Genomic DNA, 72089 nt, shown 5'->3' on the forward strand with positions numbered 1-72089 from the left:
TCAGTATTTAGAGAACAAATTCAAAAATTTTATATCAAGAGGAAAAAAACTTAAACTAAAGGTAAATTCTGCTATGTTTTGATGATGAAATCAAAATTGAAAACAACAACTAAATCAAAATTCTTGTTGTTTCTCATATAAAAAATAAAAAATAAAAAGGCAAAATGAAAATACATGAAATTAAGATTGAGATCATAAAGATTGCTTGAAAGTAAAAAACCAGAAAGTTAGTATGTTTGAGAGGGAGAAAAGGCAGTAGGTTGAGTGAAACGGCTACAATTAATTACCAAACCCTAGTTACAATATCCAACCCACATACATAAATACAAATATAAAAAAAAAAGGGTCTAAGAGTCAGGTCCAATTTTATTAGACCCGGACCCTTAGGGTCCAAAAAAAAAACTTACTCTTAAAAAAGGGTGAGGTCATCTTGGACCCTTGTCCATCCCTAATAGATATATGTGTATTGGTAATACATAACTAAAAATACCACGTAAAGTATATTTAACTCAATAAAAGGATGAACTTTGAGAAATGGATAGCTTCCAATGGATAAATAGACATATAGCTACATTATTTTTTTAAGTCCATTGTTTCACCCTAAAATGTGAGAGAATGATGTACTCAAAAACATAGGGGTAGTATATAATGCTCCCTTCATCCAATTTTACAGTCAACTTTAAAATTTATTATTCACCACTAAGCAGATTTGAAAAAATTCAACTACCACAATTCGACCACAAGACTAACCTTTTTCTCAATTGAGTAGACACATCACAAGATTAAGGAGACAATGGGAATAGAATAAGGAGCATGGCCAACCTTTAAAACCTGGTAAGGCAGGAAAATCCTCATTCCGGATGCAGAACTCTTGGTTTTGCTGAACAATGGGACTGACACAAGGACCTTGCTTTCTTAGGGAACCTGATATGATTTATCATATATCTCATGCTATATTCTATATATTAACCAATAAAGAAATCTTCTAAGATACATAAAGGCTAAATGTTTACTTGATTGTCCCAGCAGTTCTCCAGCAGAGATAGGGAGACTACCCAATTGAGGGAAATCATTTAAAGTAAAAGGGGATATATTATTGGAATTCTCATCACTTAGCAATCCCATGGAGCTTAAATTGTTCATTGTGTGGGCATGATTTGGTGATAGCAATACTCCAGACGAAGGATAGGAGTTTCCAAACATAGTAAGGACCTGCGGAGAAACTAATACCAAACAGAGTCATAATCATAATTCATAGAAATGGTTGAGACTCTACATCAAAATTTACATTGACAAAAATTTTGACCTAAAAAACCGTAAGGTTGTATAATTATGTTTTAAAATAAAATTGAATTCAGTTCAAAACCACGTTAAAAAAAAGAATAAAAGAAAACACCAAAGTGGGTCGGATACAAATCAAATCCTAAGCTTGGTGTAAAACTAAAATGAGAAATATTGTCAAATATAATCAGTCAAAGGCGCCATTGGCGGACTTACTAAGTAACTATGGGTAGCATAGGCTACCCATGTTCTTTAAAAAAAAAATCCTTTTATTGTTATATTGTACCTCTATTTCACTATACTTGCTACATTTGACTTTTTACGCAATTCAATATGTTATTTTAATCATTTATATATTGATATTTGCACATCTAAAAATTATAAAAGTTAATTTTATGAAAGTATGCGATTAGACGATTCAAACAAAATCTCACTTGCATATATTTTTCTTACATATAGGTCATAAAATATAAAATAAGTTTGAACTATGAACAGTTCAATAACTGTAATGTAGCGAGTATTTTAGAGTGGAGAAAGTATTTCACTATGTCAAACTTTGATCTCATAGTAACTTGTAACTTATAACTTAGCACGATGCGGTGTGGATGACATATATCGCCCTTTTCATTTTATAGTGGCAGTGACATGAGATTATTATTGCGATATTTTACTTACAGGTCAATTTGGAGTATTGAAAAATTTTTGGGTTGTTCATTTTACAAACAAAATTCTGTCAAATTTTAATTAATTTACTTCAACACGTTAGTGCTACATATGATTTTGAGTTTTGTATCCGCCACTGACCACAAGAGCTTTGTGCAACACATTATATCTATAAAATTCAAAGAAAATGTATATCGGTATCTTAACTTCTGGTACTTTGGTACCCAACTTATAACAACATGCATTGCCTCGATGCAGTTAAATTGGCTCCAAGCGGAGTAAGGGAACTCAATGCATGCAGCCTTGCCCATGTAAAAAAGACTGGTTGTTTCCAATCGAACCATGATTGCAAACACTATTTGCAACTTTACCTAAAATTAAAATTGTTTTACTCTAGCCATCTCCATCCAAAACCAATGAACTATGTTATGGACTGAAAATTCAGACCAAGATTCTCATTAAGATCAGAATGCAAATAGACAGATCAAGATGTTAAAGAAGATCAGAATGCTACTGTCAGAAATGAGCAATTCGAGTCTGCTCCTAACTCCCTTTGTTATTCCTTCTTATTTAATTCTTAGATGTTCATGTTTGCTATGACCTGGCTACTTGAATTAACAGTAAATTTGGGAATGAAATATTAAAAGGACAAAAGTAAAATGATATTATAATATTGATGAACAAAGAAAGATTACAGCCCTAGAAATGGTAAAAGAAAGATAAACCAAGCACTTCAAGAAGCTTGAGGTCTCCTAAAAATGAGTATAAACTCACCCACAATTTGCTTACTAATTTCTTGATTGTAATGTCTCTCTAATTCCTCTTAGTTATAGTAAAGCTACCACTTAAAACTAACTTATTCCCCAAGTTACTCCTAATTGGCAATTACTATTTTACCCCTTCGTAAGCCCAATAACAGGTTAAGTGATTAACTATCTTAAAAAACTATGCATGAGCAAGCCCGGTTAAGTTGCACAGGGGATCACAATTATAAGGGCCTCAAATTTTTAAACTCACGCCATAAAAAAAGACTGCAATTAAAACCTGCAACTACAATTACAATGGATAAGGTAAAAAATCAAGTGCATTTACTTTTATATTTACAGCATACTCCTCCAATTTTGCAATTCCTATTATAGGTATAATGATATTTATTGGAATGAGAGGGAAGAATCAAGGTAATTAATCATTTAGGATTAATAGTTCTCCATGTCAGAAGTTTAAATCTAAACAAAGGGCCCATGGTTTTATAGAAAAGTATTTAAGGGTCTCCTAACAAGTTAACTTCAATCTTAATTTGAGTTTTTACCGTTCCAGAAGAAGCAAACTTAGGAAGGGGAAAATTAGTATAATAAGGGAGAGTAAGGAAAGATATCAGAAAATTGTATATACATATAGTGCATTTTATGCTCAAGTCCTAAGCGAGTGCAAGCGTCTCAAATGCATGTGTTGTGTTGTATTTCATGGGTTAAATCAATAAAAAATGCATTTCCATTCTAATCTCATCTACGCTATTACGTTATTATGCTATTCTTAGTGCTTAATACATTCCTTTATTCAGTTATGCTAAGCTACATTCCCATATTCAGTTGTGCTTAGTACATTCCTATATTCAGCTAACAATGGCAGATGGAGTCTATTACATATTGCTCCTCTACAACCATACACAAACAATGATACTAAATAGCAAAGTGTTAACCCTTCCATAATGGCTGCACAAACCACAAAAAATAGAAAAACTCGCAAAGGCATTGAATAGAGCTGGACAAACACACTCCTAACTCCACTCTGCAAAACTAAAATTTCATATGTCCCAAAGTTATATTCCACTGTCCTATTTGAGTTCATTCTTTATTTCTTCTATTTTCCTTTATAGGAAGGTTTACATACAACTTTACTCTAAATAAAAATCAAATATATTCAATTTGTACTTCTAAAAGTATTTTATCAACACAAGGACCTCATATTAATCCGCTTTTTTATTATTTTGTATTTTTATCAATAATTCCCTTTAATACAAGAACCCCACATGAATCCACTAGCATGCTCAAAACCCATGAAAAAATGAAAGAGAAATATAGCTTTAGAATAAAGGGAAGAGATTAGTTGTTCCATAAAACACCAATTACCGTGAAAAAAAAAACAATTCACAACTCGCAGGCTTCCAGCTTTTCAAATCAATACATAACACAAGAACACAAAGTTGAATTATTTGATTGCCAAATTTCCAATTTTACCATTGGTAATGACTAATGCGCTTAAATTGAAAAATTGCTGACAACAAAGACAAAAAATCCCCCTTCCATTTTTCATATGTTCATAATAGAAAATGTTCATAATAGACAATGAAACCACAAGCATAAGATTCAATTTCATATGTTCATAATAGAAAATGTTTGGAGAAGTACCATGTAGAATTCCTCACCCACACTCCCTAATCTATGCGATCCAATTAAACGACTAGGAACAATCACATAAGATAAGAATATTGCAAGCTTTTCTAAATGCTAGTCAAGATGACGAAATAGAAAAACCGAAGAAACAAGGCCAACATCAACTTCAAATGCCTAAAAAAGAGGCATGGAGCTATAAAGAGTGACAAGTCAGATAAGAATGGAGAAAAAAAGACCTAAAGGCTTCTTTTTAGAAAGAATGTTTTTCTAATAAACTTCTTAGAAAAAATAAGTAAAAGAATCTAGGAATTAATGTAAATAGCATACTCCTAATCACTGCAAAACAGTCACCCACTCCTTTGACATCCAATTGTCATTTTGTGTTTGGAATATCAGGATTCACGGTAGTCAATCCCCACAAAGGCTATCTTTAAGACACCAAATTGTCAAAACCCAAACCCCTTTCGTAGTTAGGCCCACATCTAAGCTCTCCAAATCCCCACTAGTGGGAAGCATTCATTACACTATTAACCAACAACTTAAAACCAAGAATCCAATGTATCTCAAAAACAAGACTGAACTATCCAGAAATCCCCCCATCAGCTTACCTCGCACACGATTCAAAAATGCACTTTAAGTTTATCGTCCATCAAAGCACTTTAACGGAAGAAAAAGGACTAAAGTTATGCATGCCTTTCATTTTCCCTGAAAAATCACATTCAGTGTCACTTTTCATAGAATCAAGGAAGCATTCTCATCGAAATACTAGCAACTAGAAGTCATTACTCTACTCCATCCACTTTCACCACCAAATTTCTTTTATACGGGGTCCAAACACCTTAGAAAAGATTTCTTTTCAAACTTGATCCCATTTCTTTTGTCACCCCAACAATGTTTTCACTTACCCTAATCAGTCAATACTTTGTCTTTAACTTTAATCTATCCACAAGCTATCATCTTATAATTAACAGCAATTTATTAACTCCATACTAATTCCAACTATAACCCAAAGAAAATGGGACAGAGGGTACTTAATCACAATTTCTTTGTATTTATTAAACTCCCTATGATGGAGAATAAAGATGGCAATGTCCCCCAACCCAAAAAAAGTCACAATTGTAAGTTCTCATTTGATGTGATCTGCACATTGAAGCTTGTAATTTGAACTATGGATCTTTGCCACCTAAGAGTCTTAAAACTCTCAACAAAGAGGGAAAAAAACAAAACAACCAATGCAACATTGAGATTTTAAGCCAGGAACACAAAAATGAAGACTTCTAAGTCATATCTTGTTGCAAAACACCACAATTTAATCTATGAGGTCCTTGCACACCTAAGCTCCCAGATCCATTGTTTGCAGGCATATTCAAGTGAGAACCAAGACAAGGTATATAAAGTCCTCCGTCTGAGCCTATAGACATCCCAATGTTGCCACTACCCACAATACTTCCCATTGAGCTTGTAGCTCGAGGACTTGTATTTCCCAAAACAGGGGAGACTCCTAATCCTAGAACAACACTACAATTAAGAATTCCAGCAGAAATCGGGAGAATTCAAGGAATAGAACTACTAAAACCATTTAAATTATTACTATATCCAAGATTGCCTACAACATTCATACCTCCTCTATTTGCAACTCTAGAATATTCGCCATGTGAACTTCCATGAGAGATCTAATATGCAAAGTCAATGTCACATTGAAATAAATTTTAAAAAATATATGAAATGAAGTTCATAACAGGACTTCCAAAATCCATGGGCAAAGATGTCATCTTTGTTGTAGTAGACAGATTGAGCAAACATGCTCACTTTATGGCTCTTGCACACCCTTTTACTGCTATTCAAGTGGCTCAAATATATCTAGACAATGTTTTTAAATTGCATGGATGGCCTAGAAGCATTATTAGTGACAGAGATCCTATATTCTTAAGCAACTTTTGGAAGGGATTATTTACTTTACATGGTACAGACTTCTTGTTGTCCTCATCTTACCATCCTCAGACCGGTGGTCAGACAGAGGTGGTGAATAGGTGCTTAGAAACATATTTGAGGTGCATGTGTGGTGACAAGATTAAGGAATGGTGTATGTGGCTTCCACTGGCAGAATGGTGGTATAATACTCACTTCCATACAGCAATACAATTAACCCCATATGAGGTAGTCTACAATCAAGCTCCTCCTACACATTTACCATATCTTGCAGGTGACTCAAGAAATGATGCATTGGATAGAAGCTTACAAAAGAGGGAATTTATGATCCAGTTACTCAAATTTCACCTCACAAGAGCACAAGTTAGAATGAAGAATCAAGCTGATAAAAAGAGATCTGATAGGCGATTTCACTTACTTGACTGGGTATGGCTCAAACTTCAGCCTTACAGACAACACTCAGTTCAACAACGGCCAAACCACAAGCTGTCTCCTTGATATTTTGGTCCATTCCAGGTTATTGATAAGATTGGGAAGGTCGCATACAAGTTAGCCCTCCCTCAAGATGCCAAAATTCACAATGTCTTTCATGTTTCCCAGCTCTAAAGGTTTCATGGTCAACTGCCTATAGTAACCCACTTACCTCCCTGGTTCAATGAGCATCATGACTCCAAGATTACAAAGCCCCTTGCCATTCTGGATAGAAGAATGATCAAACACAACAATAAACCTTTGGGCCAACACTTGGTTCAATGGGAAGGGTTTGAGGTTCATGAAGAAACTTGGGAAGATATACCACAGTTTGAAGCCAAGTATCCTGACTTCATGCTTCACCAAACTTGAGGAAAAGTCTTCATTAAGGGGGAGAGTATGTTATAGTCAATAGTTAGGCACGTGTATGCTTGTGCTGGGCACGTGTCAATTAGTTAGTTAGCTGAGTTATTAGTTGATTTTATAGATGACATTGTGTATATATTGTGTATATATAGAATAGATTCTATTGTTTCAGGAATAATGAGAAATACAAGTCAGTAACTCTTCTCCTATCTTGTTTTCTATTCTTTCCTCCCTAATTCTACCTAATTCTGTTTTCTTTCACTGATCATCCAAGATCAGTGACCACAACACACTTTTTTTGCTGAATCTATTAGAAATAACAAATATTCAATTATTCAATATTTCAAAGAAATTAAACAAAAAAAATCAAGAAATATTAAATTATTCAAGATAAACAAACACATTTACATTAACAAATATTCAATTATTCAAAGAAAATAAAAAAAAATCAAGAAATAAAATTCTAACAAAATTCAAGATTAAGACTAAGAATAAAGATTAGAACATTAAGATTAAAAATTTAAGATTAAGATTAAGATTAAAAGATTTAGAACATAAAGATTAAGAGATAAAAATACCTTAAAAAATTAAAATTCTGAATTTTTGGGTTTTTGTTTAGTGAATTGTGAGGCAGCAGCGACACGGGCGAGCACTCAGCCGGACAGGCGGCAGGGGCTGGGGAAGGCAGCGGCAGCAGCTAGGGTAGGAGGCTGGCCGGCGGCAAGGGCTGTGCTATGGCGGTAGTTTTTGTTTTGTTAGTTTTTATCTTTTAGAGGGAGAAGGGAGAGTGTGAGAGAATACTGATTTGGGAACAGTGAAATGCGTTCAAAGTAAATTGCTAGCTTCCATGTTCATCAATCATCATGTTATCCAACGTATGATAATATATTGCTCAGTTTCCATAGGATTTTAGGGAAAATGATGTATATCAAGAATCATCCACTTTTACGTTAATATTTTGCAAATTCATATTATCGAGTAAAATTCATTAAGATGCACTTTCATAGGCTTTCCTTCTTGCAATCTGATATCATACGAATGATTTTTGAACAAAAGTCGATTGGTAACACTTTTTTCCATATAGAGTGATTCCAACTTTTTCCAAATGTCTTTTGAAGCTTCCTCTTTTACAACTTTTCTTAAAATTTCATTAGAGAGATAAAGTTGTATGGCGAATAGAGCCTTCACATCCATTTCTTCCCATTTTGCCTCATTTGTGCCTTCGGGTTTCTTCTCCTCACCATCTACTGCTTTATGCACTTCATTTTGTAGAAAAATTGCTTTCATTTTGACTTGCCATAAGCCAAAATTCACGCTCCTATCAAACTTCTTAATATCGAGTTTCATTATAGCCATGTTGCACCAATATGACCTCTAAATCACGATAATAACGTTTTGGCTCTGATACCAATTGAAAAACCATATTCTATTAGAGATCAAACGACATTTCAATCTCTAATATCACCAAGATCGAATGTATGAAGTCTTGTGACAAACAAATTACACTATCAATAGACCTGGGAAAACGGTCGGTCGGTCGGGTTTTGGGTCGGATCAATTTCGGTCGGGTCATTTTTGGGTCGGGTCAGTTTTGGATCGGGTCAGTTTCAGGTCGGATCACTCCGGGTTTCGGGTCGGTTCGGATTGACCCAACGGGTTACCATAAAACATCAGAATATCCAATCGACTAATTCAACATAAAAAAAATCATTAAAATATGTAAAAAAAATCATTAGAGAAATTACATGTACGATTTTCAAAAAATAGTTGGTATGTTAGGTTCATTTAAGTGCAAGAAAAATAGGGGAATTAATACTTATTTTGAAAGACTTGTAAGATACGCGTAGAGCTGTTCAAAACAAACCCGACCCGAAAATCCGACTCGGAATCGAAAATTATCCGACCCGAAAAAATGTAAGTTTTTTAGGTTTACCGAACCGCAATTACCCGAAGCGATACTTCACTCGAACCGTTTAATAACGGAAAAGGCCAAAATCGAACTCGAACTGCAACCGAATTTTATAACCGACATATAAACCTTAACCAATGTTACCCGAACTAAACAATGATCGACTCGATTCAAATCCGACCCGAATTATGCACGTAACCGAATGCAACCTGACTAAAACTGATTAAGATCGAACTGTTTTTAACCCGAACTGATACAAATCCGAATCGATTATTAATCGAACTGTTTTTAACCCGAACTAATACTAACCCGAACCGATTCTTAATCGAACTGTTATACATCCGAATCCAATTTCAGTTTTCTAATTATGATTTTTTGAATATTTGAAAACTAATTTCTAATATTGAAAGATTGTAAACAAGTTTATATATAAATATTCTAGCAAATCAACTATAAACCAATAAGATTCCACCAATTCTTCAAGCTTTAAGCCCCAAAAATTTACATTCATCACTTATACATCCACCAAATTTAAATATATAAATATTAAGTTTTTAACCCCAAAAATTTACATCACTTATACATCTATGTAGCTTTATTGGGTCATTGAGTTCTGATGCATGCTCGTTCCTTTTATGTATGGCCAACTAATTCAAGAATCAAGATGAATTCTGTTTTTCTCATTGTCCCACATCGCCTAGGTGAAAGAACGCAATCCCACTAGTGTGTTATTTATATGGGCCAATTAGAAGTGTTGTATAGATTGATTTGAAGGTATAGTGAGTAAAATCTTATTATCTAGTATCCTTCTATATCTGAAAAAGGTTTAAAAAAAAACTTCTTTTAGTTATTTAATTAAATGTATAAGTATTTGAAATTATAAAAGCATTCCACAATAATCTGTAGGATAATGGACTTATATTATACATGCCCATTATAATAAGAACTAGAAAGTGCTGATAGATAATTTACTAATTCAGTAATTTTTGTATGAAATATGAGATAGACGATATAAAAAGTCCAAATACAAAATTTGAATATTTTAATTTAAACATCTTTAAATGATGTAAATAAGATATTAAATAACAAAAGTGGATATTATAAGTAAAAAAATAAATGTTTTAAAATATTGGAAATATTTAGTCTAAATTAGAATATTAAATAATCAAAGGGTAAGCATGGCATAATTAGCCAATCGACCCTTTTAAATATGCCCCAAGGCTGTTTGGTCTTGTTTATAGCTAGTCATTACTAATTACCTCTTCTTCTAAGTCGATGTGGGACAAGCATAAATTACCACTTGTTTGGTCTTGTTTATAGCTAGTCATTACTAATTACCTCTTCTTCTAAGTCGATGTGGGACAAGCATAAATTGCCTCTTGTTTGGTCTTGTTTTATAATTTAGGGTAGCGACATTCGTTTTTTGAAAAGCTCATTCAAACGTGCGAAACGTTCGTATAAATTATATTGATTTGCTTACTGAAATGTAGAAGAATTAAAAACTCATTTGACTGATTTAACAAGATACATGTATTCAATTAAGATGATTATAACGTCCTGTTTTTAAAGAAAAATAATTACGATGGCTAAAAAGACGTTAAATACGTGTTTTTTGAGATCTATTGATGAGTTTTAGTTTTAGGGTTCAAGTGATATACTCAATATGTTGAGATACTTTGAATTCTAAAATTTTATTTGAAATGAATTCTAACATTGAAATTACTCTAAAAATTGATATTAAATCTGTCAAAACGGGTCGGTTTTCGGTCGGTTTCCGGTCGGGTCATTTTCGGTCGGGTAATTATCGGGTCGGTCATGTTTCGGATTAAGTCGCTTTCGGGTCGGTCGGGTTCGGGTTTTGTCGGGTCGGGTCCCGGGTTCATTTTCGGGTCGGATCAAATTTTCCCAGGTCTAACTATCAATGATATCGATGTTTGTAGGAGATAACAATGCAATAAAACGACACAAAAATTTAACGAGGTTCACCCAATTAAGGCTACGTCCTCCGGTTTGTAGTATCTCTTATATTATCAAAGGAGTTCAAAGAACTCTCAAATGTGGAGAATTACAATAGAGAAGAGATTAGGCTAGTGTTTGGCTTGGGGTGCATTTTGTGGATGTGTTACAATGGCATATAAGACCTCTATTTATATTTTATAGAGGTTTGTACATTAACGAGTAATACATAATTAAGGCTAAGGATTAATGCATAATAAACGACTTCAAGGAACATCAAGAGTCAAAAATCGAATCTAATGCTAGATCAAGGCAATGCTTCATAACTTGGATGCCTCGTACAAGAATCTTCACCCTTTAGTCTTCTCATTAACTATCATTCATCATGCCACAATTCTTATGTTTAAGTCACTCCTTAATTCCTTTATAACTTCATGAATAAATTCTTGCACTTAAACACCATCATCAATCACACATTAAGTTAATACTTAACTCACCCATTTAATCCATTCATAAGATTCCCTCTTTATGCACTCACTAGTGCATAAAATTTGGTGCACTCAAGTCACCAAAAACTTCAACATTATAAAGTAACGTTGAATTAGGTAGAAGGTTTTGTATGATTTTGGGATCAAAGGTTGGGTGGTGTTTTAAGTTTTCATCTAATGGGAGCGCCTGAAAATCCTTTGCTCGATCTAATTAACAAGATTAGGTCTTGGGCTTATTTGTGTAAAGCCAATTCTTCATATTTCAATTTTGATTTGAACATGGCTGAGAGTTATTGTTGTCAGTGTGAGCTAAAGCTTTTCGAGTTATACCAAAAATATAGTTGTTTTGTTGTGGTTTTTTTTTTTTGTCTTCAAATTTAGTAGTGTTTGAAAATCATGTATATCACATGTAGTATGCTAAACAATTTTTCATCCCGAACTTAATACTTTGAAAGACATTTTCAACAAATAGTATAAAAAATAAGCTTTATATTCTACTCTCATAAAATCTAATATAGTTCTCTATCTCCAACTTAATACTTTTCTTTATTGTTGTCTTTCTTGCAAGGTTTCTACTTCTGATTTTGTTATTCGGAAAGTAGAGTTGATTTTTGTCGCCATCTTTATTTGATCGAACAAAAGGTTGTCATGTACTATGCAATTCTCAATTTTATTTCTCCTTTTAAAGTTTGGATTTGTTTGTGTTTTGGATACGAAACGTTTTTCCTTCATGACCTCCCCACATTCTACTTATTCACTTAATTTGTTGTTTGGACCAGAAACTGCTGTCTGCAAGCCCTGTATACTAAAAAGAATCACCAGCACTTTGTTTCATACATTAGTGATGTTGAATAGCCTTGAAGACTTGAAATTAGCGGCATATTGGAGCTACAAATCTCGTTTCTATTTTGCCAAAGAACACACAATACAAATTTATGTCAATGTTTTCTTATTACTACTAGACCTAAAAGCATAGAACTAACTTCACAACACGCTTCGAAGGTGATGTGAAATTTTATTTACTGCAAGTGCACGTGAATATGTAACTGTGGGTCGAATACTAGGAAGCTAGGATAATGAAATTGTTAATCTGTACTAATTATATTGTTTGGAGAAAAAGATAAATGATGGAACAATCTAAGAATACAATTAAAATTGGTCTAAAAATATATGATAAGGAAATTTAGGGTGTTGGGAATCCCCTAAATTCTTGTGTGATCAAACTTCTATCAGTGTCTATAAAATGTCGGATTACTTATGTGATTAAATAAGATTTTGTTAATCTCAAACTCTCGCTCTGTTGATTAAGTATTAGATTTAGATCCTATCAATTCAATTCTCACACGCTCATTTTATCGAATGAATTAGTAAGAATTTAACTAAAATTTACCTTAAAGTAAATTTAATCCTAATCTCACACGCTAATTCTATTAATTAGTCTAACAAAGCATAATTAATTTAGGGTTGTTAATTCAATTTAATCACTTTAATACAAACTTTATAGACACCTTCATAGTCAAATCATACTTGAATTACAGGTTTAAACAGTAACCCTAGAAAAAGAAACTATTCACTAATCATAGTAAAAACAATAAATAAAAACCCTAGGATGAAACTAAGCATGATAAAAGAATATAATATAACACTTACAAGGCAAAACAATAAATAAAATATGAAAGTGCACAATTAAAAATCTAAGAGAGACGGGCTAATAGTTTAGTTTTCAATGCCGCAAACCTTGCATTAATACAATCTTCCTTTCAAAAGTTATGACCAAAAGAATGAACATGTATCAAATTTCACCTCAAAAATTTTGCATTATAAACACTCTTCTACTCTTTTGCTCATCTTCATTATAAAACATCTTCAGCCGAGCTAAAATCCCCTTAGTAAACTCCGTCATCATTAAAACCATAAGAATTATGCTTAAAATAATCAAAATCAACATGAATGACCAAAATGAGTAAATTAGCATAAATCTTCAAAATAAGCACAAAATTACTAACAACAACCATCATTAAGAAGTATAAAATGATATAAATAAGTGCAAATAATTTTACTTATCAGAACAATACCGTAAGCTTCGATGCCACAAATCAAACTCTCTTTGACTAGAAACTTTGGCAGAATGGATAACATCGATTTATGAAATAATAAATTCTTCCTCAAAGCTCACTAACTTTAATCAGTGTCCTTGAAGATTGATCCTATATAGCATATAAAGAATTTAGTGAATTGGAGGGTGCAATCATTATCATCCAACAAGCGAGAAATGATAGTTAAATAGCCTTCAAATTGTAGAACAAATAAAACATGCTTTAACATACACAAGATATTTTGTGAGATAGACATCTCCCTCCATTTTAGCATAAGCATTATGTTTATTAGGAAATCCAACAAGGAAATCTTGTACAAAACGTGCATTTGTAAGCTATGATGTATCCCTTGTAATGTGATAAGAGACACCCGAATCAATAAGCCAACTACAAATACGTTTTGTACCTGTCATTTTGTCATTTGCATTTTTTTCAGTATTAATCATGTGTAGCAAAACCTATAATTGTTCTTGGCTTAGACTAGAAAGAGGCATTCCACCTTCCTTTGTTAGAGCGCATGTCGGTCACCTAACTCATCGTATGGGCACGAGCATTTCCTTTTCTGAGAGCATCACCCTTACCAGTAAAGGCTGCAAGTTACTTAATCTATGGCCACCTTCACAATTCTTCGCTTGGTTGCGTTCTTCCCACCATTCAAGATTTCCATGTTTTTGGAGGCATCTATTAATCTCATGACCTTTTTGTTTACAGTGGGAACTTAAGAGTTTGGATTTGTCCACTTTACCTCGACCCCGATCACTCTATATATGAAAGGGTTGAACACTTAGGTGAATTATTTTTCCTATGGCAATAGTACGTGAACGTTCTTCTTAAACAAGTGTTTAATAAGCTTGGTTAAGATTGGGTAAAGGTTATTGTGAAAAAATATTTTGTCTCACAATACCATAAGCATCTATATCAACACCAAATAAAAAATTAGTGAAATATTTTATCATTTGTATCAAGAGATCATTTTAGGAAAAAATCACATACACACTTCTTGGAATCACATGTAGGGATAAGTTTTAATTGACTTAAATCATCATAGAACCCCATTAGTTTGTTATAATATTCTTCAATGGTCATTGTTTTTTCTTATTTACATTCAGTTATGTCTGACATTAATTGTTGGATGTGTAACCCATTTGTAATTCAGAAATGTACCTCTAAATATTTCCACAATCGTCTCGCATTAACATGAAATTTAATTGTGGAAGCCAACTTTGGATAAATGTTGTGTAACAACCAAGAGATAATCATCGAGTGCATCGTATCCCAATCTCTCAATTGCTTAGCGTCAATAGGTTTATAAATAGCTCCATCGACAAACCCAAATTCACGATGCACTTTTAAGGACAAAGTCATAGCCCTAACCTGCGTCATATAGTTGTCACCATTGAGAATTATATAAGTTATCAAGGCTCCAGGCTAATCACCAGAATCCAAATAATAGGGCGAAGAGATAATTCTCTCTTCGTTTATGTAAAGATGTTAATTATCCAAGCCAACTACGCTGGTGGTGCTTGAGATTATAGTATGTTTAATGAAGGAATTGCAAAGTTTGCATTATGTTAATGAAATAATAGAAGGAATTGTGTTTTGGTGGATTTAGTTTAGTATGTTATTGGAGGAAAGATTGAAAAGCTCTAATACCAAGTCATAATTTGGAGGAAAAAGGCATCATTCCTGCTTTGTTATTAATATGTTGTTTATATACATTATAATAAACCTACTTAACTCCTAGAGTCTTGAGGCCCAAGCTATTAATATACTACACTCACACAAAATAAGTCGCGACCCAATATAATACATATGTCTAACAACGCTTTATCTTTATCAAAGATGTCATAGTTAGTTGTGAATTAATCTATTCATCTTTAAAAGAGCTTTTTTGTATTTTATGAATTTTAGGAATCAATATATTTAGGTATCTTTGCTATTCTTAGGTTAGACAACTATTGTCTGAATTAATGATTAAGAATAAAATACAAACTAATGGTAATGAATAAATATTATGTCAACTTACAAGCTAATAGTGAATGATGAATAGTATGTCAAAATTTAAGTTAAACAGGTCATCTTCGATTAAAGTCGTCGAATTTTGATAACTTGGTTACAATTGTTTTGTTTTTTTATTTTTCACAACTATAATTTGCAAAAACAAAACATGGATTATTTTTCTCGGATAAAGTCAGATTCAAATTAAGTTGTGTGAATGGGGTATATTTAGGAATAATGGGAATTTAATATTAAATAAAGAGAAAGATTGAATTGTGTGAATGCTTTTTTTTTTTATATATATAAATCCTTACCCTAAACTCTTTAAGTACTCATTCTGTCCCAATTAATTTACACTTATTTTATTTTGAGTTGTCTCACTTTAAACTATTTTCTCTTTTTGTAATAGTCCTCACCACTTCCTTTTAATCACTCTATTAAAATCTTCATCTCTTTTGTTGACCTCATTTGATATACCTAGGGATGCAAACGGGACGGGGCGGGGCGGGTATTGACGTTACCATCCCCATCCCCATCTGGTAAATTAATCCCCATCCCCATCATCCCCATCCCTGCGGCGGGTATAATTTTTTTCCCCGTCCCCGCCCCGATGGGTTTGTACCTAATACCATCCCCATCCCCATCCCCATCTGGGTATCCATCCCCGGCTAATACCCATTTTACCCGCCCCACCACCCGTCAAATCCCCGCTTAATACCCATCTGTGTCACATATTTATTTTCAATTATTTGGGCCTTAAGACCCATAATACATATCCAAACTCCAAAGTCTCAAAGAAAAACACATATCCAAAGTCTCAATTCAAACAAACATATATCCGAAGTCCCAAACGAACACATAATCAAAGTTTCAAACAAATATACATGTCTAAAATCAGTATACAAACCGTTCTTAATCTCATTTACCTTCTTCTTCTTCATTATAACATCAAAACACTAATAATTTTAACGCAATTCAATATGAAAAATCATAATACCTCAAAATGTTTTTCAACTGAGTATATACAAATATGGAGTCAAATATGCTACTGTATGTATGGACAAATCAGCTATAAATATTAGTGCACATAAATCTAAATAATGTTCATGAAATCAGAATGATGCTACTGAATGCTACACAAATCAGTGTATGTTGTGCATAGAATGGCGCTACTGATGTACACAAAATCAAAATGTTTATGGAATCAGAATGCTACTGTATGCTATACGAATTAGTACACCCAAATGGCCAAATCAGTGTATGTTGCGCACAGAATGCTACTTATAACACCTAAAACTGGGTTTTGAAACTTTTTTTTAAAAGAAATATAAACCGGGGTTTTTTAAGTTTTTAAAAAATTTGAAAATAATTCAAGGTTTTCAGAAATTTGAAAAATAATTTAGGGTATTCCAATTCTCAAAATTTGTACATTTCGTGAGGCGGGGCGGGGTGGGACGGGGATGAGGCGGGTAACACCTAAAACCCATCCCCATCCCCATCCCCATCCCCGCGGTGGGTATGAATTTTATACCCGTACCCGCCCCATGACCCATCAAACCGGGACCCATCCCCGCCCCGATGGGGCGGGGATGGGGCGGGTCTCCTATTAGACCCGCCCCGCCTGCATCCCTAGATATACCCACTGCAAATTAGTTTTTACATCTCTTTTAGAGTGCAAATCTAGTACGAAAGAGGGAGGATGATATGTGTCCTCTTTTTCCAACTTTATTAATGGACAATGTGAATAGAGACATTAACTATACGACGAGTAGGGGTGAAAGTTTGGTTTTTTCATAAAACCAAATTTATTTCGGTTTTTGATTTTTCAATCCAATTCAAACCAAATTGGGTCGCATCCAAATCGAACTAAACCAAATTAATTTGGTTTAGACTTTTTCAGTCCATTCAAACCAAATTTTCAACTAAAAATAAATCTAAACTGCAAATCGAATTAGATTACCAAAATTGTAAAGCAAAAATATTTAAAATCATATTTTACCAAAAATAAGATTGACAAAATGAAAATTTAAATTACTGAATTAAGGTTTATTATTGTTATAAGAATGCTTATATCAATTTTTTAGTATCGCCAATTAAAATCTTTATTTGCACTTCAAATTGCACAAGATTTACTCAACAAGTAGTTTAGCTTAATGTAGAAAATGGCTTCTATTTTAATTCAATTCAGCATTTTGGTTTTTGGTTTTTTGTATGCTAAAACCTAATTCAAACCAAAAAAATTTCAATTTTGGAAATTTCAATTCAAAACCAAACCAACTTATAAAAAGTCCAAACCATATTTTTTATTTTGTCTGCAGTCATCCGAATAACTTTCGCTCCTCATGACGAGTTTGATTATTTAGTTAAAAATTAGAATGTATAAATACAATGTAAAAAATTAGAAAAGTAAGACCATGTTTAGTTTACCTTAGAAAAATAAGTAATCAATTTTAACCAGATGAATAAGATAAAGAAAGTATAGTAAAAAAATAAATAAAGTGAGACCATTAATAAAAAGGAAAGACTTAAAATAAATGAACTTTATATATTAATTGTAGTTCGTGAATAAGACAAATAATAATAAGTTGAGGGCAAAAAAGTGAGTGGATGAAATTAAAATAGAGAATAAATTTGTGAATAAAGTCAAAAATGAATTGTGGAGACCATTATCAAAAGAAAAAAGCGTCCAAAGTAAGTGAGAAAACCTAAAATAGAAATTTGATGGAAACTAAATAGAGCATTATGTTATGCTAACTTGTACTTTCAAATGATTGCAGTATTGTTTTCGAGGATGCTCTTTGCCCCATTTAATTTGCCCTTAATCTTTTTTTTTTGTTTCGCTTACTTTGCACCATTTGCTCTTTTGGGTAATGGCCTTCACCATTCTTTTTGAACCTTATCTAAAAATTCATTTAAACTTTCAATCTCATTCACTTATCTCTTGACCTCATTTGTTATACCAACTCAAACTCAAATGAGACGGAAGGAGTAATAGATGATTTTCTCAATCAAAAGAATTGTAAAAACACATTATCTTTTCAAAAAATTTCAAGCTTTTGTTTTTACCAAGTACCAAGTGTATAAAGATGGTTGCAATGTGCAAGGTGGAGTAGATGGATTTCTCATTCACTCTTTATTTTGGTTCACTCAAGTTGATCTCTCTCTCAAACCTCCAAAAATGTCTAGCTCCTCAAGTAGCTCACTCTTGTTATTTTACATAAAAATCATATTTGAGCAATATATTAGCCCTTTCTAAGCTTGACTTCAGTAAGAACAACTTAGTCGGAGAGATTCCAAGTTGGCTAGAAAAACTAAAGAGCTTAACCATTCTAAAATTAAACGTAAATTTATTTTTCGGTGTAGCTCCACCTTCAATCTTTAACCTCTCTTTATTAAGTGTGTTAGATTTAGGTCACAATGACATAGAAGGAAGCCTTCCTTCAAATTTACGGAACACTCTGCCACAACTTGAGATATTTTCTCTCAACTGGAACCACTTTATAGGACTCATTCTAAGTTCATTATAAATTTCCTCAAAATCTATAAGTTTTGCAGTTTGGTAGCAACTGTTTTTACCGATGATTTCCTCCCCTACATAAGTCACTAAGGCCTTTTCACCTCGCCCTCCACGAAAATTTCCTTGGGTATGGCCAAACTAACGATATGATATTCTTTTCTTAATTAGCAAACTCCAACAACTTGCAAGAGTTTATAATAGGGAAAAAATTACTTTGAAGGAGATTCTTTTAATTGTAATTGCTCTTTGCTTCTTTTTTTTTATATACATTTAGGTTATATTATGACCTTAATAAATCAATTTTGTAAACGTGTATTTTTAAAAAATTGAAATTAGGTTGGTTGGGCTAGTCTTCATCTTAATCCTTAAACCATGTCTTTAAATTACTTACACTCAAGAGCCATGTCTTCAAATTACAAATTCTTAAAACGAATTCAAATTACAAATTCCTCTCATAACTAGAACATCTCACAACATGAAAAAATCAAGTATTTTCGGTTCAAAAATGGATGAAATTTTAAGATCAGAGATAATCTATGATAATACTAACGATACCCAACTCGATCTCATGACCCAAAAAAAAACTTCGAAACCCAAGCAACCCATAACTTGACCCGTATCTTCTCAAGTAGTCCAACCCCAAGTTTGTTGGTGTATGATGCTAAACAATAAAGAGTTTCTGTTGAACATTTAGTGTATATTAAATCTTAAGAATTATCACCAAGTACTACAAATAGTAGTAGGGCAAAGTGTACTGAACATACAAGGTCCAAAGGGGGTCAAAGGGAAGGACAAAAGACAAATTGGAACAGAAATGTGCCTTTTCGTATTCTTTGATCAATGAGCATTGAATTCTATTCTTGTTCAACTTTGATTATAGAGTTACAAGTTACTTAATAGTGTGAATAATGCTCATGAATACCATAGTTCGAATGGTATTGATTGATGGTCATTATACTTGATCATCAATGGGTGATTAAATGTCCATGACCCTTGGTATACTTGAACTAATATAAATAGGGGCTTGGGGAAGGATGTCACTTACACCTAAATTTCTGAATACTTTATCCTTGCTTTCTCTCTTACTTGTGTTCTTTCAAAAAGAGTTATAAACTTCTTGATAGAATTTCTAAAGTTTATAATTCATCAAACACTTTGTCATTAAGTGACAAGCCCTAAGTACTAAAGGTGTGTTGTGTTGTTTGTATCTCATTGTGAATTTCCAAGTCAAAACCCAAGTACCTTTGTGGGGGAAGTATCACAAAAGAAAAGTAATTACACGCCTACAACAAGTATCAAGTTTCCGGGTATCGGTTGTCGTTACAAAGATCATCTTCAAGATATTTCTAAGTGCTTTTTGTGCAAGTTTATTTTAGCCATCAACAAAAAGAAATACAAATTCCCATATTATAATTTGTATTTGCATTATTATTTCTTAATAGTTTCAACTCTCAATTTCTAGAAAAGTACAAGGAAGTATTCATTCAAATGCTACCATGACGACATGATCAAGTACCTAACATTAGTAAGCATGGAATATCGAATCAACCAGCATTTTGAAACACAAACATACAAACACAAATAAAGAGCACGCGAAATCAATTCAACCTGCATTTTGACACACAAGCATTAAAACATACAAACACAAACATTCCCATTGACCCCATATAGTCCCAATTCCCAAGCAGCGCCAAACATCAAAAGCTAAAGTATAATTACAATCCCTAACTCATTCTCATTAGTGTTTAAATAATCAATTTCCACATTATCATCAAAAATAAAATCAATTTTTCAAACCTATGCTTGTTGTCAAGGAATCGTCTCAACCAAAAACTTAAGCTAATGGTTGAGGCCAAAGTTATTAGGATTGCGATTCTACCTATAATCATTGAGAGGGTAGGATCGAAATCGGTAAAATCGGATAGTAGGATCGTGTGATCTTACAAATATGCATTAAAATGCGTTGAATTACTTATTATTAATTATATTTGTTCTCTTTTTATGTTTTAAAGAGTAAGTAAAAACTTATTTCACTCCATCTATTAAGTTTTGAAAGAAAAATACTTTTAATAATCCTTTTAAACAACAAATTAAGAAAAACTTGAATTTTATAAAGATATTAATATAATTATCTTAAATATATATAGAGGTGTTCATTCGGGTGATCGGGTCGGTTTAGGACAGGTGTCATTCGATTCGGTTGTATTTCGGATCGGTTATATTTCGCATGTGTGTTATGGGGGGTCACACTCGGGTCGGGTCAGTTTGTCATGGTTCGGTTGAAGATCGGTTATTCGACCTATCGGGTTAGCATCAGTTTGGAGTCGGTTGAAGTTCGTGTCGAGTTTTAATCGGTATCGGGTTGTCATCAGTTAATAATTAGCTTGCTTTTACAGGGTACAGATCGAGTTCGGGTATTTTTAGAGTAGAATTCGGCTACGAATTATGAATTCCTAATTACTATCGATCGAGTTAATATCAGATTAGTTGTTAGTCATTTTTTAATTGATGATAAGGCTTCCTTTATTTAAAGAAAAATAGTTAAAATGCAAATCAATTAGTGATCATTATTACATTGTTACTTTTACTTGTTTGACCGGAAATTTAAATTGTAAAGTTCTATCAATTTTCATCTAATTCGATTAAAAGTTGTTCTAGAAACATTGACCATTGATTATTAACTCTAAACATATGAAACCATGTATTTATAAAATTCATTTTATTAAAATATTTATCACTTTATTAGAATAACTAATAAGATGATTGAATATGTGTCGATCATACTTCTAAGTTAAAAATTGGTTCATGTTTACTGCAGTTCGATCTAAATTTTGTTTGGGTTGAGTCGGTTTTAGCTGGATTGAGTTCGGTTTCGAGCATGATTCGGGTCGGATATGACTCGGGTCGATCATTATTAGGTTCGGGTAATCTCAGTTAACGGTTATGTGCCGGTTATAAAAAATCGGTTATAGCTCGGGTTCAGTTTTTCCATTTTTAGTTGTCAATCGGTTCGGGTATAACTTCAGTTCGGGTAATTTCGGTTCAATAAACCTAAAAAAGGAACACATTTTCGGGTCAGTTTACTTTCGATTTCAGTTCGGATTTTCGGGTCGGATCAATTTTGAACAGCTCTAAATATATAGTTATATGTAAGTGAATCTGTATCATATGAATATATTTTACGTTTGAAACTACCCATGTAGGATTGGATCATTGGATCGTAGAATCGTGTTATGATCCTCCCAGCTAAATTCTTGAGCTAAGTAGCATCGCACGATTCTATCACATTAAGATCCTACCTACGATTCGAATCGGTCGCCTATTTTCGGATCGTAAAATCGTAGATTAGAATCAGGATTCTGATAACTATGGTTGAGGCTCAAGGATATGTTATATAATCTAAATACCATGTCAAAGAACCATCTCAACCAAAAACCTAAGCTGTTAGTTAATGCCCCGGGATATGTTATATACTCTAACACTTGTTGAGCTCCAAAAGCAAAGAACTTTGAACGTAGCATCACTAAGATTAGCATTCGTCTCCGCGATCAAACGCCGAAGCCACTTCTCCTGCTGCCATGGCTACCAACTCAATCACCCAGATGACCAAATTCTATCAAACCCTTTTTTCATAGTTGCCCAAATTTCCACCAAAAATACCATTATTCCCATCTTGCCCTCTTTCCCGTTCTTCTCCACCATTAAACCATTTTCCCCTCCATTTTTTATCTCTTCAATTTTTAAATCATTATCCTTACTACTACTCATTGTAGGTTTTTTGACCTCCCCATTTCTATCATTAAAACCAAGTGAAGCAGAAGCATAATCAGAAACTTGTTCAAAATTAGAATTGGGTTTTTCAATATGGTTAGAATTTGAACTAATTTGGGGGTTTTCAAGGTGTAATGTACAACAACTGATGGAGAATTTACGTGACAAAAAATGTGAATAAAAACGTGGCAAACAAGAAAAATGAATTATATGGAGTGTAAGTGGAATTTTTAACAAAAGAGAAGCTTGTAATGCAGTCAGATTTTTTTATTTATTCTAAACTCTCTTTAATGTTTTTTTTTGTGAATTTCTTAGAGCATTGGACGAATTAAAAAGGATATTTGATTTTGATGAATTGAATTGAAAATAAAATTAAAGGTTAGTATTTTCTTTCTCAATAGTTTAGAATGTACAACATTGGAGGAGAAAGAAATAGCAAAGAAAAGCAGATGTAGAGAGTATAAACCTTCTTTTTAGAGTATAAAATTAAAGGTTAAGTCAGCTGAAAAGCTTGTTTTAAGCAAAAATAAAAAAAATTGCTCAAGTTATAGCTTTTTTGTTAGCTTTTGTCTTATTGACTGACTTTTTCTCTAATAACAGCCAACATCCAATAAAAACAGTCAATAAAAACAGTCAATATTTTTGGATGGTCAAATAAGCTACTAAAAAAGCCAACAACCAACAGCAAATTGCTAAACACTCTATAGATAAAGTGAGAGAAATAAGAAAGATTTAAGAATAAAAATTTAAAAAAGTGACAAGAAAGGTATCTAAAATATAAATATTACAAAGTTGAAGGAATGATAGATGTCATTATCCTTCAATGAAGGAAATGGGTGGTGGATATCATTTTTGACATTTAAGTATAAAGGACAAAAAAAGACTCCTCTTGAGTAATTTTCATTAAATTTGAGAAAATTTTAAGCATTTGATTATGCTTACGTTGTGTCCAATTTTTATCCTCATGGTATCGAATAAAAGTTATTTCTAAATTTAAAAATTTTCGTAAATGGCATTTGTGTTTTGAGTTGTAAAATACACCTTTTGTTCCCAGTGAATTTACAACATTTGTTATTTTAGTCCGTTCCACATAATTTGCATTTGAAAGAGAATGGCTCGGACCCAACAATGGTAGAATAAGATGTAGAAGATAAGGAAGAAACAGAGAATGAATTAGAGAACACAACAACAATCAACACAATGTGTTTATGAGGAATCTAATGATACCTCCCCCTCAAATAAAATATCTTATCATTAATATAATCACAATTACACTAATAACTCAACTTACAAATTCAAGAGCTCACTCTTAACCCATAAAGGTTTCACCTTTAAGGGTGAAACTCCACAAATGACACTAATACAAAGAGAACACGCTAATGGCCAATGCCCTAGCTTTTCTAATGTATTTGTCTCTCCTCTTACTTCTAGTGATGTTCTAAGGCTCCCCTATACAGCCTAGCATATATTAGAAGCCCTAGGACCCCCTTGAAGCCCAAGGAAATCTCACATCAAAACAAAACACGCGTTAATTGGCCATCCGGAAAGCCGCTCGACCGACCATGATCCGCTCGATCACCCGAGCAAACCTCCAGACCTCTCTGATCAACTCCAGCAACTTGGCTCGACCGAGCCATCCTTGCTTGACTGGTCGAGTGCCCTTTCAGTGCTCTCTGGCTCTTGTTGCCTTGCTCAAATGACCATCATCACCCTGAGCGTTGTCTTGACCAATGCATCTCTCATGCACCGTACTAGTGTTCTTTGATGCACCATCATCACGGCACCCCGAAGAACCTCCACATGAGGGTGCATTGGTGCTTGCTCTAACAAACTCCCCCTCAAGCCCAAATCTCCCTTCATCAACATGTGACACCACCCTTGGTGTCCCAACCAACACATCAACATATGATTTAGGTCTTGGCTCCCCCTCAAGACCAAACCCATCATCAACTTTCTTTATGCACCACTTACCATTTTGGCCACCATCAACAAATGTCACTCTCGGTGACTTGAGTCTTGCATCCCTCTCAACATGGCGTAAGTTTTCACTCTTTAGCAACACATGGCCAATGTTTCTCATTACTCCCTTTAAGTTCACCAAGCACCCCTTTGCCACCTTCAAGACTCCATCACTTTGAGTCTTCATGGTGTACCTAATCTTCTCTAATCTCCTCAATGAGATTCTCATCATCTTTGGAATGTATCTCACACCCCCAAGCTTCCTCACAATGCCATTCAAATGCACCTCACCAACAGCCTCAATCACAACTTCCTCACCACTAGGCAAGGTCACTCTCTCATGCTCACAAGCCGTCATCCTTGTAAACAAGCTTTTATCTCTACAAATATGATATGGGTGTACGGAGTCAAACACCCAATCACCATCATCATCACACTTGGCCGATAGCACATGACCATCATCAACATCACTCTTAGCCTACTTCACAAGACCCTCATTGATGTTTGGGAGCTCTTTCTTCTTTGCAACCCCTTTCACCAAAGTTGTTGCCTCTCTCAATTTCTTAAGTGGAATTTCTCTCTTCTTCCCTTTGAGCTTCTCTCCATCACTAACCTCCATTGTCGGCTTCTTCATCTCCCTTAAAAGCTTTAAGCTTGTAAGGTCCTTATTCTTCAACTTATTTCAAGTGTATTGAATACGGCCTCTCTTGTGCTATGAAAGCACACTCTATCCCCATACTCAACCCTTGCCTTCTTCATTCCGATTTTCCTCTCCTTTGATAGATTTCTCTCAATGACCTTTCCATCTCCCATAGATGGAATATCATCAAACTTCATACCAACCCTCATGAATGATACTTCCTCAACAATGCTACTACACCTAGTAGCTCCCTCTAGTTTTTCAACCCTCAGTAACAAAGACTCTATCATTAGCCTTTTCTCTACCACCATTGTCAATAAGCTCTCCTTCTCTTTTGAAAACTCCATTAAAAATCTCTCTATCTCTTGAATACCTACTGTTTCTCTCTCTCCCAAAGTTTAAACAAATACTAATTGGCTTCAACAAACCATCCAAACACTTCTCAACTTCTACCATCTCTCTTCTAACTATCTCCAAGCCTTCCCTCACTCAATACCCCAAGAAAAACACATCAAGCTCTGATACCAATTGAAAGAGAATGGCTCAGACCCAACAATGGTAGAATAAGATGTAAAAAGTGAGTGAAAAACAGATAATGAACAAGAGAACACAATAACAATCAATACAATGTGTTTATGAGGTATCTAATGATACCTCCCCTCAAATAAAGTATCTTATCATTAATATAATCTCAATTACACTAATGACTCAACTTAAGATAGTCAAGAGCTCACTCTTAACCTAAAAAGGTTTCACATTTAATGGTGAAACTCCACAAATGGCACTAATACAAAGAAAAACACTCTAATGGCCAATGCCCTAGCTTCTCTAATGTATTTGCCTCTCCTCTTACTTCTAGTGATGTTTTAAGGCTCCCTTATATAGCCTAGCACATATTAGAAGCCCTAGGACCAAACCTTTAAAGCCTAAAGAAATCTTGCAACAAAACGGAACAGGCGTTATTTGCCCTTCTGAAAAGCCGCTCGACCGAGCATGGTCCGCTCGACCACCCGAGCGTACCTTCAGACCTCTCTGATCAACTCCAGCAACTTGGCTCGACCAAGCCAGCCTTGCTCGACTAGTCGAGCACCCCTTCAGTGGTCTCTAGCTGCTGCTACCTTGCTCAAATGACCATCATCACCTTGAGCCTTGTCTTGACCAATGCATCTCTCATGCATCGTACTCGTGTTCTTCGTTGCACGATCATCACGGCACCCTAAAGACCCTCCACATGAGGGCAATTTGCTGTTTGCTCTAACAACATTGAATTTATTTTTGGACAATTGCCCACCACTTTTTTTAATCTCATCTATACATTTAAACTCTCTTTTAATTTCATCCACGCAATTCATTTACTCTCTTCTTATTACAATTATCCACCTTTTTCTTAAAGTTTCTCTTTTATACAAACCAAACAGATTAAAAGAGTATTATTAAGTATTGTGAAGTATGATTTTACCAGCAAAAAGGATTCCATTTAAGAAACGTATTTGAATTGTTCCAAGATATTTATATTTGAACATAGTTTTTTGTTTGATTAAAAGTGAAAATTCTCTAATTTAGAGAAAAAGTTGGGTTTGAGTTGAATCACTAGAGAAGAGGATTCATTATTATATATTTGTGATCAAATGTTTGTATATGGAAGAGGTACCATGAATATGATGGTCTTAGGTTAGACAAGTAACCAAATGATAAAATCAAAGGAATCTCATGTTTTATATAATATGTTGCCAAAGCTAATCTTGCGCCCACGACCTTTGGGGTGTGCAAAAAAACTCGATCCGAAATATCAGATTCGGATTATTCGATATCCGATTTTCAAAATCGAATAATCCGAATCCAGGTCACATATTTTTAGAAAACGAATATCCGGTATTCGGTTTATTTTTTTATTTTTTAAGTTTTTTACGTTTTGCGTAAATAAAATAATTATGGTATTTACTAAGCTAACCTTGTGTTGAATCTTAATATAATTTTTCTCCACTGATTTTTTTTATGATTGTTCTTACTTAAACCAATATGTAATAATATTATTCTTTAATTTTCTTAATTTGTCTTTTATGACTAATTAAGCTAAATGTTTTTAAAGAGTTAGTATTTGAATTTTATATAAAAAAATATTATAAATAAAAATAGGGATAAAAAACGCATGGTTGAACGAAAAAAAGACAAAAAAAATAATAAAAAATTCTAATAAAACCGGGTATCCGGATCCGACTCAATTTAAATCGGTTATCCGAAATCCGGATACCCGGTTTAATCCGGGTCGGAATCGGTCGGATCTGGATCGACCCAGTATTCGATTTTGAACACTCCTACACGATCTAGTGCAACTCTAAAGATACTTTGATAAGCTTTTATAGTCAAGTGTAATTTGACAAGTTATGAAATCTACATCTAGACTCGGTCTAATGTTTGAATTTATCTAAGACGGAATCATAATTCTTGGCTATGTGAGCGGTAGTTTAAGTTGGCTTTTATTTGTACAATAGCCTAGATTATGATTCCATTAAGAGATTTAAATGAAATTAAGTCTAATCAAACACCAGTGAGAGAACCCAATGTAATGCTCATTTAACACCAAGTCTTATGATTCAATATGGTTAAATCTGTCATTTGATGTTTAGAAGCAACAAAAGATAAAATGATTCCAAAGTGTTACTCAAGTACCCGTGGTGGATTATATATGGCAGTCGTTTATTGAAAGTGCTCCTGATCTAGAGGCAAAGAGTTCTAGATATTTGGTGACTTGTCATGAGGGCACCATTTTATCGTACGAGAGAACCTAATAAACAAATTTGAAGTGTGATCGCCTTAAGAAGTCAAGATGAATTTATAGTCTTGGTTGAACTTGTGAATAAATATGGACACTAGCCTTAAAGTGTCAAGTGATGTTAAGTGTGTAATGTTTTCTTTTGCGTACTTCATTTCGGATGGTTAAGTATATTTATTTTTGTAACACCCCGGTCCATTGCACCGTTGGTAATTACTCATGGAGACTGTAGACTGGCCCCACAAACCAACACTAGTCTTTCCAGCGTACTTTGGCCTCACTCATGTGCATCCAGGAAAACTTTCCAAGAGGTCACCCATCCTAAGATTGCTCCCCACCAAACACGCTTAACTGTGAAGTTCTTAGCAAAGATATAAGTAGTCTATCGATCCCTTTTCAAACTAAATCTGGGGTACTACAGTTTTATTCAACCTATATGGACATAAAAGAATATTATCACTTGTAAAGTATGTTGTATTTGGTGTCAATTTTATCCTTATCACATTAGCATTGATGCACGAGATGGGACTTATTTAGGATGATGCACAAGTAGTAGACCTGGGAAAATTTGATCCGACCTGAAAATGAACCCGGGACCCGACCCGACAAAACCCGAACCCGACCGACCCGAAAGCGACTTAATCCGAAACATGATCGACCCGTTAATTACCCGACCGAAAACCGACCCGTTTTGACCGATTTAATATCAATTTTTAGAGTAATTTCAATGTTAGAATTCATTTCAAATAAAATTTTAGTTTTCAAAGTATCTCAACATATTGATTATATCACTTGAACCCTAAAACTCATCAATAGATCTCAAAAAACACGTATTTAACGTCTTTTTAGCCATCGTAATTATTTTTTTTAAAAAACAGGACGTTATAATCATCTTAATTGAATACATGTATCTTGTTAAATCAGTCAAATGAGTTTTTAATTCTTCTACATTTCAGTAAGCAAATCAATGTAATTTATACGAACGTTTCGCACGTTTGAATGGGCTTTTCAAAAAACGAATGTCGCTACCCTAAATTATAAAATGCGTATCTTATAAGACGAAATAAGTACTTAGTTAGTTGTATATCTTTCCAACATGAAAATTGTGAAGATAATTTTAACGTCATTTTTATCTAACGTTACAATTATAATAAACAAAATAACTTTTATAAAGCGCGTATCTTACAAGTCTTTCAAAATAAGTATTAATTCCCCTATTTTTCTTGCACTTAAATGAACCTGACATACCAACTATTTTTTGAAAATCGTACATGTAATTTTTCTAATGATTTTTTTTAGACATTTTAATGATTTTTTTTATGTTGAATTAGTCGATTAGATATTCTGATGTTTTATGGTAACCCGTTGGGTCAATCCGAACCTACCGAAACCCAGAGTGATCTGATCTGAAACTGACATGATTCGAAAATGACCCGACCCGAAAATGACCCGACCGAAATTGATCCGACCCAAAACTCGACCGACCGACCGTTTTCCCAGGTCTAACAAGTAGTGTTATACCGGAGGATAAACATGAAGTGAGAAATCAAAGAACAAATCTGTTTGTTCATGTTATGTAAAGGAATACTTCCAAATTGTTTAAGAGATAAACGTACAATCCAACCAAAACAAATTTTCCAAATTGTTATACTAAATGAAAATTATAAAAGATTACTATCGAATAACACAAAACTACAGAATACTTCAATGTTACATGCAAATCAATAAATTACCTATTAATCTGTTCTCAGCCAGAGTTTCACCTTTAACTTCAGTTCAAGTAGTGAATACCCAATCCCATATATTTCAATGTTGAGAAAAATTTGTTTCCTTTTTAAAATGTCGTCCAATCTTTTTTCAAATCAAGACAATTACAATCAAGTCATTTGAAACCCAGAAAACAAAAGAGGACAGACTGATAGACCCTTCTCCTCGATAAAATCTATTTTTAAGAATTACAAATTTAAAACAGTTTAAACAATCCAAAATTTTAAAAATATTACGGTTCTAAAAGTATCAATCATTGAGCTTTGCAAGTTAGAACTTTTCTTGCTCAAATTTACATAATAAAAATGTCAGTCTTGGGCCCAAACCCTGTCATTGGCGGTATGGAGGCATCGCAGGTGGCTGAGGCAACCCATTTGGATTCTGCATATACATTGATCCAGGCCCAGGACGCATTTCTTGCGGCATAGAACCTGGTGGCATGGTGCCAGGAGGACCAGGAGGTGCCACACCAGGCGTCATGTATGGGTAGTTTTGCATTGGCGTCTGCATGTGCAGATGTTGAGGTGGTGGTGGTTGTGGTGTTGCTGCCCAGCCTCCAGATGATGGTGGTCCTGGATATTGTGCGCCAATATAAGGAGGGCCATTAGCAGCTCCAGGCATTTGAGCTGGTGGCCCAGGAACTGCAGGTTGGATAACAGCATGTAAAGGAACTGTGTAATCTCTGCTTCTGTCATTGTTCACCTGGAATTTGGACATCAAAGTCAACAATATTTACATATTAAGAGAAGTTTAGCATAAACAGAATGTGTATCGAAAATGTCAGTAATTCACCCAACCAAGAATCAAAGAGGTAAACATTTCAATTTTGGTGTTTCATGGTGTCATTTATCTACCAAGAAAACAGTGCACATGTAGCAATAAAAAAAAAAAGTTATGAAATTACCTTAATGCTTAAATCAGTATGGCGGGAATAAGATAGGTGGAGTTTGCAAAACCCTCCATCATATATGCAATGGCCTTCAAGGGATTCTTTTGCAACAACTGCTGTCTGAACATCTGCAGGAGCAAGACATAAAGAAACCTCAATCAGTCAATCTTCAATTCATCCACAATGAAAATCCTTCTGTGTAGCCTAAGGTTAACAGGATTAACACCAAGTATACAATCAACTAGAAAGGACTGCAGCTGAAATGTTTTTGAGCTGATTTATCAGCAGATAGGCGACAGCGCCATGCAGAGGTAACATCATATCAAAATAGTATCTGATTTTGCCGACCCCCCAAAAAAAAACACCCCATACCTGCATCCATAAAACGAAAGAAAACCAAAAATCCCTGTGGTCCAACTACGGTATGAGCACCTATATAGATAAATCCCTAGTTCATTAGAATCAAGATTCAAATCAAATTTAACCAATTATCTATATGTAATGTTTGAAAAATAACCAATGGCATGCATAAGCATTATTGGTTGAAGCCTTTCCCGGATGTTCAGTTGTCATCACCTACACGAAAGGTTAATTCCCCTCCCCTTTTTGCTTGTAGGGGATTCTCCACTTACCACAATATCAAAAACAAAAATAACATGGCATACATAAAAAATTGAAAAATCATTATTGGAGAAAAATATAAAACCTATATACAACGAATCCCGAGTGTCACAAGCTACAAAAGCTTCAAAATGGTAACCCATAGCACAACAGCATTGCTCCATCTCTCATTCTGAAGGTATTATTGTCTTAGTTATTACTTCTTTTTTACATTTCATGAATCAACAGAAATACAATTATGTCATCAAAAAAATCAAATTATACACAAAAGTGACCAAAGAAAGAGCATGCTGTGAAATGTTTTCAAACGACAGCCAGAGAGAAAAAGCGAGGAAGAAAAGGATAGGAGGAGAGAGAGAGAGAGAGAGAGAGAAAGAGAGAGAGAGAGAGAGAGAGAGAGAGGCAGAGAGAAAGAGAGTACTTCCTACCAGTGTATAACTAGCAGCTGCTTTTGAGAAACATGCACACTGCTACAGCAGAAGAAATCGTCAAGGAAAGAGATGCGACCAAGAACCCCAAAGATGATAAACAAATTATATGGCTCATGTTAGAGACAGCAAAAAATGGTAAAGGAATAAGAGAGAAGGATAGACATGAAGGAATTTCAACCCCTTACCACAAGCATATTAAATGGCTGATCTAAATCCATGTCTAGTCCCCTGTGTGCAGCATTATTTAACTTATTAACAATTATAGCTAAATAAATTATCAACTAAAAGGCATGCCCTTGTAGTTGTATGTTGCTATGGATACAGGGTATCAATAAGAACATCTCCTATATAGTGGCCTCTCAAATAGATCTCTTTTCCCATCTATTTTTTCATTGCATAAAAATACAGTACATGGAAATGGAAACATAAAATTGCAGCACTTACCAGGGTACTGAATCAAAGCCTGCAGCCCTCCATTTTTGTCAAACATAGCAATCTTCTGCACAACTCCAAAGGCAGAAAAGACCTAGGCAAGAAAAAGAAAACAGTTGAGGCGGAGAAGTCCTAGGCATTTCGAATAATCCGTACTAAAACGATACGGAAACGCGATTCGAAATACTAAATTAATGATTCTCGTTTCTCGTTTCTCGCTTGCATCAAGATGGAAATATTTCCTTTTTCTTTTATTGTTATGGTTATATTGTATTTTTGTTTTAAAAGAATTTTGATTTATGATTAGTGTTATGATTATATTTCCTATTTATGAGCAATGTATGTGGACAATATGCCCTATCTTAGCCTTTTGCATTAAATTTTGTTTCCTAAGTTTCCAAAGCACCAAAATTTACGTTTCTTGTTTCTCATATCTTTTCTCGTATCAAATTAAATTTTTGATGTGTAAGATTACTTTGAAATAGCCAAACTGTGAAACAAGAACTGTTGACAATACCGTGTGTAAAACATCCAAAGTGACAGCGTACTGCATATTTTCAATCGATGCCAGCAGTACATTACTCTCAGGTTCCAATTTTTTACCATCCACACCCACACCTAGCTACAAAGATTAACAATTGCAAAGCCCGTCAAAGTGTTAAAATAGTGAAGAGAGAAAAAACTAAGCAATTACTCGTTCCATGCAAAGTTAAACTGCAAATTTAACATACAATTAGCATGGCTCATACAATACAATACAACAACAATAATGCCAAAGCATTAATCCCGAAAGATTGGGGTGCTAAATACAATAACAATAACTTTCCGAAATTTCAAATCTGTCCACAGTGAAAAAAATTCCTTTAAAACCCAGAATATTGAGTGCACCCAAAGCCTTGACTGCAACAGATAGGGCCAAGTACATGAGCCAAAACAAATCAATGTGAAGGATAGTCACTAACAAAGTTTAGATAAACACAAAAGAAAACCAGTCCACTATCTTTAATAGAGAAGTGGTTTTTTCAGTCATCCTATAGTAACATGGAATACTGTAATGGATCAGATTTTTTTGGTTTTATAGATCAATCTGGTCTGCTATTGAGATCTTTGTCGGAAAAAATTAAGGCGGGAAAAGCATGCATGAAAATGAGTTAGTCGATCTACCACCACCAAAATCAACCCACCAGCCCCTCTATGAAATCCATGGAAATATCAGCCTAAACATGAAAAGGACCGGTAGCAATTGTAACAATCATGTTAAAGAGCCTTGGGAAGCCTTTTGTTGCTGACAAACAACACATTCAAAAACACAGTTCCGATCTTTTTTGCGCATACCAAACCAAAATCATAGTCTAGCTAATCGCAAATATGTTTTCAATTCTCCAGCATGACCACCCAAAGGAGAATCATGGTACACATGCAACAAAATAGAAATGAAAGGAAAAGTAAGAGACAAGACATATCGTCCTTTATTTTACGCAATTGACCGACATAGAAAAAAATTCTGAAAATATCCGGCAAAAGTGATCGAGCATTGACTGGAAAATTTGAAAAGGATAAAGAATTGTGGCTTGAAAAGAAGGAAAAAAAAAAGATAAGCAAGAAAAGAGGAAGAGGACAAAAAAGAAGAGAAGTATAACACTTGAAAAGTGGTCTAATTTTGGCGAAGAGGTGGCAAAGGAATGGTAGTGATACTCTTGTCAGATGCTGCTTCGCGAAGGACAAAGGAGAGGTGATCGTGATGTGTGTTGGCAAGTCTCGTTGGGGGAAATGAATATCGGAGGGGAAGCTGGCTGGTACTCTGGACTGAAAATCTTTGCCAAGGACGACCGCCTGATAGACAACACAACAGGAAAGGAGGAGGGTGACACTTCAAGAAGTGTTGGCTGAATTTTCATGGGATGAGAGGGGTTGTGAGGTAGCTCATTAATGGTGAGAAATGGAGTGTAGTTGTCAGGGTAAGGAGATGGCAATTGTTTTCTGTCCTAAATGCTCTTACTATTCCAATTTCCATGCGTGCTACATTCCAGGTTTACTTGCACAACTTTTTGTGAGCTGTCATGATACAATTGCCAATTGAGAGCTACAAGGAGATCAGGTTTTAGAAAATAAAGTACCCAATTTTTTTTACACACAATCCTTACTGGATACAGCCAGAAACATTCTTTGCCCACCTTGAGGACAAGGTGGAACTTCAAGGAGTCGGTGGTGTGATTTATTAGGTATAAGGGTAATTATATAAATAGTTCATCTAGTGGTTAGTAAGGGCATTCTTGTAATTAGATCTATTTTCTTTAAATACTCTTGTATTATGCTTTTAGGGGATTCATTCATTAAGAAATTAGGAATAAAAACAGGGGAGCAGGCATTAGCTCGAATATTGCCACAAAAACTTGCTGACATTTTGTTCTTTGAACACATTTGTATTCTTGAGCATTGCAGTTTATTACATGTTCCTTCTTGCTTGACCGTGAACCACTACTCACTCAACATGCCTTTGTTCACATAACGGAAATAAAGCCGAATAAGAGCCTTCAGATGCTCCCAAGACTTAATGATTTCCATTTGATTCTCCAATTGATAGGGCTTGTACACAAGACCCACACAAGAGAAATATTGACTACACACAAACTCAATAAAGTTCCATCTAAAACCAATTGGTAATAGAAGAAATAGCTCATTAAGCTTATATATTAGTCAACTTCTCTCTAATTTTTCGATGTGAGCTCACATGTGAGTTATTTTCCAACACTCCCCTCACATGTGAGCGTTTTTTTTAATTGCACAGGAGTGTCATCCTTTTTGGACCCGTAAGTTTTTTTATGGAAGATTGAGATTTTTTTTTCTAGTTTATCGGAAAATGTCATCTCTGATATCATGGAAAATTTTGTTAGTGTGCTTGTAAACATGAACCACACAAAAGAAGAGTTGACTGCACACAAATCGATAATGTTTGATTTAAAACCAATTGGTAACAAGAAGAGTAACCCATTAAGCTTACATGTTAGTCAACAGCTCTCTAATTCTTTAATGTAGGATCACATAAGGGTTGTTTTCTAACAAGAGCATCACCATCTATACTCAATTGAAAATTTCCCATCAAATATAGGGATATCAATGTGTTTGTGCCTTCAAGTTCCCCTAAATACTAATTATATCTTACATAAGATGGATCTTCATACCACATATTTTGAAAATATTGGTTAATTCATGGTTCATAGTTCGAGGATCCAAACTTTCCACTCGGGTAAGAAGAATTTTGGTTCATTATAGGAAGATGTTGAGAAGGAATGTTTGGATTAATATAAAGTGATTGAGAATTAGGCATATTTAGGGGGTTGACCATAGGTGGAATTTGGAATAGGAGAGAAGGATGGGTGATTTGTATTTAAAATGGCATTGGTGATTGGAATTTGTATGTTAACATTATGATTTTGGTTATGTAAATTTGGAGGATTTTGGGGTTCAAAGATGGGTAAATATGAAGGGTTTTGCAAGTGTGGAGAATTTATGGGTTTGTTTCTATATGTTTTGGTTTTGTGAGGTTGATGAGTTTCTAAATTCAATTAAGGAAAGGTTTTCACGACTTCTTGTAGTTTAGCTTGACCATTAGCAATCATGGCAGTAAGAATATCCTTTATTGCCTTCTAATTCGTGCTCCTTCTTTCCTCATTCTTTCCTCCATAGTAGGGACCTAGGTTTGAATCTGGGAAGGCATCAATTCCTTTAGCATATCAAAATCTTGCTCCAACGTTTCAATTCTTTGCTAATTTGTAGAATTGCCGATGGATTTTTTTTTATTTTATTTTTTTTTTCTTTGAAACTAGTTCTATGAGTAAGATTTTTTGGGTACTATAATTGCAGGATCAAACAAGGTAAATAGAAGGGAAAAGAAGAAAGAAAAAATGTAGTTAAGAGTTGATTTGAGCACAACTTGTTCTCAATTACCACTATTCCATTCACAAGATAAGCATGCTTCCATTATTTTTACTAGGCTATTTAAAGAGCTCATTGGCCAAACTTAGGGTTAGATCCTTTTAGAATAATTCAAGATGCTCTTTACAATACAAGGTACAATACACATTACTGACATCATAACATAAGGAATATTCATATTCTTTAGCTCCTTTTGCATTTGTAACAGATGTGCGTACTCAGCTATTACTTTGGTACGCCTCTTGTATGCGATCATCTCCTTCTCGCCTAATGATGCATGAAAAATACTCCCATTGTCCCGTTAAATTTGCACCTCTTGATAGAGGTGTATATATTAAATTTTAGTTAATAAATAAGACAAATAACTGGAAGATTGAAGAAAAAAATGGATGCAATTAAAAGATAGAATAAATATGTGGATGAATTTAAAAGTGCATTGTGGACCATCAGCAAAAGAGGAAAGGGTGCAAAATGGGACAAACCTAAACAGAAATTGTGTGCAAATTAAATGGGACAAATGGAATATTTCAGGATTAAAGCTAACTCTTTTATTTGAAGGGGGAATAAAAGAAAACAGTTGAGGCTAAGTAAGAAGACACATTTTAGGTAAGCACGCCAAATGCCTACTTGCACGACAAAAACATATTTAAAAAACCTATAGGTTTGTTTGTTCTTTGATTTTTTAATGGGGGAAGTTTATGACCACCCTTATTCTTAATTAAACATTATCTTACCTGACCAGATGCATCTATAGCAGATGGCGCAACAGGAAGGAATGGATTAGTGTAGTCCCTACATAAAAGGGGTGCAGACCACCGAAAGAAGTTAGTTTATGAGACTGCCTATCATATCAATATTATCCACAAATATAATGAAATGCACATTGCCAGACCTGCTGCGGTGACTTTGGAATTTCACACTTAGATCAACATGTGCAGAATAATTTATCCTGAGAGTACACGGCCCTATATGCTCTGGAAGCAGGTATCTAGGTCAACACAAAAGGCAGACTAGAAATCAGCAACGAACCAAAAAAAAGTTCTCACTTCAAATAACATAAACAAACAATTAATCAAGGTTATATAAATGTTTACATGATCACAGTCCAAACTTTGTAAACATAATGACATTATTTGGCAAGTTGTTTGACAAATGTCAGCATATAAAAGGTATCACATAAACTGTAAACCACATGACATTATATTGTTTCAACACCACAAACAAATTATCCATTGAACAGTCATCCATGAAATCCCATGTCTTCTCGATGACACCATATCATAGATGTAATGCAATGCATCTAAATGTAACTCAAGCACCAATGGGTGTTTTGGAAGGAGTTTGAGTTTAAAGGCATCTTTTGAACACACAAGTTACACAAGATCAACAAGATACGATGCAAGAGGATTCTCACAACTTCAACTGATTCCAGCCATTCAGGATCGACATGTAAAGAGAGCGAGCCACAAAAAGTGGACAACGCCTGAAGCCAGACAATAAATCCAAAATCACCTTGGAATGCTTCTTCCATCAAGAGCATTCTTTGCAGAAGATGCTGTATCTGTATCAGAAAATTGAATCAATGCCTGCAAAGGAGAAAGAGAAAACAGTGAGGCTCATTTAAATAGATGTATAGAACAACATCCCCAACCTCTAAAACAACCACGATCAACAAGTAATGAGAAGAAAGTTGATCACCAGAGGATGTGTATTGATGAAAAAAATGAAAGGAAGAGAAAAATGAAGGTGGAAACAGCTTTATTACCTGAAATCCAGCCGTTTTCTCAAAAGTTGTAATCTTATGCACAAAACCAAATGCTGAAAAAACCTGCATCATCAACACAATGATTATGTCAGCCTTCATTTCATCCCACGTCATTCATTATAAATTACAAGAGGCTAAAGTTACATTATGAGAGAACATTTAGTGAAATGCAAAAGGCTTCATCAAAACTAAATTTACAAAGCTTAATGACTTGTGGTGCAAAACCAAACAGACTTGCATCTTATCTAGAAGTAAAACATCCAGAGTTCTTTGGCATATTACATTAGAATGAACTGTACTAAAACTATCACAACGTGCACTATGGACCACAACACGAGTTAGATGCCTACAGTAATCACAAATCACAAATCAACAGCCCTTCACCCACCCTAATTAAAAGATCTTAGCACCTGGTAACACATGTTACTAGAGAAAAAGTTAAAAATTCAAAAAGTTTTTAGATTTTCTATTTTTCTTCATATTCCCAAACGAAGACTCCCTTTCATTTTTTTGTTCTGAATGAGTGCCAACAATCAACATATCAAAGTACCTCATTGAAAATTTAACGAACAGCTTAAGAGACATAGCCTACAAATTCAAAGCCAATAATCTCACAAATCCAGATTTTTCTTGAAATTCAATGAGAACAATCACCATCCTTCATCACAAAGCTTCAATAACAAAAACTTCAAGAGAAAGAATTTAAACATACTTGCATAACAAAAGAAAGATAAGAAACTAAAAACACAAATTTATACTAGTTATATATAAATAGACAAATACTAACCATTAAAAACACAATAGTACTCAAAACATAAAACACGAGTATTATTGAAAGCAATTATTACAATAATTGTTTAGTAAAAGCAACAAACTAAACAGAAAGAGGAGATGCCACAAGAGGGGAGAAGATGAACAACTGTACAGCATAATACACGCCCATAAATCTTTTTCCCAATGCATTATGCTGCCATCGAAGTTAGATAATTAACAATTTCTTTCTAATCCATTTACATTCAAGTAAAATATGCAATTTAGAGTATGACCAGCCATAGCCTAGTCCGAAAAACTAACCCCGAGGATCCTTGCAGGCAACATATAATGTCAAATATAAACATCTTAATGACTTACCAAGTGTAAGCAGTCTATACTGACTTGGCGAGCTTCATCTCCCTCAATTGTCACTAATAACACATTTCCTGCAGTGTCAGCAGTGGTCTTATTATTCACAACTTCTTGCCTGTTGGAGTACTGCAGGTAAACTGTTTTTCCACGTATTTGTGCAGGTTCTGATGATGAAGCATAGTATGATATCATGGAAATGGCTTGATTAAGGTCCGCCTAGAAAACACATAAACATGTTAATGAGTAATAACATTTCTGATCAAAAACTTGAGTGACAAAAATCGAATCCTGCAAATTCTTGCATCGCAAACAATGAAATTAGTATCCCAAATCCTCAATGATCTTAGTAGTTAAGATTTACAATGCATTATACAAAGGAATTTTTGCATTTACACAATCATGTCATCACATAAAAGTCTTTTGCTTACTTCACAAGCCAAAATGATATCAAAAAGGGTGAAAAGCTCACAAGATTCGAGTTACTCACCTCAATGATGAATTTTAAATAGAAAAATAATCAACTTATTTCTTATCAACGATTATATATAACTTTCTACTCCTTTCTTTCTATAACTACTTCTTTCAAAGGGAGATATCACGATGTCAACACAAGAAAGAAAAACAATGTTAAAAGTACTAACAAATTCGATGAAAGCTTGATTCTTGTTGGCCCCAACATTGCACTTTGTGTTGACAACTTTACCAAAAGGCTTCCCCAATTCAATCAGCTCTTCCTCTGTGCATTCCCAAGGCAAATTTCTCAAGTGAAGCACCTTTGAAGGGGTTTGGGTGTAACGAAACTGTGGCTGACTCGACACAGAAGCCATTACACAAGTAAGCCCGACACAAAAGGAGCCAAACAAACTCCTGCAACATAATTCCATAGATAAATGGAAAATTCTACCATAAGAGAATAACTTATCAATCCATATTATCAAAAGCCATGTTATCTAACTTGCTACCTATTTAGTAAACTTAGCCAAAGAGGAATAGCTTTCCATATTCCAATTCACTATTCAAAAATTACAATTCACAATTCATAAGAAGATTCAAGGTTTGACAAACATTTTCTACCATTGAAAGAGAAATTATAATCGGATTTCACAATCTTGACATTTAAAACAAAAAATCTAGTGTCTTTGCCAGGAATATTGTTGTAGATAACATTTATAACTGCCTTCTAAAAAGCAAATTCTAAAAAGAAAAACCGTCTTGTAAAAACTATAATCTAAAAACACCTACCAAGGCGTAGCATTACTTTTAAGCTAAAACAATTATGTAATTCCGTGATTGGCATTATTCTTGTTGTTGGTCAGGAGTCATAAATTTCCAAAACAACTTTATGCTACTACATGGAGTATATGCATATCCGCGGATATGCACGGCTTATTTATGCCGTCATTTTATCCCATTTTTATCCTCAGTGATCGACATAACTAAGTAAGTACCCCGGCATCTTACCAACAATGAAATTAATTAGTAATGGAATAGCATCAAATACTCTTTTCGAGACTTAAGTAAGTACCCCGGCATCTTACCAAAAATCCAAATATTATTATTCAATCTGAAAACACAAAAAAAAAAAGAAAGAAAAAAAAAAGAGGAGGGGTGGGGGGGGGGGGGGGGGGGGAACCTCTTATCAAAAATCAAAATCTGGAAAACTAGAAAATCTGGAAACCTCTTATCAAGAATCAAAATCTCAAAAATCATATATTATTATCCAATTAGCTATACCACATATAAGAAAAACCCTAAAAAAAACTACAGCAAGCTTTGATAGAGAAACCTCTTATCAAGAATCAAAATCTGGAAAACTAAAATGCAATCAGAAACAAAAAAGTCGATGAACCTCTTATCAAAAATCAAAATCTGGAAAACTAGAAAATCTGGAAACCTCTTATCAAGAATCAAAATCTCAAAAATCATATATTATTATCCAATTAGCTATACCACATATAAGAAAAACCCTAAAAAAAACTACAGCAAGCTTTGATAGAGAAACCTCTTATCAAGAATCAAAATCTGGAAAACTAAAATGCAATCAGAAACAAAAAAGTCGATGTTTACAAAAGTTAGGGTTTTGTAAAAGAAGCGATGTGGATTAACTTACCTGATATGTGAATTGGAGTAACAACGAATCTATCGGAAGAAACTAATGTGTGCGAATATATTAGGGTTCTAGAGAGGAAGGAAATTTTGGGATCGAATGTTAGAAAAGTAATGATTATCTGAATCCATAATTTTATACAGCAAACAAAACTCACCAGCAGATTTACGCTTTACTTCTTCAGGCGTACTTTAGCAGATTTCACTAGATCATAGAGGGAATTTTTTTTTATTAATAAAAATTATAATGATTCACATATAGAAATTGTAATAATCAAAGTTTATGGGATAGATAAAAGACGACAAATCATATTCTAGAAAATATGGCTAAACAATCTATGTGCTTGAGAGATATTTGTAAAGGAAAGCGAGACAATAAAAAAAACAGTTGCTCTTAGACGAGACGGCCTTATAATGAGACTGTCAATTTAGACCGGCCCAATTCGCGCGTGTAATAACTTGGGCATTTTTGTTTTTGGTAAACATGGATATCTTCCATACGCATCCAAAGATGAGCTGGAGAGGTCTGATTTGGAATAAAGTGGCTATCCCACGAGATAGATTTTATATGGCTTATGGCATTGGGGAAATTCAAAACCAAAAACAAGCTATAGGGGTAACATCAGACAACTTATGCCCCCTATGCGATGCAACAAAGGAGAGTATTCATCACATTTACTTTGAGTGCCCCTTCGATTAAAGATGTTTAGATGAAATTGAGAAATAGGCGGTATCAGATTTAAACCCATTATAAAGATGAGCCTCCGGAAATACAAACTAAACAGTTACAACAACGTATTATAAGCGCCAATTGCCAAATATACTTCTACGGTTTATGCAATTTGGAAATACATAAACTCAACTATCTAGAAAGGCTTTGTTCCGACCCCTAAATCCAGCTAAACAGTTACAACAACGTATTATGAGTGCCAAATATACTTCTACGATTTATGCAATTTGGAAATACAGAAACACAACTATCTGGAAAGGCTTTGTTCCGACCTCTAAATATGTTGCTTCAAGGATCAGAGAAGAGATGTTAATTTCATCTTGCAATTTTCATTTTAGTCTAATTTATCAACATTCACCTTCAAAAATATTTAACTCTAGGGCTGAACAAAGTTTGGTCAAAATCGCAAATCAAATCGAATCAAATGTAATTCAAGTATTCGGTTTAGTCTATAGTCTAAATGGTTTGGTTCTGCTTTTAAACAATTACGGTTTTCGGTCAGATCTAGGTTTCGAAAATTTAAGATCAAACCGGACCATAAAACCATAATAAAATTAGACTTAGGCTGCTAGGTCCTACTTTAGAAATAAACTTAAGCACAATAAAATTGTGAAGTAAAAAGTAAAAAACCCTAAATTAAAATACAGAAACTTTCATCACACAAAACATACTGATACTATCACTGAAAACATAAAAATCATTGCGACACCTTCCTCTTTCTTTATACCTTTTACTTTTTCATTAACTCTCAAATGTTAATTTTCAAGACGAAATCAAGCGCATAATCTTGTGATGTAAATATTTTACTCTCTTTAAGGATTTTATAAGTTTGTATTTGTTGTTTTTTTGAATTATTTTTGATTTTTTTATGATTGATTTGTTTCTGTTGTTCAATTTTTCTTTATTTTTTGGTCTATAGTTTTTTTTTGAATTGTTCTTGATTTTTTGTTGATTTTTCATCAATAATCTTCTGTTGATTTTTTGATTTTTCAGTCTATAGTAGTGTAGTTCTGTTAGGGTTTCTCTTTTTTTTTCATTCTATAGTATTTTATTTTTCGAATTTTCAATTGATAATTGTGACGTACAGGTATTATTGTTTCAATTTATAGCCTTAAAGAAAATTGTTTTGATAAATATAGATGAATACATTAAATTACTAAAAAAAAGTGCTTTAAAAAGAAAAAAATTATAAACCAGACCAGAATATAGAATGGTCTGGTCCGGTCCAGTGTTATGATTGGTCTGTTCTGGTCTGAAAATTTTCAGATTGAATTTCTAGTCTGGTCAGATTTTTATGTCAAACTAGACCAAACCGGACTGTGTACGACTCTATTCAATTTGGTGCCAATAAGTGAAAAATCATAACAAACGTCTTATCAAAAATTGTATCAATTGATTTCATTTTTACTTGTTAAGTAACCAACTAAAATAAAAACTTGAACTGACTGTTAAAATCCAATATATTATACATTTTATCATCCCTTCTTAAGAGCCCTTGACAAAAAGTGCGGATGCAACTCATACTCACCTCATATATTGTGCTAAGTATTCTTCATGAAATGAGAGCTAGAAGATATTGAATTGGTTTCTTGACATACTATACAATATAATAATATATGACCTATCATGAGCTTTAACCATCAACCTAGGCTATAGTGAGATTATAGAATATGTTGTATATTCTAACACATGTCTAAACTTTAAATACTATAAATAGAAGTGTAAATGCAACACGAACCATCCTCGTATACCTGAAACAAAATATTTTATTTAAAATGATAAAAAACTAAAATTCAAACTTATAACCTCTTATCGCGTTACTTTTGATATTATTTTAAGAAGTCAACTCAACTAAAAACTTTTGTTACTAATGATTGTATATACTCTTATCACTAATTCTAGTTTGTTTAATTCATTATTCCTCTTCTTTTCCCCATGATTTTGTTAAATTAGTTATAAGGTTAATCAAAGAAGTGGAAAGAGGGGCTATATTCAAAGTAGAGGTTATATAATCAAAGTTGGATAGGTAATATGACTATTTTTAAAAGATTTGTAGGTAATATAATAATTTGAGACAATTATTTTTAAGACCCTAGATCATAGAGTACCTAGCACGAGCCATCTCAAGTACCTTACACAAGATTTTAGACCTAAAACAGTCATTTATGAGCTTTTAGGCAAAAACATTTATGTTATATTACCACTGTTCTGAAATACTTGCAATTGATAATGACATTTTAGTAATATATTGTGTGGAAAATAATCACTATCAATAACAAATATCTATATGCTAGGTCTAAACTAGCAATACGGCTACTTAGACTAGACCAATTAATAGGCTATGGAGTAGCATCTATTGAAAGCATCGTGTACAACTTAGAACAATAGAAACAACTGCCGAAACCATCCAACCATTTATCATTATGGAAAGTATTTCACGTACATTGCTCCCTAAATATATATGATGATGCCTTTAATTTTCATGTGTTACCAACAAGAACATCTTTATAAGGGGTGGCTTGAGTAGATGTATTTGGCTCAGGAACTTGTAATCTACGCCCAGGTGGGTTATGCTCGATTAGAGGTCTCTGGCCTTCTCTCGCTCGAATCAGCCTCTCTTGAGCCCCTCCTCGCAACTTCTCTAAACGTAGTCCATTCATTTGTTGCATCTTGAACACCTTTACTACATTCATCAATCCTCCTAGGAACAATAATAAGCTTCCAAATATACCCAACCATACCCATATTCTTCCCTGCAAGAAATACAAAACGTTAAACATTATACGCTAAGAAAATAGGTAAAAATGACTAAAAGTGGGTCTATTATGGGTAAGCAATCAAGTCTAGATTAGGATCTAGACCAAATCTAGTCTTTGACCCACATAAGGGTTTAGTGTGGGCCTTTGAGCCAAGTCTGAATTGGGCATGGGTTTACGCCATAGATCTAAAACTTTAGACCAGACCTATGCTAAAGTTAACACAATATGTTGCTTTTTATGATGGAATTTTCTGACTTTTTTAAATTTGAAAATTTATTGCTACCATGTGGAACAATAGAAAAGAATTGATATATAGAATATATTAAGTTTTTTGACAATAATTAGTTCAACTCTACGTTTAAGTCAAAAAGTAGTTGGTCCACAAATTATTTTAACTCTACGTTTAACTCACAATACAATAACATAACAAAAGCACTAAAATACCCTTAAAATTCTTATAATTTCGACATCACTCACCTAAAATCCCAATTTCACCTTAACTCATGCTTCACCTCATTCTCGCAAGTTAAACACAAATTCTATCTCCAAGAGTATGCATTTAAATAAGTCTTATATAAAATTTCACAACTTAACTCCATCAAATCATCTTGAAACCCATCTTTCTAAAATCTCTAAATTTAACATATTAACACATTCTTCATTGTCGAATTCCAAAACTAATTCAAAAGTAGGTTTAATTATCATCTCTCACCCTCCCTCCCCAAAACCCACTCAAAAGAAAGTAATTTGTAGTTTCAAAGTCAAAATGATTTCAAATCACATTTGAAACCAAATCAAATGTAAATATTGTGAATGTTTAGTTTTCTTAATAAAATGTTTGACATACAAACCGTTTGTTTTAATGGGGTTCACAAGGGAATAATCGAAAATCTCCTAGAATATATACGTATATATACAAGCCTAATATACACTAGGTAAAAGAAGAAATAGAATAACTAAAGGAAGTAACTAATTACATAAATTGGCAAGAAATAATCAAGGCAAATAAGTAGGAGATCACAGTTGGAGTATGCCTTGATTGTAGGTGATAGCTATGGTTATGAACGATCATGAATTTGTCCGTGTTTTCCTTAACATGTTCCCACAAGATGGACGACAATGTAGAGTCTCCAATCTTTTAAATTAACATACTTACTCATGGTATTGGTAGTGCAGTCGACCAATCATCTTGATACACAATTATTATGCGTAGTTTACCTTCTTGAACACATTTTCAAATGAAGTGATAGTTCACTCCAAGATGCATGCTTCATACGCAATTAGAACACGCGGTTGGCACTTAGTCTCATTGTACCAACGTTGTCATAAAAGAAAACTAGAATATGAGTAGCTTGACGAGGGGAGATGCCCAATCAAGTTTTATTTCAGTTTAAGCAATTGAGAGATACTTTGCTTTAGTGGAAGAGCGAGCAACAAATTGTTTCTTTAAGCTCCATGAGATTGGGCTAGCACCAAGGTAACTAATTTATACACATGGTGAAACAAAATATCAAGATCTCCAGCCCGATCAATAATTGAGAATGCATAAAGGGACAAGGAAAAGTGAGATGAGAGGTTAAGAACCAGAACAACAGTGCATTGACGAAGGAAATGTGATGGTTGGTTTATGAATGAATAGGGATAATTTATTGTCTCAAAGCCTCCCAATAAGAGTGCAATAGGGGGTAGGGTCATCAAAAGAGTTGCTAGACATAAGATTAAGAATAGTAATGGTTAAAGATAGACAAAAGTGATGAGGATGTTGTTGGTCAATGAAACTTAGAGGTTGGATCATAAACACATCCTCTGTGAAAGTGCCTTAAAAAAAGGTATCATTAATATTAGGTTTCTTAAGATTCCATTGATGAAAGACAATATGACAAGATTATGTGAACGATTGAAGGTTTAATTACTCAACTAAAAGTTTTGGTATAGCCCAAAATGGAGCATCGGTGAAATCCTTTATTAGGAGGCAAGCCTTGTAGCATTCAATGGTTCCATCTGATGAACCAAAGGTTTTTTATTAGGAGAGAATGGAAGAAGGTCTCGATGCCGTTAGACATGAGTTTGAATATATTGTTTTCAACATAAGTTTGGTATGATAAGAAGGAACAATAAGTGTAGTGATGTTGGTGTTAGAGTTGTAATGTTGGCAGAGGCAAGGGCATGGTTGGCTGGAGTAGAGTACAGGTAGTATAGATAGATGAGGAGGGAAGGGCAACAGAAGTCTTGGTCGAAGGGGATGGCATAATAGGAAGAGTGAAGCAACACCACTTATTGGGTGTGGGAGAAACAAGAATAGTGGAAGGAATGCTAACAAAAGAATTGCTGTCTACGACAAATCAAACATGTATAGAAGAATGTTTAGAAGAAAAGATGGGTTTGTGGTAGTGGGATTGATGCATAACTAGGCATGTTGAGTAGGAGGGTAGTCAAGGAAGACGCAAGCTTAAGATTTTGGATCAAGTATATGCTTGGTGTATGGCTTAAGCCATAGATAGCATAAGAAACCAACGTTTTAAAGAAAATAGTGGTTGGGAAGTGTACTAAACAATTTGTGATATAGACTAGTGGCATAAGAAGTAGCGTACGCATGTGATTGATGAATAGGTGGCCTTTATGCCTACAAAAGACCAATATGTTAAAGACATTAAGGCATGAGAGAGAAGAGAGAAGAGAAAGTGAAATGTGTAGAGAAGATGTAAGGTGAGCAATACCTTATTGAGATAGTAGAGGGTAAGTTTTTAAAGCTCACCATTACCTGATCGTATAACATTTTGATTTGATTTATTAAATTTCTTTTCAACAAGGGCTTCAAATTTGGTGAAGATGGCAAGAGTATTAGATTTGTTGCACAAAGGATAGAGCCATATATATATGATGTGGTTTGGTGATCAACAAAAACAACATAATATTTGGAATTTCAACAGGAAGACCATACATCACTATAAACAAGTTCAAGAGGAGAAGAGCTAGTGAGACTAGAAGTGACAGAAGGCAATTAGTGAGATTTATTAATAAGACATGAATTACAATGCAAAATAGTAGCATTAGGATAACATGAATGACTAAAAATTTTATTGAGAATCTTGATGGATAGGTGCCAAAAATGATGATGCAAATCATGCGAAAGTTGGAGCTAAGTAATAAAGTTGGATGGGGAAATCTTAGACCATTCATGAACACCATCGACTCTTTGACCTTGGTGAAGAATAGTGCCACTACTAGGATCCTTAACAAAAAAAAAGGAATTGGAAAATTCAATATTAACTTGATTTTCTTGCCAACGTAAGGAAAGTGCAAGATAAAGTGCTTATATTAGTGGTGACATGGTGACTTGCGCCGCTATCAAGAAGCCATGTAGATTTTTGAGAAGAGGTAGTACCAACTATGTTTGCTTGAGCCGATTTGAGTATTAAGGGATGGTATGGGAGGGATAGTAATGGTTGGTTGGAGTTGGCGAAAAATGGGGCAATATGCAAGACATGTCCTTTGGTGTACACCATTAACATTTACCCTCAAAAGATTTGAATGTGATGGCAATTGTTGCAAGATCTTAGGTGGGTTGTTATTATAAGAAGGAGGGCACAATAAGTTATGGTAAGGTTTGTAGTGGCAGGAAAGGAGGAGAAAGGAGATTTTCGTTATAGACGATGCTCTTTGTTGAGATGTTTTTCATGAAAGGCTTCAAAGGAAATATGACTGCTACGATTTTCAAATGGCATCAGCAACTGTTTGGTTGCCAATCACTAATATCTTCATGAGGGACAAGATGTGCAAGAAGTGCAAGTTTATCTACTATGTGATTAACTTGTTGTACGTAATTAGCAATACAGAGAGAATCTTTGTTGGTTTGGCGAAATTCGTTCCTAAGTTGTTGTGTGTGAGTGCAAGAGGGGTTTGCATATGTGAGAGCAAAGGATTTCCCACGCCTCTTTAGTAGTGGAATATTAATAAGGAGTCTAGGGGTTGTGGAGAGAGTACCAACTAAGTCTTTATAAAAAATTTTGTGCAAAATCAAGAATGGTGTCCTAAATTAGGTTCTTGTTAATCTAGAGTTGAGAGTACCAACTAAGTCTTTATATACAAGTCTTCATAGGAGGGAACCATCAATGTAGAGTGTAAGTGATAACCAATAAATAAGGCTTCAATTAAGATTTCCATGTAAGATAGTTTGGCGTAGTAAATTTTTGAATGGAATAGTGTTCATGATAATGAGAGATTTGAAGGGTTCATTTGAGTTAAGAATGAGAGATTTGGAGATGTCTAGAAAAAAAACAGAGGTGAAGCACCAAAAGGAGGTCTATCGGGCTTATAATGTGAATGTTTAATTTTATAAAATAATGTTAGGCGTACAAACCCTTTGCTTATTTACAAGGGAATAATGAAAGATCTCCTAGAATATTTACACATATATATGCGTTTTAAAGACTAGCTAAAAGAAGGAATACAATAACCAAAGACGATAACTAATTACATAACTAATGTTGGAGATCACATTAAAACCAATGGAATATGCCTCAATTGTAGGTGATTGCCAATGGTCAAGATTGATCATGGATTAGTTGTGTTCCTTAAAACATACTTCTTTAACATTTAAGTCTTTCTCATACACCCACATAATACACTATTGTTATGTTTGATAACAAGTAATTCAAATTACGTATCTCAATTGTAAACTAATAAATGATGAATTTGCGAAGTATAAGATTTGGATGGTTATCAACAAATTCTCAACTTCTAACTAGTGTAAAAAGTGTTTATTTGTGGATTTGACAAACACCTCCAGCATTAAGTGTTTATTTTAATCAAATGGCCTGGGCCATGATTAGGTTAGGCCCTATATTCACCTAGACGTAAAGACTTGGACACGATTTCAACATTCTCAACAAATTAATATAAAAATGATTGAGAAGCTTGGTAAGACATAAAAAGAACTTACAAGTAACATGATACCATGGAAAATCGATGTTGATTGCTCACGACGATTGATGATGGTAGCAACTACAAATAATAAACTTGCGAGTAGAAATGGAATATTGACACACTCTTGTAATATTTGAACGTGTCCATCAGCTCTTTCATAGATTTGACAAGAATTGTGTATTGAACCAATAAGCCATAATACTGGTCCAGCTATCAGCATATTCAACGCATGTTTCTCTAGTTTGTAACCAATTCCTTTCTCTTCCTGCCAACCATTATAACCATTATTTTTCAGAAACTTATCGAACACGTGATTATTAGTTGTGGAATATAGGATGCAAAACTATTAATACCTTCAACTAATCAATTTTTAGAAATCCCTAATAAATTAAGCAAATTACTAACTAGTACCTTTCGTAAATCAATTTTTAACCTCTATTAAACAATAATGGATTTGACAGATTAAATTTTCACAAAAATTCTCATTTAAGAAGGTTTTATCATAAGACTATTCTAAATTGAGCTACATAGTCCAACTAAGTTGATTAAAACATCCATGTTCGTACTTAAAATACTTAGTTTTAATTGATTAATGTTTAACAACATCATTTGAATATTAGAATTGAGATTTTGGATGTTAAAGCCTTCAATTTTTATAAAATTTTGACTCCTTATATGTATCAAGTTGAGACAGACTTAGTCAATGACTTTTTGGTTGAGTTTTTAGTCGAGTATGGGCTATTGGCCAATAAATAATTAAAAATTGTGTAATAGCTTTTACACAAATTGTTGTGAGAGAAGGCCTATTATATTTTGTTAAATGAAAAATATAGTATAACTGTACGCTTATTCGGTAGGGTTTTAGGATAGCTTAAGGAGGCATTTAGGATACGTCAAGTATGTGTTCACAATATGTCAAGAGGTATTTTAGCATGTTGAAATTATCAAGTAGGTTTTTTTAATCACTTGATTGTTGTAAACCTCAAACACCTAATTGATACAAGTCAAAACACCTATTTGGCATACCTCAAATAACTACTTGACATACCTTAAATACTTACTTTACATACCCATACTCATACTTAATATACCTTTTACACTCACTTGACGAACCCTAAATAAATGCTTGGTGTACCCCAAATACATACTTGGTATATTTCAAATCCCTACATGACATATCTTAAACACCTACTGATATACCCAAAATACCTAATTAGTACATCACAAATACCTACTTGGTATACCTCAAACACCTATTTAAAAACCCAATACCTAGTTGATATGCCCAAAATCCTTGCTTGGTATATCTAAAACCCCTACTTGATATACTTGACAACCCCAAATAACTACTAGTATACCTCAAATTCCTACTTGACAAAACCTAAATACCCTACGATATAGAGGGATGTTTAAAAGATAATTAAGTAGCAAACTTTTTAATTATTAATCAATTTTTGTAGGCGAGGCCTCCTAAAGCCATCTCTTAGGAGAGACGGTCTCCCAAGAAGTATTAATGTAACTTCTAATTCAATTGAAAAGCTAACTTTTTAGCTGATTTTAAGTCAAAAAAAACTTTGTAACTTATTGGCTTTACCTCTTTCTAATTTTTTGTTTTGAAAAGAGAATAAATTCTTCGTAGCAGTTGACTAACAACAAAAAGAAGCCAGGGAGTATTGTAACACCCAGCAAGTAATTGCCAAATAACCCCATGGTCTGCTTTTTTTTCTTTTTTTTTTTTTATAACAAAATAATTAAATAGAATATTTATATTTGAATATCTAAATTCATACTTCCATTAATAGAATGTTATAATTAGTTGAATATCTTAATCCATCCTTTCATACAACTCCCTACGATAGTGAGCAATTATCCCATTGATTTTTAACCCTATTCATTGATTACTTTCAATTTGTATTTTACTCAAAATTTAAATGTAAAAATACATATTGTTAGAGATCTTATTATTCATCTCACTAGAAATTTTATTATGAACAATTAAATCTATTAGAATATGATTGAATGTAAAACCATTAGCCAGGCTCATTATATATTTTTTTAAATATTTTCAAAATATAGTAAATAAATATTAAAAATAATATTAATACACATTTAATATATTGAAAGTAAGCATTAAAAATACGATAAGTAAGCATTAAGATAATGTAAATATAATGTAAATAGACATTAAAAATAAGATAAGTAGACATTAAAAATAAGATAAGTAGTATTAATCTTTAATCTGAAAACCAAATGGGAACTCAATAATAAAAGCCAAATTATAAATAAAAGAAAATAAGTAGATTAGAAAAATAAAAATACCAGAATAAAAAGGAAAAGAATGGGCAGGAATGAGAAAATGGAACCCAAAGCTTGAAGAAGAGGGACAGCAAACTCAACAAGGCCTAACTGAATATCATACTCAACTAAAACAAACCTATAATCAATTCCAGCAAGGTGAGCAATCAGATCATGGACATTAACAAGTGTGATCAGAAAGTAAGCAATTAATAGAAGAACAAGACCAGATTTTGGTTCCCATGAAAATTGGGCCAGATAACCCATGAATAAGACAACAGTAGCAAACAAGTAAAGCCCAGCATTCATGTATTCTGATCGATTCCTTACTAATCTTGGCCCGTACATTCTGTTCTCTCTTGCACTTGCCAATTTCACCATTTTTATGATCTAGCTAGCTACTTTGGTACAAAGCTGAAATATATTACCATGAAAATGTTATAATTTTGTTTGTTTTAATGGGAAGATTGGAAGAGGAATTAAGTGGGATGTAAAGAGTCAGAGATGGAGAAGGTGACGAGGGGTTTGAAACTTGTTTTGATACGTGTCTTCATGCATGGAAGTTACACGTGTGTAATTTACAATGTTTTTCATGTACTCCAATTTTATTTTTTTTTTCAATTTTGTTAATACATTTAAATTTAAGGTTTACCAAATTATAAGGATTTTTTATGTGGTAACTATACTTTTAAAAAATTCGCATGGTAACTCTAAGGTTTACCAAATTGTTACACTGTGACTTTTTTGTACATAAAATGTTAGCAAACGTTAATTTTGACTACTGTACGGCTATTTATGCGACTCAACGTTTTAAATTCTATTAGTTTCAATCTTTTTTCCAAAACATAAACCTTAATTCTACCATTTTTTATCCAAATCACCATTTTAAATGGTGATTTGGATAAAAGATAGTAGAGTTAGGGTTTATGTTTTGGGAAAAAGATTAAAACTGATAGAATTTGAAAGTTGATTCGCATAAATAGGCGTACAACTGCCTTTAAACTTTGAAATTAACGTTTGCAAACGTTTTATGTGCAAAAAAGTCACGGTAGAACAATTTGGTAAACCTTTGGGTTATAGCGTGGATCTTTTACAAGTTTTGGTTATCACGTGGAAAACTCAAAATCTTAAAATTACTGCGTAAAATTTACCTAAATTTAAATTCAGATCCCTTTTATGAGAGGTGTGGCTATAAGACCAATTAATACAACAAGTCTGAATATGTATAATTTAAATTGAAAAAAGATAATTGACTGCAACAATCTCATGGTTATCAAAAAAAATAAAAATTATTTATGAATTTACAATTTATTTTATATCATACTGTAAGAAATACGTTTATACTATGTAATATATATGTGATAACTCATAATCCGTATATTGTGATCTTAAATTAAGGATGAATGTAATTTCATTATGTTTGAATTCTTTAAAAAAAAATTATTATGTTTGAAAGTGTTTCTTCCATTGAAAAAATCAATATTTTTCCGTCTCAAAGCTCTATATATTTTGTTGTCTTGATAGCTTGTGATTATGATTATTTTTTATATTTATGGATATTTGTATGATTCTAGATCTTTAAAAACAGTCTATTAAAGTTAGGTTAAATTAGGTTTATTTTTGGGTGGGGTTAATTTTAGATTGAACTCTATCGGTTTCAGCTCAACTCATGGATCAATAATTTTAAAAATCTATATACTTTCTTCGTTTCTTTTTAAATGTTTCATTTGTTTTTAGGTTACTATTTATTAATCCCTTTTTATTTGTATTTTATTTTTAATATATATATTAAAACATAGTCAAAGGAGAACATGTTTGATTCGTCTCAACATAAGATTTATTAATACTAATTCTTAACATTTTAAATTATACATAATTATAGCTATTAGGTATTGAATTAGTATATTGACAAACGTAAAAAAATAAATGAGACATTTGAAATGAAGCAAAGAAAGTATATAATTATTTGATGTTTACAAAAATATATGTATATCATTTTACATCAATATATTTTCTTATAAATTAGGACATATACATGGATTTTAACCTGCAACAAAAAAACTTGACTAGATATTGAGTCCTGAGTCCTGACTAAACATTTTGACAAGAAACTTAAAAAGTTGAAAGAGAACAAGTCAAATGCGGCCAGTTGCGGGTTATGATCGGCTTTGACCAAATTTTTATTGGTAGAGTTATAAGTCAAACTTTTTGTATTATGACTCACTAAGTTTTTGCCCGATTTCAAATCCATTTTTGGTTTGATTAAAGAAAATATTTGTTCTTGTTATCAAAAGATATCATAAAATCTTAGGTGAGATCGTTTTACTTGTGAGACATATTCTATTGAACCTGTCTAAATATTTTATTTCATTTAACTAATTTGAAGATAAGGTCAATTTCAAGACTTAAAAAACTAATTTCAAGTATTTGAAATTGACATTTTGAGTCACAAAATTTGACAATTTCAAGACTTAATAAAAGAGCTATTTTAAGACTTAAAAGATCGATTTCAAGACTTAAAAGACCAATTTAAAAACTTAAATATAATTTCTCAATTTGTATAATGACTGAAATATTAAAATTAGTATTAAAAACTTTAAAATTGATTTTTTTAAAATTTATTTTTTAAGTCTTGAATCTGACTTTTTAAGTCATAAAATTGGTGTATCAAAACTTTTTAAAAAAAACCATGAGACCTGGATTAGTTGCACAAGCTATCTTACAAGTCACAGCCAACAGACTCATTGAAAAGATATCATGCATATATCTCAGAGGTACTTTTATTTGCTATATTTTCGGCCTTCTAAAAACATGATATGCACTATGCAGTGTACGTACTATATCCCATGGTGAAGCCACATCGGCGACAAGGAAGGCCATGCGCTTGTTCGATTTTTTATCTTACCCTTCTTTCTTATTCCCTTCTATTCTCTTTACTTGTCGCATTTGGTTTTGACATATTTGTCAATGCACGTTTTCAATCTTAAATGTTTCTAATTGTGCTTGAGTAAAAATTATAAAAAATTGATATTAATAAAATTTACAATAAGACTAATTAAACAAGATCCCACATGACTATACTTTAACTTATAGATTAAGAACAAATCACATATAAATAGTATTAAAAAACCAAATGAGACAAGTAAAGCGAGTAAAAGGAAATATTATTTTTATTATATGATATATGAGCTAATTAAATATCACAAATTCATAGAGTATAGTTGTCAAAATAGTAGAAATAAACTATTTGAACTTTTCAACAAGCTTTAAATTTAATATTTTGTTATTCGATTATAATTAATTTGCTAGTATATTAATTATTTAGACAATAGGCGGAACAAATATTTTATAGACTTTATTTATTTTTTCGATGTTTTTTAAAATGGGACTCTTCATCATATTAAAAAATAAAAAATTTTCCCCTTAAGAAAAACTAATTCAAGACAAAATCTATTGTAACATATTGTGATTAAGAGGCCACTTAAGTCCTTAATCAATATTAGATATGTAGTGGCAAAGAAGAGATGAAAAAGGATAATTTCGATATAAGGTGAAAAGGCTTTCAAATGCAAAATAAGTTTTTGAGGCAAAAGTAAAAGTTGGCTCGGCTTTTCCCCTGGAAATACAAATTACAATTTGGAGGTATTTGTATTTTCCCTTTGTTGATGGCTAAAACTATCTTTAACAATTACACTAAAAGAAAACTTGAATATCATTCTGTAACGAAAATCATTACTTAGAAACTTGATACTTGTCGTAGGCATGTACACACTTTCCTTTTGTGATATTTCCCCTAAAGGTACTTGGGTTTGAACTTGAAAATTAACAATGAGATACAAACAATATAATACACCCTTAGTACTTAGGGTATACCACTTAAAAACAAAGTGTACGAATGATAAACTTTAGAAGATTGACAAAAATTTTAAAGTCTTTTTGGAAATCACAAGTAAGAGAGAAATCAAAGATAAGAAGAAATCAGAAAATTAGGTGTATGTCATCCTTCCTCAAGACCCTCTATTTATTATTTTTAACACATTTGTATTTTTATGTGAGCTTATGTCTAATTTTTCTCTCTCATTCATATGATTATAAATATTTAAATACATAATACATTGTATATTTATATTTTTGTGGGGCACTTATTTTTACATACTAACACTCTAATATTATGAGCCCATGTCTCAATAATCTCTTATGTTTAGTGTACATTCACATCTTCACTTTTTTTCAGCACACGCTTACTTTGTTGCGTGAAATACACGTATTTGATTTTGGCTTTTACTTCACCACACCTGCCGTTGATCAATTGGCTATCTATTTATAGCCTTATGTTACTTAGGTGGCTACTAATCTAGGGTTTTCTACATGATTAAGTGTTTTTACACTTTTCATGTAAATTTCTAGATTTTTCTTTCTTTTACTAGATTTTTTTATTATATCTTTAACATGAGACAATTGTTATGGATATATTTGGTAAAAAATAGTTGTTTGTTGATTAATTGAGACAAGTAGGTTAAAGTAGATAAAAATCAGTTTTTAGATTTTGGTTTAAACAAAATTTAGTTATCAAATATATTTTTCTAACTCTTTGATCAACCGAAAAACCAAATAAACGAACAACCAACCAAGAACACATTAGTGATTGTAAATGATTTCTACTAATTGTAATTAATATTTTTGATTAAAAACTAATTTTTACTGAGTAAAAATAATTTTTCTAATTATTTTTTTTGTCACTACAACAAAATTAACTTTTCATGTTATAGGATTTAATGATATTAGAAAATTATCGTTGATTTATATTTTAGTGTAATAATTATTGGTTTTTATTTTAAGTTCTAATATAAAATGATTTATTAACACCTAATTTGACCTTTAGTGACATATGTAGTTGTTTCTATAGGCTAAAATGACATTTATAAGAAATGTCACTAAATCCTATGTTGCGAAAAGTTTTATTATGTTTTTTATTATGGTGTTAAATGGTCTAATAAATGTCATAAAATTCACTATATATACTATTAGAAATTTAAAGTAATGACATTAAAAATGAATATTATGCTAAATATATATCAAAAAGTAAATTATGTTGTAGTGTGTTAAAGGTAAAGTAAAGAAGACATTAATGTTGAGAATTCAATTTGCCGTATTCAAATAAAAGAAGATTGATTCCTTATTGTTCCAAAATCATAGAATTTTCTTTTCTGCTGATCAAACTTAATTTTTATCCATAAACCAAACAAACAAGAAAAGAAAATTTTAAGAAAGAAAGAGAGATAGACAATCTCCATCGGTTGGTTAAATGCTCCATGTCAAACATTTATTTCTTGTAACTTGTAACAATTTTAATTTCAAACTCTATCTTCATTTATTGATTCATTTTTTATTTATTATAAAAACAAATTAGCTAATACATCTTTAAAGAAAATACCTCCACAAATATTTTCTCCATAACATAATTTCTTTGAGTTTCAATTACACCCATTTTTCCAAATTTTTATTTAATCCTTTAAGTAGAGCATGGAAGATGGTGGTAAAATTTCTAGCTCAAAATCTCATCAAGGTAAAAAAAAATGCATTGTGTTATTTATCAACTTGATAGAATTACACTTTCTTTTACCCAATTGTTATTCTTTTTACCTCGATTTGTTTGCTTTCATATTTATTAGGCGTGAAGTATGGAATCTTGAGAATTAGGTCTTGTCTTAGATGGAATAAATATTGCTTTTTTAGGTCAAATTTTTGGTTTAATTCTCATCCAGCTTTGTCGGCAGTAAAATTAATATTGAGTTCAATCATCATATCTTTTAAGAAACCAACTCAACCAAAAGTTGATGGCTTGCGCCCCATAACATATTGTATACTCTAACACGCCTCCTTACATGAGAGCCCTTTAGACTAGAAGTGTGAACGCGACACAAATCTTCCTCTTACCCGGTGCAAAATATCACATCTGAATTTGATCAGAGATGGTTGAGATTCGAATACGTGACCTTTTTGTCACGTTGATTTCTGATATCATAAAATCAACTCAATCAAAAACTTAAGATGATGGCAACCTATAGTATATGTATGATTTTACTTTTTAATTGATGTTAATTAATTTAGTTGGTGATTATCATATATAGTTACTCAAAATCTAAGCTTTTTTGTAATTATTTAGATCCTTCTATATTCAGTATATTTTCATCTTAATTTCTTCTTTTGTCAAAGGTACGAAAGAGGAAGCCATAAAGATAAATGAACAAGAGGAGGATCTCATTTACAGAATGCATAGATTAGTTGGAGAAAGGTACTTCGCATTTTTTCCTACTTTTGGTTATCTAAATTACTCCTATATGCTGCTAACATAGTAGAAAAGAGAAAATGAGTATTTTTTTAAAAGAAAATATTTAATCATAAATGAAAAGAAAGAATGACTTGTGCTGATTAAATTAAAAGAAAATTAAAATGTAAAGAAAAAAAAAAAAGTAAATCACTGTCTAAAAATAAAAATAATATAAAGTAACAGAGAAAATCAAAATAAAATATGATGCTAGTTGAGAGAGACAGGTGAACATGTTTGTAGATAGGACTTATTCTAAGGAAAGATTGGAGAAGAGAAATGAAGACTATAGTAACTCATAATTTTCGATTTAATAAGTAATTAAATTGAAAATAAAAGAAGAAAATTTTTTCACTCCTTATAAAATTAACATTTTATGGAGAAGTATGTTTATCATAAAATCGAATAAAACAAAAGTGATCATAGTCCATGGAAAATTATTCTTTGACAGAAATTCAGAAATTTTTGGGTATCAATCAAACAGCTCTGTGGACATGCAAGCAAAATTTGTTAGTTTCTTATCTTTAAGTGTTACAATTAAAACTATCAGGTGGGATTTGATTGCTGGAAGGATACCAGGAAAGACAGGTGAAGAAATTAAACATTTTTGGAGAAAGAGAAAGGTTTCCATATAATTGATAGACGTTTTTGGGAGCATGCAGAAGTTGGACCCAAATAAATATAGTATTGCATTAACTAAATACAAATATTTAATTACATTATATATTGTACAATAATAGTTTTTGGTGTGACACTTGTTCCGCACCTATATAATCTTCACTTATACTTTGTGTGAGCTAATGTCTAACTTATCAATCTCTCTATTTTTGTGTAAATATTTTGTGATTTGAGCTCATGGCTCAATCCTTTGTTTTTATTTATACGATGCAAGTGTACGATGCAAGTGTCACAATACTTTATTTATACTTGCTATGGAACACTATAGTAGATAGCTAGGATTTTATCTAGATATTTCTGTTTTACTTCACACCTTCCTTCCACTATATTTTAGTATATTCTAACTTATCTATTATTTTATTCTAAACTTAACAAAGATTTTTCATATTAATTTTTTATACACTCACCCTAATATGAAAAATCTTGTATAAAAAGTTATTAGATATTGCTGATGCACATATCACCAACACTTGTCGATCTCGTAATTTGTCTTTGCTTTCATTATGTTCTTGTCATCAAGATACAGTTGTCTTTCTATATCTTCTTATTGTTGGTAGTTGTTACCCATGTTACCACAAATTTTCTTCAAAATTTGGTTTTAAAACATTTCTTATTATCGTGGGTACTTATGTTACCCACCATTCTCCAATTGTTTTCTCTAGTTAGTGCTCATGTCATTAACTTTTCCTATTCCATTTATAATCTTATTTGTCAATCCTCCTTTTTTTTCAACTTCAAATTCTTTTGTTAACATTCTATATAATTTCTTCTTCTATATCTTTAACTTTTTTTTTTTTAGTTTTTTATGTTGATGCTTATGTCATTAATCTTTCCATTTTCATATTTTTGTTAGTGTTCTTGTCATTAAAAAAATATTTTTCAATTAGTATTTTCTTTTGAACTATCAAAATACTTACCACGCTCTTGTTGTGGTTCTACAATCTTTCTTTGATTGCTTCATCGTACTTTATTCCAGGCCTCCCGATCTTCCCGCTCTGATACCACGATAGAAGTTTTCGGGCGCATGCGAAACTTATAGTTGGACCCAAATAAATATTATATTACATTAACTGAATACAAATATTTAATTACATCATATATTATACAATAATAATTTTTGGTGGGACACTTATTCCACACCTATATAATCTTCACTTATATTTTTAGGTGAGCTAATGTCTCACTTATCAATCTCTCTATTTTTTGTGTAAATATTTTGTAATGAGCTCACGGTTCAATCCTTTGTTTTTTTAGAGCTTCTTGCTCTGTATGATGCAAGTGTCATAATACTCTATTTATACTTCTATGGAACACTCTACTAGTTAGCTAGTATTTTATCTAGATATTTCTTTTCTTACTTCACACCTTCTTTCCACTATATTCTAATACATTCAAACTATTATCTATTACTTTATTCTACAAATAACTAAGATTTTTCACATTATTTTTTTTACAATAACAAGAGTACTAAAACTTGCAATATTTGCCTCCCTCCATACTCAGATTTAGTATTATATTGCTAGTTTAGAGTTAGACAAAACTACACACTAGTAGAAATCATGCAATCCACGAAATTTGTTAGTATGAAACTACATTTGATTATGTCAAAAATCAAAGTGTCCCTAATTCTTGACCGAACACAATCAATGAAATAGTATATGCTGGTGAGGCTTGAAATTGCTATTTAGATCATGCCTTCAAAGTTCCCATAAAGCTCTCCAAAATAGGCCGAAGAGGGGCCTCCGGTGGGCCCATCCATGGTGGTAGTCTAGCGGTCTCCGATATCCTGCAGGGGACACCATCATCCCCGGGGTGGTCCCAAGGGGGGTGCCTCCAACGCCCAAGTCAATATAAATGTATAACATAAATGTGTTTAGTTTAGAGGGAGAATGTATATGTTATTTTGGCCAATATGGTCAAAATCACTTACTTACAAATGACCCCAAGGGGGTATATATATAGAGTGCATGAGGGAGGCATCCCCTAACCCTAGTGGGCTATTATGTTTAGGCCTGAGTCTTAATGATAAAATATATAAAATAGGAGGCCCATTTTATTTACAAACAATTGCCCCTCAAACCTACTGGGTCGTGACAACATGGGCCAGTTGGTTTGGATATAACTTTTACATAACTTAGATAACATTCCTTTTTGGGAATGATGTATCTATGTGTTAATTACAGGTCAAGCTTTTGCTATTATATGGCTACTCTATGGAGTTTGGATATCCACGTTTTAGTGTTTCATGATTTTGAAAGAAAATTTTCATTTCTTTGCTTATCTTGTAAGTGTATTGTAGTACCATTCCTATACATGCCAATACATGCCCCCCAGTCCATGTGCTTTGGGAGCTATGTTAAATATATGGACTGAAAATGAATTATTTCTACTTAATATCTCCTCTAGGAGGTATAGTCTTGACTGACTAAGAACCACCCAACTTTAACCTAAACAGGTTGAAGGAGGGCCTATCCTTTTCAGGGAGTAAAATAAACTTGCCCTTGCTTTGACCCCTTACTCCAGACTTATTAGTCTTGTAGACTTTCGCTATTTCAGAAGTGCAAGATGTTAGGGACCATGTTTGTCTGTTTGGGATCTGGAACGATCTTATTAGGGTATTAGATAACTTTTTCTGATAAGTGTTTAACCCAAAGAAAATAAGCCAAAATTATCCAAGTCTTTGGGCTTTGAAGTAATCTTTGCCACTATTTATCGAACTGGCCTAATTCCTCTTTTGGATAATGTTCAGGATTTAGGGTCTCTCTTAACCGAAAAGCTTTTGTTTTCAAGGTTAAGGTAATTAAGCTTTACTAGCCTGGTCTTCCTTTGGATAACACCCAGGTTTTCAAACTCTTCCTCCTCTGGGGACTTAAGTTCTCAGAATGAGGTAATATGCCTGGTCCCTCTTTTGGGTGACATCCAAGTCTTATAGGTTTATTCTTAATTTTAAAGTTTTAGTTCTCAGGTTAAGATATTTTACTTGGCACCTCTATTGGATAATATCCAAAACTTTTATCGAGAGTATTTTCTCAGTTTAATTTTCTGGTGTTTGGTAGTGAGTGGTGAGGACCCCTAATTTATAGTACACTAAACTTGTATGTGGTATTAATATTGTTGGAGGATTAGTTTGGTTGATTCCAAAACCCATGTGTATGAGACCACCATTTTAATAAAAGATCTGGGAAGAAATGGTAATTAACAATTACCAATACAAGTAGACTATTCTAGAAACTTCAATAAAGTCCCTTTCCTAGTCCACGTCTAATCTCAATTCTATCATCTTATGAAACTTCTTTTTGTTTTTCTATAATTGTTCTTATTGGTCATTTTACTGCAGATTTGTTGGATGTGTAGTTACGCTCTTGATTCTTGAGTCAACTATTTTTGGTCATTTTTTATTGTATTTAATTAATTTAAGTACTTAGCATATTTTCCATCTTACATTATTTGGCCGTCATTGATTGGTCACTGGAAAAATTAAAGGAGCCAAAACACATTTGATTATATGATGTTGATATTAATCGACTGCAAAAGGAAACTTCCAATTGGATTTTTAATTGGGCAAGTAGTTTTAGTAATCATTATTTCTGGGTAAAAACATTCCCAGTAAGTTCAAAAAAATATTCCCAGCAAGTTCAAAAAATTATTCCCAGCAAGTTCAAATGAGAGCATGCCATGATCTTCATACTGCTTAAGCCCAATTCTTAACCCTTTCATAGATACTACATGATACTCGAATTTGGTCTTGAACTGAGTTGATTGCAAGCTAGAACAAGATCAAGTAAATGGTTTAAGGTTGAAGAGGAAGAAGAGTAATAATGGTGGAGGAAGAACATGTTGAATGGAAGAGGAACAAGGTACTTAGTTTTAATTAAATGAAACAGGGGTAAAATGGTCATTTCTGTGGTTAACAGAAAATTAAACGTTTTTGGCTTAATAATGTTATGATAGTTAATTGTTCAAGAGTTGAGTGCTATTTTGTGGAAAAAATTTTAATAATTGCTACCACTTACCTTTTGCAATAGTTAGTGTTTAATATATAGAATATCAATTTATTTTTTATGTTTAGAAAACTAAGCCTTTCGTCAATCATTGAGGGTAAAAATGGAAAAAAAAGACTTTTAGCAAAAGATTAGTGATGGTAGATTTTAAACCCCTAACAAACAACTTATGAAAGCACGTCACCAACTAAGCTACACCTAATTGATGTATTATAATGAGTTTGTTAGCTGGTCGGGCACCTTAAATGGACCCAGAACCGCCTTTGGCAAAGCACATACATAATCTACAAATCACATAGAAACAGAGAAAGATTTGATTAGGAGTAATAATAGGCAGTCGTTTACAAAGTACCAGTATATATCACTAGTTCTATAAATAAAGTATAGGTAAAAGCACTGTCAACTTGGTATAAAAGAAAAGGGGGAGAAGGGTTGGATAATGGAAATATAGATAAAAAAAAAAACTACAAGTGATATTTACTTCTGAAAGAAGGGATTATATGCAACACCCAATCCTAACCTACAACATCTATAGCATATCTATATTTTATGTAAATAGCTCTATAATACAGAATTTGAGTATCATCACAATACGTGAAGATGCTTCGACTCAGATGGATCGAAGAGTGAACGAAGTGAGCATATATATATATATATGTACCATGATCCCGATTCGATTTATATGTACCATGATCCTGATTCGATTTAGTGTATGTGGTGCCAAAGATAATCCAATCGAGCTCGATGCATAAACTTCATTAGTGCATGTACTTTGTGTTTACGGAAAAGTTCTCTTGATTTAGGGTATGTGACGCCGAAGATAATCCACTCGAGCTGGATGCTTAAGTTTCATTAGTGCCTTCATTTCGTGCTTCCTGACCATTTCTCTCGAAATGTTCAGGTTTCCGGCAATTTCTCCTAGTGTCCTGTCGCCTTTGCCATCTAGTCCATATCTTTGCCGGATAACCAAGCTTTCTTTGGGCTTCAGAGAGTCGAGCTGCCACGGAATAATAAAAATCATTGTTAAGCACCCTATTTCTAACACGCCCTCATTACAAAGTCAACGGAATAAATGAAGCGAGAAACTTACTACATCATCGAGTGCGAGTCTAAGAAGGGCAGGTTGCCTCTCCTGGTCACTCCCGCCACGATCTAAATCAACGATGCCATTGATGAACTCCTCTTGTGTGACTAGATGCCTAGAGTGAAGGGAAACGACAGAATTTGAAGCTCGCATCACGTCTTGATATCTTTCAGGGGAGATTCCAACCTTTTTCATTATTTCTTCCTCTGTAGGAATTCTCTTGAGCTCAAACATCAATTCTAGTTTCGCCTTTTGAATTTCCACCCTGACCTGCAATGGTTAAATCATCAAAAAAAGTCTTTCTATGAAAGCTCTCAAACTGTGATATAGGGCAAGGCAATTGTGAAAAAATCTTCTTATGCATGGGTTCGGTCATGTATTATCTCCGGTCAAAACAGGGTTATCTAGGCTTGTGTATAATTCAATTTTATAAAGGGCAGTTTGTGTCGTGTGATAATCCGGTGCATCCGTGCATGTATACAAAACACATAGCAAACCAGTAGGCAAGTGAAAAAAGAATATGTAGGGGTTGGTACGGCAATGAAGAAGTGAGCATACCGATTCAAGACCAAAGGAGACACGAGTAAAGCTTGAAATAGTCATTGAACGGATGATGGCATGCCTAATCCAAAACAGAGCATAAGTAGACAACCGGAATTTCCTCCTTGATTCAAAACGATCAATAGCAATAATGAGACCCTTCACACCTGCTTGGCAGAGGTCTTGAAATCTTGGTCCGTTTGTGAAGTCTTGGAAATATTTGTTCATAACAAACAATACTAGTCTCAGGTTATGCTGCAAAAAAAATTAATTAATGAAACAGTAAGCAGCTTTTTCTTCTATGACTAGCAGCACCAATCATGCTAATGCAGCAGTATCATGGAGTATTTGACATAAAGGCTTCAAGAAATTTTCGAAACACCAGGCAGCATGGAAGTAAGCCCATTTTTGTGTACTGAAGCATACATAATGCAGAATGTTCCCAAAACTTCTGCTTGTGATAACAAAGAAGTTGTTTCCCAAAAGGTCGACCATAATGCAGAGTTTACTTGAATACCATTGGATGACTCCAAACTTCACAGAGTTTGGCGGATCGGGTGTATGCAAATTTGCGCTTGTGATAACAACAAAGTTGTTTCCAAAAGGTCGACCATAATGCAGAGTTTACTTGAATACCATTGAATGACTACAAACTTGGCAGAGTTTGGCGGATCGAGTGTATGCAAACTTTCGCTTGTGATAACAAAAAAGTTGTTTCCGAATGACCCTTGATAGCGAACATCGTTTGCAACTTAAAAAATAAAGAACTTCCATAAAATGATTAATGAAAAAACAAAAATCATAGCAACGGATATAGAACTTACCTTAATCAACTTGTTTCTTGCAGTATGACCAACTTCCATGTGTCTCCTAACTTGAAGTACACTCATATTCATCGCCTCGCCCATTTCATTGTCTGTTGGATCTCTCCCCAATTCTTGTTGCAGGTTCTCCTTTACTTGATTAAGGGTCTAAAATTGCAAGAAAAAAGACCATCATTTAATGACAAAAGTGCATATTTCAACTTGTTTGAATGGGAAGAAAATGGCAAGTAGATCAGCTAACAGTTCCATTAAAATCCTATTGAGAAAATATTACTCTTAAAAAACATGCCAAAAGTAGATGTCAACTTACAACTGAGATATCCCAAAATGCAAGATGTTAAATTGTAAACACGATTGGGAGTATTCTATAAAGTAATTATCAATAGGGAAAGAAGTATCCACCTTCATGGGTTCCATTAACTTAAACAACCAAGTATGTTCGGAAGAAGGAAGAACCGGTGGTATCTTCATCTTCTTCCAATCCAAGCTGGCCAAATCAGTCGAGGAAGAGTACTCTCTTACAAGCGTATCAATCTTGTCATATTCATCGTTAAAACTTTTCTTCTTCGGTGCTAAAGGAACTTTCTTCTCTTCCTTACCTTCTTTACTTTGCTTCATCTCAATTCTCTTAGCAAGGCTCAACCTTTTCGCTTTCCTACTCCTGTTTCTCACCACATTACTTCCCGTTCCTCTCTCCTTTTTATCGTCAACGTCTGATCTCTCCCTTCTCCTTTCTCGGCTTTCCTTTACCGCAAGATCGATGTTCTCAGCATCTGAAGCATCTATTGCAGGACTAAGCTTAAAAATGCTTTCGAGTTTAGCTGCAGCTTCATTAAGATCTAATTCAGAAGACAACGGGGTAGCTTCAGCTACACTGGCAACACGAACTCCTTTCGAAGGCTTTGCAAGTGATCTTAGTCGTCTCTGATTCTCTTTCTTTGTCTCTGCTGGTAAACGACTAGGCTTACTCACTGCAACTAAGGCCGTCTTTTTATTTTTATCCACTTTGAACCCCAGAATCAAGGGACCATTTGAACTAGATTGATGAGCTGTTGATTTTCCAACTAAACCTAGAGAAGCTCGTGAGGCTGAGCTTGAGACAGTCACAAATCCCATATCAAATGACTTATAATTTGGATGTATTACACAGTAGGAATCCTGCAAATTAAGAGCACAGGGTTGAATAAGGCTCAGTTTACACAATTGGAAAATAGTTCAAGCTATTATGTTGGCTCATAAATAGTTTTCTTCCATTTGCATAATACACAAACGTAAAAAGACTGATCATCTGGAATCTACATTACTTAAAATCAGATACTGGTGTCAGACATGAATAATTGCATATGTAAACTTAGCAAATTATGGATAAAAAATCAAATCAAGTTCCCATATCAATGTTAGGTTGTAGAACTCAAGTCTCAACTTGAAATGAATAACACTAAGAATGCTATAACACATGAGGAAAAACTAGATAGCCTACCAAGGCCACAGGTAGAAACTCAAAATTGGAAAAGATCACAATCACATTTATCTAACATATCTAGGCCACTTACTCTATGTAGAGTGTAAACTAGGTGGTTACTCAGTCGACCAATTAAGATACAAGAACTTGCACTTTCTAGCAATTACAAAACGCTAGAAAGGCAAGAGTTATTTAGCTGCAAAAGCATAAGACTGATATTATTTGGGCCTGGCACTACAAGACCTGCATAAGAGGAGAGTTGACTGCACATAAACCCGATCAGGTTCTATCCTAAAACCAATTGGTATTAGGAGGAGTAGTCAATCAAATATATATATATATATATATATATATATATATTTAGTCAACCTCTCTCTGATTTTTCAATGTGAATCACATATTATTTTCCAACCAAGTCATGGGTGCAATTATCTCTCTGCACATTGCGTAAGATCAAGAACATTCTATAAATCTTACATTTAACATCTGACATAAACTATATGACCCCTTGAACACCCCTTAAGGGAAAAAAGCATGTTCTGCAAATCACCCAAAGCAAGATAAGAAGCACATTAATTATCTTGATTTACATAAAATGTCAAGCCATCCAAACAATGACATGGCTAGATGATCCAGATGAAGATAGCCATGGACATTCCCGTCCTAATTCACATTAACATGACTAGAATCTTACTCCACACAATCAATTTTAATTCACTAGAAAGTTCCTAAATTAATCAACATATTTCAGCTCCCCCTAGCCATAAGCCCTTTTCCATGTTCCATATGCATAATTTAAGTTAATCAAATTCCAATCTTTTGGGAATAAGGCGGAGATATTATTGTTGTGTGAAACCCCTTTTCAGTCTCCATCGATACCATGTGAAAAATTCAACACAAACATAATCTCAAGCAAACACTAAATAATTCAATCTTCAGTCATGAACTATGATCACTCTCAATTTTTGCTAATTGGGATCATTCTATATTCCATCCTAGGTTCCTAGCCCTATATCAAAGGGGAAATTTGGATGAAAACTACTAGTAATTTGAGTCCAATTGATAAACTTCAGAATCTGACAATGATCAAATGCAGTTTAAATAGCATAGTAATAAGAACCCTAAAAAAGTAATTGCAAAAATTTACTAAAAAACATAGTTTACATTTGCAAGATCCCGGAGTCTTAAATAACAACAATTAATCAGCTGAATTTGTCATCCTTCACAACTATAAACCCAACAACACATACAAATAATTTGACTTCAATAAAATGATTTATGTAATAAGTCATCACAATTTTTCTCCTTAATAAACCCAACACATAAAAATGATTTTAACATATAAGACATTCATCAATTCATGTAATTGTAGTATTTCCCTGTTAAAATTAGTACTTACATGTGCACTAATATTCAGCAAATTGCAAATGATTCATGCCATAGCATTTGATCACCAAAATAACCCAAACAAAAAATAATACTTCTAGAAAATTAAAATACTTACCGAGAGTGAATATATACAGGAAAAAATGCAAAATTTGAGAAAAAAGAGCAGAACCCAGATGAAATTTTTGTTCTTTCTGTTAAGATTCCAGAAGATGAATTTGAATAGTAAGTGCAAATGGGAAAATACACTTAAACTCTCTGTATTAAAAAAAAAAAGAACAAAAAAATGAACCCAGAAAATATAAATGGAAATAATGTTAGAAATATGAGAACCACAAATTGAGAGGACAGAAAAGAAAGAAAGGATGTATTGACAATTAAGCAATAAATTCAAATTTTATGCAAGAAAGTATTAATGGTGTAAGATTGGAGATTTTCAAGTGGGATATTGGGTACGTGGAACTTGTTTATGTAACCAATATTGTTTGTGGTGGAATTATAGTCCTAGATATTTTGTGTGTTAGTAAACAATTGTGATGTCCAATGTCACATAAATTAAATAAATTAATTTTATTCAACACTTTAATTAGATTGATACTTCATGACTAATGAGTACTAACGTTTTTTGAATATGGAAAATTATTTATTTATTTATTGTTTTTTAGAATCACAAATTAACTCATTGGTTAAAAGCTTTTTTTCACTTTTATGTACTCAACAAATACAAGAAGAATTATTCTCTTCTTTGAATGTAAGGTTTTTCTAAACTGCTCTAAATAAAAAATTAACATGAAAATATTTTCCTGAACCCAACAAATAAAACTATACAAAATAAAAAGATAGGGTCGAACCGGACAAGGACATTGTCGCATTCGACTACAGACGAAGCCTTTTCCAATTTAAGACTGGACGTGGTAATAGAGGTTCCGCCAAGGGTGGTAAAATACAAAGTGTAGATTTGAGAGCGATGAAATGCACTTGTAACAAACCCTCCATATATCACTTACCTTGTTCTCATGTTCTTGCCGTATGTATTAAACGACACTTATCCTACGAGCGTTTTGTGGACTCCTGCTACACGACCCAGAGCTATGTTAACACATATGCATCCATATTCTTGCCGTTGATTGATAAGAGGTCATGGCCTCAATACACCGGTGTTGAGGTGCTACACGATCCTGATCACATTCGTGGATTAGGAAGACCTAAGTCCAGGAGGATAACGAACGAAATGGACGAAGGATCGCGGAGACGCAACGCTTGCCGTCGTTGTGGTAGTGACGGTCATAACACTAGAACTTATACGTCAAGGTAAACAGTACTTGTATTTGATTATATCAACCAAATAAATAACTTAAGTACACAAATTAGTACGTTTTAATTATTTTTTGCAATACATAACGCTTAATTATTGTTGCATTGCAGCATATATGGATCCAGCAGCTCCAGGCCCTCTCGACCATAGTGTTGAAATGCAATACAGGAGGAGGATTAACATTTGAATACTGTTTGTAATTAATGAACATTTGTACATACTCAATATTTGTAACAATTGGTCTTTTGTGTGTAAATTGTAACATATATGTAGATGTATATATTTTAAAAGTAGTATCACACGTTTATTATGAATGAGATGCTAAGTACTCAGACTTTTCGGCGATAATACCTTATGTTACCTTTAAAAATTGATTGAAAAGAAGAAGAATGATGCAAAATGGGTATAATAAAGTATGGGAAATGATGGAGCTATTTATAGAACATCATTACAACGGCTATTTTCACGTTCCAATGGCTATTTTTCTAAATTACCAACAGCTACTTTAGTTCTCAAAAAAAAAAATTAAAGGTTAAAGTCGATGTTACTAACAGCGACTGAATGAGTTGACTGGTCAACTCCTTAAGTCGCTGTTAGAAACAGCGACTAAAGGAGTTAACCAGTCAACTCATTCAGTCGCTGTTACTAACAGCGACTTTAACCTTTAATTTTTTTTTTTTGGATCTTTCGCTGTTGATAACAGCGAATTATCCCGAGGCTAGGCACGGTTGTACGGACGTTTATTTTGGGAAATAACTTTTTACGAAGCTCATTTTTAGAATTAAGTTGTTAAATAATCTTATTTTTTTCAAATTTTTCATCAAACTTAACCATTGGGCCAGAATGCTATTAATGATAATTGTTATCTTGTTAGTATTTAATTTGTTATTTTGAGTCGTTCCATTTGTTGTTCTCATTAAGAATCTTTCTATTTATGTCATAAATTTTAGACATAAATAACATTATTCATCATCATCTTAATATTTAAATAATGCTTATGATCGCTACATATATTTCACTAACTTTATTTTAATATTTTTATATTGCTAATGGTCCTTACATGTTTTCAACTAACTTTATTAAAATATTTTTTAATAGTTGTATTCCCTAAAATTTTCTCCTCTAATTTTATTTTAATAATTTTTTAATGTTTATTGTCCCCATTTTTCTTCCATCAAATCTAAAAGATTCTAATTTTCTTAATTTCTCTGAACAATATTCATTGTGGGAACAATTTTAAGGAATAAATGGAATTTACAATTATAAATGTACGATTATCAAACAATAAGGGATTACATAGTGCTTAATTATTAAACTTTAATTAGTAATTAATACTTTTAATTTTTTATTGCTTTTACTTTTACTATGACTTATCCTTTTTTTTGTAATGTAATAATTTTGTTTTTAGTTGATTGATTTTATGTTTGTTAATTTTGAGCAAATTAATTCGTAGGTGTTAAATATTTTTTTTTTATTTTTTTATGATAAATAGATTTCTATTTATGGATATTTATGTGGTATTTTTGGAGTTGTAATAGCTCAATAAAATATTTAATTGATTGCTATGAATTTTATTAGATCATACTTAAAATATTAAATACTTCTTGTTCCTTATTGATTATCTACTTTAGAAATTTTTGCTAGAGATTTTTGGCCAAAAGTGTTCAACAAAAAAGAAAAGGAGGGAGTATATAAAATAAATAAATTTTCTTCGCGTATAGTTAAAGGGATTTAAATTATGTAATCATATTTTTCAAATCCTAGGTTCACTTATGATCAATGTTACAAGTATTGGAGGTGCAATAGTTTTTTAATAGTAGTTGTCTTGTGCTAGTTAATATATTGTACGTTTATTTATTAAATTAACTTATACTTTTAAATGATTAGTGTTTGGGATATTTTATTACTTTAGGAACTACTATAAGGGATTTTGTATAAAAGGAGAAAATTTGTAAATAATACTTTCAATTATTGCTTATTGACTTAAAATGCCTTCAACTATTATTTAACCTTGTATAAACCCAAGTAATGAAATACTTTACCTTGTATACCCCCTAACTATTGCTGATTAACTCAAAATACCCCAAAGTAACCGGTTAAATATAATGTGCATAGTTTTCAAAGGTAAGTCTCAATACTTGGGGTATATAGTGTTAAATAATAGTTGAGAGTATTTTGAGTCAATAAACAATAGTTGAGAGTATGGTTTACAAATTTTCCTAAAAGAAAACCTTATTTGAATTCTTTTTTAGGTAAATATATACAACCATATCAAAAATTGAAATATCACCGTGATATATACAAGTGCCAAGTGGGAAAAACCAACTACCAAACATACCATTAACCAAATCAACTAGTATGCTACATGAAAAGCTATGGTCAAGGGCTTTACATTTCAGTTCCTTCCCGTGAAAATGGTTTCCAAACTTCAAAATGCCATCCTTCATTTTTCATTAAGAGGTGGGAGAGACCTTCTATG

The 72089-nt window shown here is 33.1% G+C and overlaps 3 protein-coding genes and 1 pseudogene across 4 annotated transcripts; all 4 read right to left on the minus strand.

The window, feature by feature from the left end:
- The window catches only part of LOC130824851 (probable NOT transcription complex subunit VIP2), a 9247-nt pseudogene extending 6959 nt beyond the window's left edge, over nt 1–2288 (minus strand).
- Nucleotides 2289–29893: 27605 nt separating this feature from the next.
- LOC130825532 (polypyrimidine tract-binding protein homolog 2-like) lies at nt 29894–41567 on the minus strand. 2 transcript variants are annotated; one of them, XM_057690803.1, is made up of 11 exons: nt 41287–41521; nt 39818–40043; nt 39183–39392; nt 38052–38114; nt 37799–37872; nt 37179–37274; nt 37021–37078; nt 32868–32972; nt 32363–32444; nt 30882–30994; nt 29894–30679 (listed from the first exon to the last, which is right to left on the minus strand). In XM_057690803.1, the coding sequence occupies exons 2-11, from the start codon at nt 40001–40003 to the stop codon at nt 30308–30310; spliced, it is 1359 nt and encodes a 452-aa protein (XP_057546786.1). In that variant the 5' UTR covers nt 40004–40043; nt 41287–41521; the 3' UTR covers nt 29894–30307. The 2 variants fall into 2 exon arrangements, with proteins under 2 accessions (XP_057546786.1, XP_057546787.1); XM_057690804.1 differs by having other exon boundaries at nt 29997–30679; nt 41441–41567.
- Nucleotides 41568–44480: 2913 nt separating this feature from the next.
- LOC130825533 (uncharacterized) lies at nt 44481–52373 on the minus strand. Its single transcript, XM_057690806.1, has 3 exons — nt 52017–52373; nt 49714–49962; nt 44481–44765 (listed from the first exon to the last, which is right to left on the minus strand). Exons 1-3 carry the CDS (start codon nt 52371–52373, stop codon nt 44493–44495), a joined length of 879 nt encoding a protein of 292 aa, XP_057546789.1. The 3' UTR covers nt 44481–44492.
- Nucleotides 52374–63048: 10675 nt separating this feature from the next.
- On the minus strand, nt 63049–68732 carry LOC130825534 (RNA polymerase sigma factor sigE, chloroplastic/mitochondrial). Its single transcript, XM_057690807.1, has 6 exons — nt 68414–68732; nt 65850–66605; nt 65448–65594; nt 64642–64878; nt 64090–64353; nt 63049–63996 (listed from the first exon to the last, which is right to left on the minus strand). The coding sequence occupies exons 2-6, from the start codon at nt 66561–66563 to the stop codon at nt 63799–63801; spliced, it is 1560 nt and encodes a 519-aa protein (XP_057546790.1). The 5' UTR covers nt 66564–66605; nt 68414–68732; the 3' UTR covers nt 63049–63798.
- Nucleotides 68733–72089: the final 3357 nt, after the last annotated feature.

This window comes from Amaranthus tricolor, chromosome 10 (assembly GCF_026212465.1).
Source record: "Amaranthus tricolor cultivar Red isolate AtriRed21 chromosome 10, ASM2621246v1, whole genome shotgun sequence".
Taxonomy (NCBI): domain Eukaryota; kingdom Viridiplantae; phylum Streptophyta; class Magnoliopsida; order Caryophyllales; family Amaranthaceae; genus Amaranthus; species Amaranthus tricolor.

Coding starts and splice junctions, on each gene's coding strand:
- LOC130825532 (XM_057690803.1), bottom strand. CDS start 40,003: ATGGCTTCTGTGTCGAGTCAGCCACAGTTTCGTTACACCCAAACCCCT. Junction 39,393..39,817: donor ATCAAGCTTTCATCGAATTT/GTTAGTACTTTT, acceptor TGTGTTTTCTAG/GCGGACCTTAATCAAGCCAT. Junction 37,079..37,178: donor TTCCAAAGTCACCGCAGCAG/GTCTGGCAATGT, acceptor CCTTTTATGTAG/GGACTACACTAATCCATTCC.
- LOC130825533 (XM_057690806.1), bottom strand. CDS start 52,373: ATGGTGAAATTGGCAAGTGCAAGAGAGAACAGAATGTACGGGCCAAGA. Junction 49,963..52,016: donor TTCTTTTCCTTTTTATTCTG/GTATTTTTATTT, acceptor AATGGTTGGCAG/GAAGAGAAAGGAATTGGTTA. Junction 44,766..49,713: donor TCCATGGTATCATGTTACTT/GTAAGTTCTTTT, acceptor TATTTCTTGCAG/GGAAGAATATGGGTATGGTT.
- LOC130825534 (XM_057690807.1), bottom strand. CDS start 66,563: ATGGGATTTGTGACTGTCTCAAGCTCAGCCTCACGAGCTTCTCTAGGT. Junction 65,595..65,849: donor AGTTAATGGAACCCATGAAG/GTGGATACTTCT, acceptor TTGCAATTTTAG/ACCCTTAATCAAGTAAAGGA. Junction 64,879..65,447: donor CAAGAAACAAGTTGATTAAG/GTAAGTTCTATA, acceptor TTTTTTTTGCAG/CATAACCTGAGACTAGTATT.